This window comes from Vespula vulgaris, chromosome 16, assembly GCF_905475345.1.
Source record: "Vespula vulgaris chromosome 16, iyVesVulg1.1, whole genome shotgun sequence".
NCBI classification, from domain to species: domain Eukaryota; kingdom Metazoa; phylum Arthropoda; class Insecta; order Hymenoptera; family Vespidae; genus Vespula; species Vespula vulgaris.
In genome coordinates this window covers 2,311,142-2,382,313 of record NC_066601.1, presented here as the reverse complement: position 1 = coordinate 2,382,313, position 71,172 = coordinate 2,311,142, and the positions used below count along the sequence as shown (strand labels likewise).

At 29.5% G+C, this 71,172-nt stretch overlaps 8 protein-coding genes and 1 long non-coding RNA gene across 28 annotated transcripts in view; 3 read left to right on the top strand and 6 right to left on the bottom strand.

Annotated features, from left to right (window-relative positions):
- Positions 1-15,704: 15,704 nt before the first annotated feature.
- Positions 15,705-22,680, bottom strand: LOC127069811 (ATP-binding cassette sub-family C member 4-like). Of its 2 annotated transcripts, XM_051007316.1 has the most exons (16): positions 22,383-22,678; positions 22,158-22,268; positions 21,655-22,048; positions 21,195-21,329; positions 20,834-21,025; positions 20,383-20,691; positions 19,423-19,938; positions 19,025-19,330; positions 18,771-18,959; positions 18,170-18,674; positions 17,838-18,068; positions 17,511-17,747; positions 17,142-17,404; positions 16,612-17,051; positions 16,335-16,464; positions 15,706-16,255 (listed from the first exon to the last, which is right to left on the bottom strand). In XM_051007316.1, the coding sequence occupies exons 1-16, from the start codon at positions 22,454-22,456 to the stop codon at positions 16,037-16,039; spliced, it is 4,251 nt and encodes a 1,416-aa protein (XP_050863273.1). In that variant the 5' UTR covers positions 22,457-22,678; the 3' UTR covers positions 15,706-16,036. The 2 variants fall into 2 exon arrangements, with proteins under 2 accessions (XP_050863274.1, XP_050863273.1); XM_051007317.1 differs by lacking the exon at positions 18,771-18,959 and having other exon boundaries at positions 15,705-16,255; positions 22,383-22,680.
- A 1,017-nt stretch (positions 22,681-23,697) lies between these two features.
- Positions 23,698-38,239, bottom strand: LOC127069812 (ATP-binding cassette subfamily C member 4-like). Of its 3 annotated transcripts, XM_051007320.1 has the most exons (17): positions 37,766-38,239; positions 32,632-32,731; positions 32,183-32,499; positions 31,172-31,282; positions 30,929-31,063; positions 30,607-30,811; positions 30,303-30,525; positions 29,137-29,793; positions 28,504-29,006; positions 27,600-27,881; positions 27,267-27,496; positions 26,674-27,158; positions 26,331-26,561; positions 25,772-26,112; positions 25,440-25,685; positions 25,043-25,345; positions 23,698-24,924 (listed from the first exon to the last, which is right to left on the bottom strand). In XM_051007320.1, exons 3-17 carry the CDS (start codon positions 32,254-32,256, stop codon positions 24,778-24,780), a joined length of 4,173 nt encoding a protein of 1,390 aa, XP_050863277.1. In that variant the 5' UTR covers positions 32,257-32,499; positions 32,632-32,731; positions 37,766-38,239; the 3' UTR covers positions 23,698-24,777. The 3 variants fall into 3 exon arrangements, with proteins under 3 accessions (XP_050863277.1, XP_050863275.1, XP_050863276.1); XM_051007318.1 differs by having other exon boundaries at positions 32,183-32,731; XM_051007319.1 differs by lacking the exon at positions 37,766-38,239 and adding an exon at positions 37,016-37,151 and having other exon boundaries at positions 32,183-32,731.
- LOC127069820 (uncharacterized) lies at positions 37,172-39,288 on the top strand. The gene is made up of 2 exons (XR_007783742.1): positions 37,172-37,278; positions 38,932-39,288. It is a non-coding gene; the product is annotated as an uncharacterized LOC127069820 (long non-coding RNA).
- Positions 38,382-42,929, bottom strand: LOC127069816 (serine/threonine-protein kinase polo). Of its 2 annotated transcripts, XM_051007334.1 has the most exons (8): positions 42,663-42,929; positions 41,848-42,072; positions 41,561-41,778; positions 41,187-41,482; positions 40,820-41,113; positions 40,691-40,729; positions 39,927-40,327; positions 38,382-39,734 (listed from the first exon to the last, which is right to left on the bottom strand). In XM_051007334.1, exons 1-8 carry the CDS (start codon positions 42,753-42,755, stop codon positions 39,537-39,539), a joined length of 1,764 nt encoding a protein of 587 aa, XP_050863291.1. In that variant the 5' UTR covers positions 42,756-42,929; the 3' UTR covers positions 38,382-39,536. The 2 variants fall into 2 exon arrangements, with proteins under 2 accessions (XP_050863291.1, XP_050863292.1); XM_051007335.1 differs by lacking the exon at positions 40,691-40,729.
- A 500-nt stretch (positions 42,930-43,429) lies between these two features.
- LOC127069818 (uncharacterized) lies at positions 43,430-51,253 on the top strand. 7 transcript variants are annotated; one of them, XR_007783741.1, is made up of 11 exons: positions 43,433-43,635; positions 43,837-43,954; positions 44,118-44,258; positions 44,368-44,577; positions 44,651-44,836; positions 44,920-45,094; positions 45,201-45,315; positions 45,654-45,794; positions 46,458-46,499; positions 47,395-49,044; positions 49,306-50,333. XR_007783741.1 is itself a non-coding variant. In XM_051007338.1 (10 exons), exons 2-10 carry the CDS (start codon positions 43,860-43,862, stop codon positions 47,439-47,441), a joined length of 1,152 nt encoding a protein of 383 aa, XP_050863295.1. In that variant the 5' UTR covers positions 43,430-43,635; positions 43,846-43,859; the 3' UTR covers positions 47,442-50,333. The 7 variants fall into 7 exon arrangements, 6 of the variants coding, with proteins under 6 accessions (XP_050863295.1, XP_050863294.1, XP_050863293.1 ...); XM_051007338.1 differs by having other exon boundaries at positions 43,430-43,635; positions 43,846-43,954; positions 47,395-50,333; XM_051007337.1 differs by having other exon boundaries at positions 43,430-43,635; positions 43,825-43,954; positions 47,395-50,333.
- Positions 51,254-54,213: 2,960 nt separating this feature from the next.
- On the top strand, positions 54,214-61,486 carry LOC127069815 (uncharacterized protein DDB_G0271670-like). 5 transcript variants are annotated; one of them, XM_051007328.1, is made up of 6 exons: positions 54,214-54,817; positions 56,297-56,955; positions 58,891-59,588; positions 59,996-60,185; positions 60,343-60,699; positions 60,827-61,486. In XM_051007328.1, exons 2-6 carry the CDS (start codon positions 56,587-56,589, stop codon positions 61,028-61,030), a joined length of 1,818 nt encoding a protein of 605 aa, XP_050863285.1. In that variant the 5' UTR covers positions 54,214-54,817; positions 56,297-56,586; the 3' UTR covers positions 61,031-61,486. The 5 variants fall into 5 exon arrangements, with proteins under 5 accessions (XP_050863285.1, XP_050863290.1, XP_050863286.1 ...); XM_051007333.1 differs by lacking the exon at positions 54,214-54,817 and adding an exon at positions 54,857-55,265; XM_051007329.1 differs by lacking the exon at positions 54,214-54,817 and adding an exon at positions 54,857-55,285.
- LOC127069814 (armadillo repeat-containing protein 3) lies at positions 61,156-64,803 on the bottom strand. The gene is made up of 10 exons (XM_051007327.1): positions 64,662-64,803; positions 64,416-64,578; positions 64,219-64,337; positions 63,850-64,012; positions 63,515-63,749; positions 63,208-63,372; positions 63,004-63,128; positions 62,726-62,897; positions 62,257-62,572; positions 61,156-62,036 (listed from the first exon to the last, which is right to left on the bottom strand). Exons 1-10 carry the CDS (start codon positions 64,743-64,745, stop codon positions 61,716-61,718), a joined length of 1,863 nt encoding a protein of 620 aa, XP_050863284.1. The 5' UTR covers positions 64,746-64,803; the 3' UTR covers positions 61,156-61,715.
- A 91-nt stretch (positions 64,804-64,894) lies between these two features.
- Positions 64,895-66,301, bottom strand: LOC127069819 (armadillo repeat-containing protein 3-like). Its single transcript, XM_051007343.1, has 4 exons — positions 66,011-66,301; positions 65,624-65,886; positions 65,198-65,522; positions 64,895-65,092 (listed from the first exon to the last, which is right to left on the bottom strand). Exons 1-4 carry the CDS (start codon positions 66,029-66,031, stop codon positions 64,895-64,897), a joined length of 807 nt encoding a protein of 268 aa, XP_050863300.1. The 5' UTR covers positions 66,032-66,301.
- Positions 66,302-67,164: 863 nt separating this feature from the next.
- Positions 67,165-71,172, bottom strand: part of LOC127069813 (cholinesterase) — a 5,353-nt gene continuing 1,345 nt past the window's right edge. The window contains exons 3-12 of one of the 6 annotated variants that reach the window (XM_051007322.1): positions 71,084-71,172; positions 70,867-71,020; positions 70,608-70,785; positions 70,133-70,539; positions 69,863-70,053; positions 69,562-69,748; positions 69,379-69,484; positions 69,104-69,299; positions 68,911-69,026; positions 67,168-68,458 (exon numbers count right to left, since the gene is read on the bottom strand). The exon at positions 71,084-71,172 is cut by the window's right edge and continues 41 nt beyond it. In XM_051007322.1, coding sequence (XP_050863279.1) covers positions 68,083-68,458; positions 68,911-69,026; positions 69,104-69,299; positions 69,379-69,484; positions 69,562-69,748; positions 69,863-70,053; positions 70,133-70,539; positions 70,608-70,785; positions 70,867-71,020; positions 71,084-71,172 — 2,000 coding nt within the window. In that variant the 3' untranslated portion in view covers positions 67,168-68,082. Of the gene's footprint in view, positions 68,459-68,649; positions 69,027-69,103; positions 69,300-69,378; positions 69,485-69,561; positions 69,749-69,862; positions 70,054-70,132; positions 70,540-70,607; positions 70,786-70,866 lie in introns of all 6 variants that reach the window. The other 5 variants (XM_051007323.1, XR_007783740.1, XM_051007326.1 and 2 more) reach the window with 5 other exon arrangements.

Genomic DNA, 71,172 nt, shown 5'->3' with positions numbered 1-71,172 from the left:
TCAAACGTAGTCCATATCGGTAGGACTTTTAATCGCGCCCGAACACTCCCGGGAGTGTTAGAAGAACGGTGACTCTACTTTAAATTCGCGTTCGCGGCGTTCTATGCACTAACCAAGAAATCAGACGGCTAACTGGCGGAGGGTAAGTCCACTCTTACGGATAGCAAATCACACAACTCGGCAGCACTTAAGCCGACTCACTAGCACGACCGGTCATTAATTTGGTTTTAACAATCAAACGTAGTCCATATCGGTAGGACTTTTAATCGCGCCCGAACACTCCCGGGAGTGTTAGAAGAACGGTGACTCTACTTTAAATTCGCGTTCGCGGCGTTCTATGCACTAACCAAGAAATCAGGCGGCTAACTGGAGGAGGATCAGTCCACACTTACCGATAGCAAACCACACTACTCGGCAGCACATAAACCGACTCACTAGCACGACCGGTCATTTATATGGTTTTAACAATCAAACGTAGTCCATATCGGTAGGACTTTTAATCGCGCCCGAACACTCCCGGGAGTGTTAGAAGAACGGTGACTCTACTTTAAATTCGCGTTCGCGGCGTTCTATGCACTAACCAAGAAATCAGGCGGCTAACTGGAGGAGGATCAGTCCACACTTACCGATAGCAAACCACACTACTCGGCAGCACATAAACCGACTCACTAGCACGACCGGTCATTTATATGGTTTTAACAATCAAACGTAGTCCATATCGGTAGGACTTTTAATCGCGCCCGAACACTCCCGGGAGTGTTAGAAGAACGGTGACTCTACTTTAAATTCGCGTTCGCGGCGTTCCATGCACTAACCAAGAAATCAGACGGCTAACTGGCGGAGGGTAAGTCCACACTTACGGATAGCAAATCACACAACTCGGCAGCACTTAAGCCGACTCACTAGCACGACCGGTCATTAATTTGGTTTTAACAATCAAACGTAGTCCATATCGGTAGGACTTTTAATCGCGCCCGAACACTCCCGGGAGTGTTAGAAGAACGGTGACTCTACTTTAAATTCGCGTTCGCGGCGTTCTATGCACTAACCAAGAAATCAGGCGGCTAACTGGAGGAGGATCAGTCCACACTTACCGATAGCAAACCACACTACTCGGCAGCACATAAACCGACTCACTAGCACGACCGGTCATTTATATGGTTTTAACAATCAAACGTAGTCCATATCGGTAGGACTTTTAATCGCGCCCGAACACTCCCGGGAGTGTTAGAAGAACGGTGACTCTACTTTAAATTCGCGTTCGCGGCGTTCTATGCACTAACCAAGAAATCAGGCGGCTAACTGGAGGAGGATCAGTCCACACTTACCGATAGCAAACCACACTACTCGGCAGCACATAAACCGACTCACTAGCACGACCGGTCATTTATATGGTTTTAACAATCAAACGTAGTCCATATCGGTAGGACTTTTAATCGCGCCCGAACACTCCCGGGAGTGTTAGAAGAACGGTGACTCTACTTTAAATTCGCGTTCGCGGCGTTCTATGCACTAACCAAGAAATCAGGCGGCTAACTGGAGGATGATCAGTCCACACTTACCGATAGCAAACCACACTACTCGGCAGCACATAAACCGACTCACTAGCACGACCGGTCATTTATATGGTTTTAACAATCAAACGTAGTCCATATCGGTAGGACTTTTAATCGCGCCCGAACACTCCCGGGAGTGTTAGAAGAACGGTGACTCTACTTTAAATTCGCGTTCGCGGCGTTCTATGCACTAACCAAGAAATCAGGCGGCTAACTGGAGGAGGGTCAGTCCACTCTTACGGATAGCAAACCACACTACTCGGCAGCACATAAACCGACTCACTAGCACGACCGGTCATTTATTCGTTTTTGCAATCAAACGTAGTCCATATCGGTAGGACTTTTATTCGCGCCCGAGAACACCACGTCTCTGCCCGCCGACAAAGGCGTGTGTGTTCTTCCTATCCTTCCCGTATTCGCGTCTAGCAATCGATTATGAAACGAACATTTCGACGATTTATGGGATCACCCTCGCCGATATGTCGAAGTCCATGAACTGGAGGAGAAGCAGAAGAGAAAGAGAAGAAAAGAAAGCCGGGACATGCGCGCATGTGAGGGGGATAGAATTCGGAAGAGAAAGAAGAAGGCATATCCGGAAAGTAACACGTGCACGTGTGAGAACGATGAAAGGGAAAAGGGAAGATGGGCATAGAGTGTAGCTACACTTGACCAAAACCGGGGTACGAAAATCGAGCTCGATTTTTCGAAACTGAAAGGGGGAAACCCGCACAGAAGCCCACACCCATGAGCCAAACTCATAGGTCCCACCCGAAAGAAATTATAATAATGAACTTTGAGTATTTATTTCCGAGTATAGGAAAGATGGATGAAACAATGTAAAATGCACGAAGTTCGATGTTTAATTGGAATTGCATAGAAAAGGTTTTGGAAAAATCTTAAAGAACGCAGCCATTCGCAAGGTGATACTTGCAGCGATGATCGGTCCCTCGATCACCTAATCTGAAACAGAAGAAGAATAAAAGAAAAGATAAAATTATAGCAAATATTAGAGATATTAAAAATTAAATATAAGAGCAAAAATTAAAAAGTAAATAAAAGATTTATATGAAAGCAAAAATTAAAAATATAATGAAAACTAAATATAAATGCAAAAATTAAAAAGTTAATAAAAGTTAAATGTAAAAGTAAAAATTATATATAAAATTAAATGCAAAAAGATATTTATATTTAACATATTTTCTGTAAACTTTGTTTCCTGTAAATATTTAATTTCACGATGATTGGTCCCGCGATGATCGGTCCCTCGATCACCTAATCTGAAACAGAAGAAGAATAAAAGAAAAGATAAAATTATAGCAAATATTAAAGAGATATTAAAAATTAAATATAAGAGCAAAAATTAAAAAGTAAATAAAAGATTTATATGAAAGCAAAAATTAAAAATATAATGAAAACTAAATATAAATGCAAAAATTAAAAAGTTAATGAAAGTTAGATATAAAAGTAAAAATTATATATAAAATTAAATGCAAAAAGATATTTATATTTAACATATTTTCTGTAAACTTTGTTTCCTGTAAATATTTAATTTCACGATGATTGGTCCCGCGATGATCGGTCCCGCGATCACCTAATCTGAAACAGAAGAAGAATAAAAGAAAAGATAAAATTATAGCAAATATTAGAGATATTAAAAATTAAATATAAGAGCAAAAATTAAAAAGTAAATAAAAGATTTATATGAAAGCAAAAATTAAAAATATAATGAAAACTAAATATAAATGCAAAAATTAAAAAGTTAATAAAAGTTAAATGTAAAAGTAAAAATTATATATAAAATTAAATGCAAAAAGATATTTATATTTAACATATTTTCTGTAAACTTTGTTTCCTGTAAATATTTAATTTCACGATGATTGGTCCCGCGATGATCGGTCCCTCGATCACCTAATCTGAAACAGAAGAAGAATAAAAGAAAAGATAAAATTATAGCAAATATTAAAGAGATATTAAAAATTAAATATAAGAGCAAAAATTAAAAAGTAAATAAAAGATTTATATGAAAGCAAAAATTAAAAATATAATGAAAACTAAATATAAATGCAAAAATTAAAAAGTTAATGAAAGTTAGATATAAAAGTAAAAATTATATATAAAATTAAATGCAAAAAGATATTTATATTTAACATATTTTCTGTAAACTTTGTTTCCTGTAAATATTTAATTTCACGATGATTGGTCCCGCGATGATCGGTCCCTCGATCACCTAATCTGAAACAGAAGAAGAATAAAAGAAAAGATAAAATTATAGCAAATATTAGAGATATTAAAAATTAAATATAAGAGCAAAAATTAAAAAGTAAGTAAAAGATTTATATGAAAGCAAAAATTAAAAATATAATGAAAACTAAATATAAATGCAAAAATTAAAAAGTTAATAAAAGTTAAATGTAAAAGTAAAAATTATATATAAAATTAAATGCAAAAAGATATTTATATTTAACATATTTTCTGTAAACTTTGTTTCCTGTAAATATTTAATTTCACGATGATTGGTCCCGCGATGATCGGTCCCTCGATCACCTAATCTGAAACAGAAGAAGAATAAAAGAAAAGATAAAATTATAGCAAATATTAGAGATATTAAAAATTAAATATAAGAGCAAAAATTAAAAAGTAAATAAAAGATTTATATGAAAGCAAAAATTAAAAATATAATGAAAACTAAATATAAATGCAAAAATTAAAAAGTTAATAAAAGTTAAATGTAAAAGTAAAAATTATATATAAAATTAAATGCAAAAAGATATTTATATTTAACATATTTTCTGTAAACTTTGTTTCCTGTAAATATTTAATTTCACGATGATTGGTCCCGCGATGATCGGTCCCTCGATCACCTAATCTGAAACAGAAGAAGAATAAAAGAAAAGATAAAATTATAGCAAATATTAGAGATATTAAAAATTAAATATAAGAGCAAAAATTAAAAAGTAAATAAAAGATTTATATGAAAGCAAAAATTAAAAATATAATGAAAACTAAATATAAATGCAAAAATTAAAAAGTTAATAAAAGTTAAATGTAAAAGTAAAAATTATATATAAAATTAAATGCAAAAAGATATTTATATTTAACATATTTTCTGTAAATTTTGTTTCCTGTAAAAATTTAATTTCACGATGATTGGTCCCTCGATGATCGTTCCCTCGATGATCTAACCTGAAACAGAAAAAGTATGAAACAGAATGAGAAAAAGATATAAAAAAAAAAATGAGAAAAAGAAAGGATAAACAGAAAAAAGGAAAGAGAAAGAAAAATTTGCGTATATACGCTCGAGAAAAATAGAATTGCGAACGATGTGTGTGTATCTCGAAGATCGTATCAGTCGACGATAATCAGAATATCATAATTGAATTCGATTTTTCTTTGGTGAAAGAACGAAACCCGCCTAAGGCCCACACCCGAGGGCCCCTCCCAAGGGTCCCACCCGAGAGAAGATAGAGGAATTAATTAACAATTTAATCAACTGTTTAAAATAATTGTTCGATCTACGATATGCAGCCATATGCTGGGTAATACTGGAATCCTGTTAGGTATCCTTCCTGTAAAAGGAGACAAGAATATGCTAAGTATTTCAATGTTCTTGTTTCATTCCCATGTGCACTTTTATTCAGTGAATTTTCAATGGTCCTCACAATTGCCATATTCTATGCGTTTCGAAATTATTACTTTATGTTAAAACGTAATTTTATAAGAATAAAATTACGGATTTAATTGAACTTTAGAAAAGAAGTGTGGGAAAAATTTATTACTCAACTTTAATTTTAAAAATCTATAAAATACGTAAAAATTCTATTCGCGAACGCGTGGCACTGTGAGATGGGACCCGGAATGAATAGATCTTAGTTTCTGAAAATTGTATTATTATTATATAAGAGCATTTTGAGTGACAACATGGTATAATTAAAATATGACTAAGAGTTATTCTCGAAGTGTTCTGTCGAAACTTCGAAAATAACTCTATAGTCTAATAGTTGCCCTCTTGAGCCACAATTTGTGGGGGCCTCTTCGGCACATAGCCTCTTCTTTGCTTCGTGCCCTAACAACTACTATAGAACAATTGAACTATCGTCAACTAACGCCAAGAAACTAGAACTATCTCTTATTCTAAAACGTCGCAGAAAACTAACAAATCTAACGCAACTCTAAACCAATCCTGAAACGAAAAATCGAGAAAGCATCGGTAGAGTAACGAGAGTTAATATATTAATTGCTGAAAATCCTAAGCTAAAAATCGATTAACTTATTCTATGTTCTACGCGTTGTGATTCTACAAGTCTCTTTGTCTTTTATCAACGACTCTATTCTCTCAGAAGCAATGACTCTACTCTACTTTATTCATTCAAAAGCAATGACTCTACTGAGACTTTTCTTTTAATAATAAAAATAATTAATCTTTAATTAAAAATGTAATGAAAAATCATTGGATGCTCCTTCTTACAAGCAATTATTCGAATTATTAGAAAAGAAATCATACGATTTCGCTTGTAATCCAGTGACTATCCATCGAATATCTTCTAGCTTATTAATTATTAAAATTCGCGAATATCGCGATACTTTACCATTTTCGTGAAGGAAAATTATTTCAAAGTGCTTTTAAATATTCAAAATTTCAAATAATTATAATTAACGCGTTTAAGCAAGAAGACTCTATCCTGATCTAATAAATAAATAAAAAAATAACGAACCATTCACGAGTAAATTTCCGGAGAAATTTACTCGTTGTCACTCAATGCTCTTCTACTTATTAATTACAACCAATCACTCGTGCCGATTCGGACCTTTCGTCCTCGACATGATTGAGTGACCGGAGGGACTTAAAAATTAACTCACTACTTAAGAAGTTCTGCGATGGCTCCAAAACACTGGACCGCGATTTAGGTCGAAATTGAGGATGGATGATTTGTAGTTGGTTGAAAATGAGGTAGGTCGACATCGAAGTTGGTTGAGATCCTCTTCAGTGATGCACTGACTCTAATTCGCGGTAGTTATTTATTAACAAACGGTCACTGAATTTATTTCGCGAAACTCTACTATATATTATAAATACAGTCTGTGCGACTGTTAAAAAAGCAAATAACTTTACGAACAAACACTGACTCTAACGACTGCATTGCGCGCAGTCTATGCAAAAACACTTTTGGTTTAAATCGCGAAACGCGAACGAACAAACACTGCTTCTACTTCTCAATAAATTTATTTTAGCGATACTAACACTCGATTACATCATTGCAATGCAGGCAATTGCGTCGAGGTTCTGAAACATAAAAATAGAAACAAAATAATCGGTATCACTGTCATAATAAAAGGTTGTATAAATCATTCAGCAAATATGTGATAGAGAAGTATACTTACTTTAAGTTTTCGTTAATATTCTCTCAAATGGCATTCTGCGAAAATTTCTAAGTCCACTCGTGGTGATAGATTGTCAAAGTTCCCCGAAAGTGCGAAAATTTCTAAGTCCACACTTGGAGATAGATTGTCAAAGTCTCTCGAAGGCGTGAAAATTTCTAAGTCCACTCGTGGAGGCAGATTGTCGAAGTCCTCTGAAAGTGCGAAATGAAATTCTGAAACAAAGGAAATAGTATAGAATTCCGAAAATATGAGTGATAGAATATTATACTTGCGTAAACTCTTCGTTAATAATCACTCGAATGGCCTCTGCAAAAATTTCTAAGTTCTCTCGTTGAAGTCCGAAACACAACTGAACTAGTAACTGTAATAGTCGGTCAAATACACGACTTTGTTGTCGTCTCACGAAGCCAAGTATCCCCACTTCATCATTTAATTCTAAAATAAACTAATTTCCATAAAGTATTAAAATAACGACAGAATATTGATGTACTTGCGTTAAATCTGCGTTATTATATATTCCGAACGTGCCGAATATTAAAAGAATGAATGATATAATTATTTACTTACATTAACTCTTCATTATTACTTGTCCCGAACACATCCAGTAAGATCTGCGATGTGCACTCGTCGAAATTCAAAACAAGATTGAGCCAGTAACTGTCAAAGTCGTCAAAGGTCCAACTTTATTGTCGTCGCGGGTGGGAGAGTATCCCCACTACACCACTTCATTCCGAAATATAATAATTCTCATAGAATATTAAAAGAATAAATGATATAATTATTTACTTACATTAACTCTTCATTATTACTTGTCCCGAACACATCCAGTAAGATCTGCGATGTGCACTCGTCGAAATTCAAAACAAGATTGAGCCAGTAACTGTCAAAGTCGTCAAAGGTCCAACTTTATTGTCGTCGCGGGTGGGAGAGTATCCCCACTACACCACTTCATTCTGAAATATAATAATTCTCATAGAATATTAAAAGAATAAATGATATAATTATTTACTTACATTAACTCTTCATTATTACTTGTCCCGAACACATCCAGTAAGATCTGCGATGTGCACTCGTCGAAATTCAAAACAAGATTGAGCCAGTAACTGTCAAAGTCGTCAAAGGTCCAACTTTATTGTCGTCGCGGGTGGGAGAGTATCCCCACTATACCACTTCATTCCGAAATATAATAATTCTCATAGAATATTAAAAGAATGAATGATATAATTATTTACTTACATTAACTCTTCATTATTACTTGTCCCGAACACATCCAGTAAGATCTGCGATGTGCACTCGTCGAAATTCAAAACAAGATTGAGCCAGTAACTGTCAAAGTCGTCAAAGGTCCAACTTTATTGTCGTCGCGGGTGGGAGAGTATCCCCACTATACCACTTCATTCCGAAATATAATAATTCTCATAGAATATTAAAAGAATGAATGATATAATTATTTACTTACATTAACTCTTCATTATTACTTGTCCCGAACACATCCAGTAAGATCTGCGATGTGCACTCGTCGAAATTCAAAACAAGACTGACTCAGTAACTGTCAAAGTCGTCAAAGGTCCAACTTTATTGTCGTCGCGGGTGGGAGAGTATCCCCACTACACCACTTCATTCCGAAATATAATAATTCTCATAGAATATTAAAAGAATAAATGATATAATTATTTACTTACATTAACTCTTCATTATTACTTGTCCCGAACACATCCAGTAAGAACTGCGATGTTCACTCGTCGAAATTCAAAACAAGACTGACTCAGTAACTGTCAAAGTCGTCAAAGGTCCAACTTTATTGTCGTCGCGGGTGGGAGAGTATCCCCACTACACCACTTCATTCTGAAATATAATAATTCTCATAGAATATTAAAAGAATAAATGATATAATTATTTACTTACATTAACTCTTCATTATTACTTGTCCCGAACACATCCAGTAAGATCTGCGATGTGCACTCGTCGAAATTCAAAACAAGATTGAGCCAGTAACTGTCAAAGTCGTCAAAGGTCCAACTTTATTGTCGTCGCGGGTGGGAGAGTATCCCCACTACACCACTTCATTCTGAAATATAATAATTCTCATAGAATATTAAAAGAATAAATGATATAATTATTTACTTACATTAACTCTTCATTATTACTTGTCCCGAACACATCCAGTAAGAACTGCGATGTTCACTCGTCGAAATTCAAAACAAGACTGACTCAGTAACTGTCAAAGTCGTCAAACGTCCAACTTTATTGTCGTCGCGGGTGGGAGAGTATCCCCACTATACCACTTCATTCCGAAATATAATAATTCTCATAGAATATTAAAAGAATGAATGATATAATTATTTACTTACATTAACTCTTCATTATTACTTGTCCCGAACACATCCAGTAAGATCTGCGATGTTCACTCGTCGAAATTCAAAACGAGACTGAGGCAGTAACTGTCAAAGTCGTCAAAGGTCCAACTTTATTGTCGTAGCGGGTGGGAGAGTATCCCCACTACACCACTTCATTCTGAAATATAATAATTCTCATAGAATATTAAAAGAATAAATGATATAATTATTTACTTACATTAACTCTTCATTATTACTTGTCCCGAACACATCCAGTAAGAACTGCGATGTTCACTCGTCGAAATTCAAAACAAGACTGACTCAGTAACTGTCAAAGTCGTCAAACGTCCAACTTTATTGTCGTCGCGGGTGGGAGAGTATCCCCACTATACCACTTCATTCCGAAATATAATAATTCTCATAGAATATTAAAAGAATGAATGATATAATTATTTACTTACATTAACTCTTCATTATTACTTGTCCCGAACACATCCAGTAAGATCTGCGATGTGCACTCGTCGAAATTCAAAACAAGACTGACTCAGTAACTGTCAAAGTCGTCAAAGGTCCAACTTTATTGTCGTCGCGGGTGGGAGAGTATCCCCACTACACCACTTCATTCCGAAATATAATAATTCTCATAGAATATTAAAAGAATAAATGATATAATTATTTACTTACATTAACTCTTCATTATTACTTGTCCCGAACACATCCAGTAAGAACTGCGATGTTCACTCGTCGAAATTCAAAACAAGACTGACTCAGTAACTGTCAAAGTCGTCAAAGGTCCAACTTTATTGTCGTCGCGGGTGGGAGAGTATCCCCACTACACCACTTCATTCTGAAATATAATAATTCTCATAGAATATTAAAAGAATAAATGATATAATTATTTACTTACATTAACTCTTCATTATTACTTGTCCCGAACACATCCAGTAAGATCTGCGATGTGCACTCGTCGAAATTCAAAACAAGATTGAGCCAGTAACTGTCAAAGTCGTCAAAGGTCCAACTTTATTGTCGTCGCGGGTGGGAGAGTATCCCCACTACACCACTTCATTCTGAAATATAATAATTCTCATAGAATATTAAAAGAATAAATGATATAATTATTTACTTACATTAACTCTTCATTATTACTTGTCCCGAACACATCCAGTAAGAACTGCGATGTTCACTCGTCGAAATTCAAAACAAGACTGACTCAGTAACTGTCAAAGTCGTCAAACGTCCAACTTTATTGTCGTCGCGGGTGGGAGAGTATCCCCACTATACCACTTCATTCCGAAATATAATAATTCTCATAGAATATTAAAAGAATGAATGATATAATTATTTACTTACATTAACTCTTCATTATTACTTGTCCCGAACACATCCAGTAAGATCTGCGATGTTCACTCGTCGAAATTCAAAACGAGACTGAGGCAGTAACTGTCAAAGTCGTCAAAGGTCCAACTTTATTGTCGTCGCGGGTGGGAGAGTATCCCCACTACACCACTTCATTCCGAAATATAATAATTCTCATAGAATATTAAAAGAATGAATGATATAATTATTTACTTACATTAACTCTTCATTATTACTTGTCCGAACACATCCTGTAAGATCTGCGATGTTCACTCGTCGAAATTCAAAACAAGATTGAACCAGTAACTGTCAAAGTCGTCAAAGGTCCGATTTTATTGTCGTCGCGGGTGGGAGAGTATCCCCACTACACCACTTCATTCCGAAATATAATAATTCTCATAGAATATTAAAAGAATGAATGATATAATTATTTACTTACATTAACTCTTCATTATTACTTGTCCGAACACATCCTGTAAGATCTGCGATGTTCACTCGTCGAAATTCAAAACAAGATTGAACCAGTAACTGTCAAAGTCGTCAAAGGTCCGATTTTATTGTCGTCGCGGGTGGGAGAGTATCCCCACTACACCACTTCATTCCGAAATATAATAATTCTCATAGAATATTAAAAGAATGAATGATATAATTATTTACTTACATTAACTCTTCATTATTACTTGTCCGAACACATCCTGTAAGATCTGCGATGTGCACTCGTCGAAATTCAAAACAAGACTGAGGCAGTAACTGTCAAAGTCGTCAAAGGTCCGATTTTATTGTCGTCGCGGGTGGGAGAGTATCCCCACTACACCACTTCATTCCGAAATGTAATAATTCTCATAGAATATTAAAAGAATGAATGATATAATTATTTACTTACATTAACTCTTCATTATTACTTGTCCGAACACATCCTGTAAGATCTGCGATGTTCACTCGTCGAAATTCAAAACAAGACTGACTCAGTAACTGTCAAAGTCGTCAAACGTCCAACTTTATTGTCGTCGCGGGTGGGAGAGTATCCCCACTATACCACTTCATTCCGAAATATAATAATTCTCATAGAATATTAAAAGAATGAATGATATAATTATTTACTTACATTAACTCTTCATTATTACTTGTCCCGAACACATCCAGTAAGATCTGCGATGTTCACTCGTCGAAATTCAAAACGAGACTGAGGCAGTAACTGTCAAAGTCGTCAAAGGTCCAACTTTATTGTCGTAGCGGGTGGGAGAGTATCCCCACTACACCACTTCATTCTGAAATATAATAATTCTCATAGAATATTAAAAGAATAAATGATATAATTATTTACTTACATTAACTCTTCATTATTACTTGTCCCGAACACATCCAGTAAGAACTGCGATGTTCACTCGTCGAAATTCAAAACAAGACTGACTCAGTAACTGTCAAAGTCGTCAAACGTCCAACTTTATTGTCGTCGCGGGTGGGAGAGTATCCCCACTATACCACTTCATTCCGAAATATAATAATTCTCATAGAATATTAAAAGAATGAATGATATAATTATTTACTTACATTAACTCTTCATTATTACTTGTCCCGAACACATCCAGTAAGATCTGCGATGTGCACTCGTCGAAATTCAAAACAAGACTGACTCAGTAACTGTCAAAGTCGTCAAAGGTCCAACTTTATTGTCGTCGCGGGTGGGAGAGTATCCCCACTACACCACTTCATTCCGAAATATAATAATTCTCATAGAATATTAAAAGAATAAATGATATAATTATTTACTTACATTAACTCTTCATTATTACTTGTCCCGAACACATCCAGTAAGAACTGCGATGTTCACTCGTCGAAATTCAAAACAAGACTGACTCAGTAACTGTCAAAGTCGTCAAAGGTCCAACTTTATTGTCGTCGCGGGTGGGAGAGTATCCCCACTACACCACTTCATTCTGAAATATAATAATTCTCATAGAATATTAAAAGAATAAATGATATAATTATTTACTTACATTAACTCTTCATTATTACTTGTCCCGAACACATCCAGTAAGATCTGCGATGTGCACTCGTCGAAATTCAAAACAAGATTGAGCCAGTAACTGTCAAAGTCGTCAAAGGTCCAACTTTATTGTCGTCGCGGGTGGGAGAGTATCCCCACTACACCACTTCATTCTGAAATATAATAATTCTCATAGAATATTAAAAGAATAAATGATATAATTATTTACTTACATTAACTCTTCATTATTACTTGTCCCGAACACATCCAGTAAGAACTGCGATGTTCACTCGTCGAAATTCAAAACAAGACTGACTCAGTAACTGTCAAAGTCGTCAAACGTCCAACTTTATTGTCGTCGCGGGTGGGAGGGTATCCCCACTATACCACTTCATTCCGAAATATAATAATTCTCATAGAATATTAAAAGAATGAATGATATAATTATTTACTTACATTAACTCTTCATTATTACTTGTCCCGAACACATCCAGTAAGAACTGCGATGTGCACTCGTCGAAATTCAAAACAAGATTGAGCCAGTAACTGTCAAAGTCGTCAAAGGTCCAACTTTATTGTCGTCGCGGGTGGGAGAGTATCCCCACTATACCACTTCATTCCGAAATATAATAATTCTCATAGAATATTAAAAGAATGAATGATATAATTATTTACTTACATTAACTCTTCATTATTACTTGTCCCGAACACATCCAGTAAGATCTGCGATGTGCACTCGTCGAAATTCAAAACAAGATTGAGCCAGTAACTGTCAAAGTCGTCAAAGGTCCAACTTTATTGTCGTCGCGGGTGGGAGAGTATCCCCACTACACCACTTCATTCCGAAATATAATAATTCTCATAGAATATTAAAAGAATAAATGATATAATTATTTACTTACATTAACTCTTCATTATTACTTGTCCCGAACACATCCAGTAAGATCTGCGATGTGCACTCGTCGAAATTCAAAACAAGATTGAGCCAGTAACTGTCAAAGTCGTCAAAGGTCCAACTTTATTGTCGTCGCGGGTGGGAGAGTATCCCCACTACACCACTTCATTCTGAAATATAATAATTCTCATAGAATATTAAAAGAATAAATGATATAATTATTTACTTACATTAACTCTTCATTATTACTTGTCCCGAACACATCCAGTAAGATCTGCGATGTGCACTCGTCGAAATTCAAAACAAGATTGAGCCAGTAACTGTCAAAGTCGTCAAAGGTCCAACTTTATTGTCGTCGCGGGTGGGAGAGTATCCCCACTACACCACTTCATTCTGAAATATAATAATTCTCATAGAATATTAAAAGAATAAATGATATAATTATTTACTTACATTAACTCTTCATTATTACTTGTCCCGAACACATCCAGTAAGATCTGCGATGTTCACTCGTCGAAATTCAAAACAAGATTGAACCAGTAACTGTCAAAGTCGTCAAAGGTCCGATTTTATTGTCGTCGCGGGTGGGAGAGTATCCCCACTACACCACTTCATTCCGAAATATAATAATTCTCATAGAATATTAAAAGAATGAATGATATAATTATTTACTTACATTAACTCTTCACTATTACTTGTCCGAACACATCCTGTAAGATCTGCGATGTGCACTCGTCGAAATTCAAAACAAGACTGAGGCAGTAACTGTCAAAGTCGTCAAAGGTCCGATTTTATTGTCGTCGCGGGTGGGAGAGTATTCCCACTACACCACTTCATTCCGAAATGTAATAATTCTCATAGAATATTAAAAGAATGAATGATATAATTATTTACTTACATTAACTCTTCATTATTACTTGTCCCGAACACATCCAGTAAGATCTGCGATGTTCACTCGTCGAAATTCAAAACAAGATTGAACCAGTAACTGTCAAAGTCGTCAAAGGTCCAACTTTATTGTCGTCGCGGGTGGGAGAGTATCCCCACTATACCACTTCATTCCGAAATATAATAATTCTCATAGAATATTAAAAGAATGAATGATATAATTATTTACTTACATTAACTCTTCATTATTACTTGTCCCGAACACATCCAGTAAGATCTGCGATGTGCACTCGTCGAAATTCAAAACAAGACTGACTCAGTAACTGTCAAAGTCGTCAAAGATCCGATTTTATTGTCGTCGCGGGTGGGAGAGTATCCCCACTACACCACTTCATTCCGAAATATAATAATTCTCATAGAATATTAAAAGAATGAATGATATAATTATTTACTTACATTAACTCTTCATTATTACTTGTCCCGAACACATCCAGTAAGATCTGCGATGTGCACTCGTCGAAATTCAAAACAAGATTGAGCCAGTAACTGTCAAAGTCGGTCAAAGGTCCAATTTTATTGTCGTTGCGGGTGGGAGGGTATCCCCACTATACCACTTCATTCCGAAATATAATAATTCTCATAGAATATTAAAAGAATGAATGATATAATTATTTACTTACATTAACTCTTCATTATTACTTGTCCCGAACACATCCTGCAAGAACTGCGATGTGCACTCGTCGAAATTTAAAGCAAAACTGAACGAGTAACTGTCAAAGTCGTCAAAGGTCCGACTTTGTTGTCGTCTCACGATGCCAAGCTCTCCCACTTTACAATTTAATTCTAAAATAAAATAAATCCTATAGAATATTAGCGGAATGAATGATAGAATATTATACTTACTTTTTAATTACAATATAATTCTAAAATAATATAATTTGCATAGAGTATTGAAAGATTGAGCGATATACTCATGTACTTGCAATTACTCTTCTCGTTTATTTGCTGGGAACTCGTCTTGTGAGAACTCCGATGTGTACTCGTCGGAATACAAAAGAAAACTAACTGGGTAATTGTCCACGTTAATTCTAAGCGCGAAGATGTTTACATTACACGAAACGAACGATCTCGATATCAAAATTTGTAAATATTGAAATTTTGTATCAAGATTGTTTTAAGTTTCTAACGCGTTACGATCTTCATAATGTAAAAGGAATGTATTATTGTTTTAATATTTATTTATTACATTCCGTATACATGAATGATTGTTTAAATAATTGCAAAAGTTATCAAAAGTATTAGTTTCTAAGTTTTCGCGTTTAAAACGAAAGAGTTTCGGTGTTGACTTGACGAAGTACAAAAGATAACTAAATAGGTAATCCTCAAAGTTAATCCTCAATCCAAATATGTTGATATTGCACGGGGCGGAAAAACTCGAGATCAAAATTTTAATAAATTGAAATCTTTAATTAAAATTATTTTGTTTCTCGCGCGTTTTATAAAAAAATACTATTTTCAAATGTTTTCAAATATATTGATTATAATATTTACAGTCATTCATCTTAATTGCAAATAATACATTTACCAAATGTGCTTAAATAAAAACTTATTTTAGGAACAATATATATTTATTTATTTATAATGATATATATTCTTCATTCGTGTAAAATGTTAAATCAGTTTCAGTGGAAATATTACCAGATGATCTAAGATCATTTTCCACGGAATTTCCTCGGTAAGCCATTTCTGCTTGCCGTGAAAGATTCTTAGACATTACACGTCCTGTATTCTTCACCATTTGAGCAAATAAACCATTAGGTTTATCACGTAGTAACTCATACGGATGACCGAATTCCTGTAATCATAAGCAGAATATTCGTAAAAATATCAATTTAATAAAATAACTATGGTAACATAAAATATCTTATTCATACCGCAATTTCTCCGGCATCCATCACTAAAATACGAGTGCTATCAATAATAGTATTCAAACGATGAGCTATTGTAAGAACAGTATAATCCGCGAATTTGGTTCTTATAGTTCGTTGTATCAATTCATCAGTTCTAAAAAGAGACATTCGTAGGTTGTATATTTAATGTCATAAAGATCAGAAGATCTTTATTAAAATCAGAAATTAATTTATGTTCAGTAATAATATTATTATTCTATATAACTAATAAATAATTATTCTTAACAATTGTTCTATTTACTGGGAATCAATATTAGCAGTTGCTTCATCGAGTACTATAATACGATTTTTCCTGAGCATACTTCTGGCTAAGCATATCATTTGTTTTTGACCTATGCTCAAGTTGTTACCATTTGCTATAATTTGATCGTTCAAACCAATATCAGTGAATTCGACTTCTCGAAGTATATCCCAAAGATGTGCATCGTCATATTGATTAAATGGATCCAAATTATATCGCAAACTTGCAGCAAAGAGAATTGGCTCTTGTGGAATAATAGATATCCGAGATCGTAATTCACGTAGGTCTATAGTACTCGTATCTTTTTCATCAATTATTATCTGTCCTTCTAAACCGTCAGAAAAAAGACGAAATAATGCACTTATTAACGATGATTTTCCAGCTCCTGTTCTTCCAACAATACCAACTTTCCATCCTGCTTCTATCGTAACTGTTAGATTCTGAGCGCCAAAAGAAATGTTTTATTATGGAAATCGAAATATTACTTGATGAATATTTTCAATGGATATACATTTACATATAAAATTTACCTTTAAAACGTATGGCTCATTTGGACTGTATCTCATAGAAACATTCTTTAATACTAACTGACCTTGCGACGGCCATGTTGGCGGTAGTGAGTTCGCTATTATCAAAGATTTTTCCTTAGGAAGATTCATATATTGGAAAATTCTTTCAACCGATGTCATTTGAATAATCACTTCGACAGTTTGTTTTATACCATATTGTAACATACCAATTACAATAAGGGCTTGCGATATAGCTAAACCCACATCTCCACCTAATATTTTATCTATAATATATAAGTGTACGTTAATATCTCGTTTGTTTTTTCTTTGGACTTTGGTATTAAAATGTATTTTATTGTTCATTGTCGTTTATAATGGAGTCTTAGATACCTGTATGTACGAGAATAAAATAAAAACAGATAAAGGTTACAAAAAGGCATATCAATAAATCGAAGACTAAACCAAGAAGAGCAGATGTTGCTAATAAGAGATACCAAGTGCCTGTATGTTTATCTTGCAAATAATCAAATTTCTTTTGCAACATATCTTGCGTTGTTTTACCGCTACTTCTTATTGTCGCAAGTCCATTTAAAGTTGCATTGATATGACAAAATATTGGACTCCTACCTTGATATTAAAATCGAATTATTACGATTTCGTTTATTTTACATATAAAAGAAGTATGACAATATTTAAATACAGTAAAACTATACTTACATATTCCTTCATATCGTTTAATACTTTGCACAGTTTTAATGTATACTATTTTTATGAAATAAGCACAGATACCCAATATAATTAATGGTATAATTGTCCAATAATTCACTATTAATTCCATAATAATAATACCACATGTGACTAGAAAAATTTGTATTACTTCTATCATAGGCTTTGGTAATAATTCGTCTATGGCTCCTATATCTTTTGAAAATCTATTCAGAATTCTTCCTACACGAATATAAGATGAAATATTTTATTAAATAACATAATTTCTTCGAGAAAATCGTTGAATTTTATAATTTATATAAAGATATTTTAATTTTACTTACCGGAAGGATTCATATGGAAAAAACGCATGTTAGTTTGCAAGAGATTGTTAAACGAGGCATCATGAATTTTACGAGAGGCGATTACGCAAATTTCCATAAAAAAGATACTGCGTATAATCACCAAAATTACACAAATAAAAATACTAATTGTATAAACGTATATGGCAGACGTTGTTGTCAACAATCCTAAATTATCTACGGATAAAAAGTTCGACAAAATCGTATTATGTATGGTATGTTGATATTCATTTCTTTTATTTATTATTAAACTTCGATTTTTAGAACTTCTTATGACTTCTAAATTGGTCCAATAAGATACCCAATAATCGGTACCATTTACAGATATTTGTGTTATTATCGAAAGTATTAGAAAAGTAATTAGAGTTAACCAAGAACCGCCAAATCGAAAATATTTCACATATAATTTCCAGGGAATATTGCCTGTTTCAAATAATTCATCTTGTTCGCTGGTATCCGCACTTTCGTAATCGCCATATTCAAATTCCTGTGATAATAATCATATATATTTAAGACATTACAAACGATTATATATATATACCACGTTATATCATTCGATCTATTATTATTGATTATTTATTACCGTGATTGAACTGTTTTGCGACATAATAGATGCTCTACTTCTTATACTATCTCTGTTATGACCAAAAAACTTCTCAGTATCTTTAGGGTCGTTTCGTTCCTTGTCTATTCTGATACGAGTGACCATTTTCAAAAATTCATCATTATTTTTAATTAGTTCATTATAACTTCCTTTCAATTTGACGGTACCCTTATTAATAAATATTCAACTTTAAAATCGTTTTATTAAATAATATTAATTTCATTATTACTCACGTGATCCAGTGCCACTATAACATCTGCAGATTTGATGAACTGTAGTTGATGCGTTGCTAATATCCTCGTCTTGTCATGAAGATATTGTATGATGCATTTTGTAAATATATGCTTAGCAACTTTTGTGTCTACTGCGCTCAACGGATCGTCCAGTAAATAAATATCTGCTTGTTTATATACAGCTCTGGCCAAATTTACTCGAGCTTTTTGTCCACCAGATAACATTATCCCTCTTTCCCCAACAATAGTCATATCACCTTGAGGTAATTGCTGCAAATCTTTATTTAAGGCACATACACGTGTCACCTAAAATTAGATTGTTAAGATAAGTTCGTTATTTTTTTTTTTCTGAATCATTATAAATTAGACAGCTCAACAAGTTTATTGTTTATACCTACATCTATATATCTTTTATTATCGTATAATTGACCGAAGAGAATATTTTCTTTGATGGTACCATCAAAAAGCCAAGGTTCTTGGGAAGCATAAGAAATTGTAATGTTTTTATTATCAGTAAAATATTTTTCTAAGTTCGACTGAGACTCCATTTTTGTCGATAAATTTTGTAAAATTTTTATGGTTCCAGCACCCAAAGGAAGTTCTTTCAAAAGTGTATTTAAAAGGGCTGTCTTCCCTGCTCCAACTTGACCTAACAAAATACATAGCTGACCTGGATCCACTTTCATGCTGATGTTACACAAAGTAGGTGGTAATTTGCTCGACACCCAATTTGCTGACATATTGATCATTTCAATAGATGGTTGTTTTTCCGGTTTAACGTCTATCACCGGTTCTTCTCTCCTCAAAATGATTGTACAGTGCTCTATATCATTTTTACCTCTCTTTTTCTCGTATTTTGGTATCATCAAAGACGTTTGATTGTTTGATATTATTTCGTCCAACATTAAAAATTCCTGAGAGAAAAATTGTCCTATGTTTTTAACTAATTAATTAAAAGTAATATTAACAGTCAAATTATTAATTATATAATGTGAAAAAAGCTATAATATTATATACATACATATACATACATATAATTAATTCTATATATATAGATCTTTTAAATCCCGAGTTGAATATGTTTAATTAATATATTTTATATGCAGTAATTACGTGTAGTTATGGATTAATTATGTTTAACTTCGACTTTCTTTAATTTTATTAATAATTACGTAAATAAAATTAACAAATATGGTATAATGATATTTTTGCAGGGATGAAGATTAATTGTTAAATTAATGACTAAAAAAATTAATTAAATAACGTTAAACGTGTGTATGTGTGTGTCTGCGTGATTTTAAAATTATAGTTATAGAAAATTACGAATTATTAATTTATAAATAAAAAATCGAACGAACCTCGATTCTATTTATAGTTATTGTGGTCTCGTTCCAGGATATTAGAGCTTGTAGAAAATGTAAGACCATTGTTAATTGTAAAAGATTAAAAAAGGTTGTCCATACATATGTATATTCAGGACTTAGTGTTTTGTTTGTAAGAGCGTACGACACCATACAAAAATATAATGTTATTCTTTCAGTATATATTAACATAGATAGAGCCAATACTTTAATAAATGAGGAAAGTCTAATTTTTTTCATCTCTGCCATACGTGTTTTCATCACAAATTTACTGAATGGCTTTTCCCACCCATACATTTTGATCATCTGAAAAAAATCGTATTATATTTTATTGATTTATTCATTCATTTTATGATGATAATTAAATAACACAACGAATTTGTGGAGTACTTTTTTCTTTTTCATTATTATTGTTATTTTTTTTTTTTGTTAATTGAGAATTAGTTACCTGTATGCCTGTTATAAATTCACTCATAAGTTGTACCCTTGTATCCGTTAATTTTGCTAAATTTGCTCTCAAACGTTTACTTATTATGGGAAAAAGTCCTTGAACAGGAAAAGATATCAAAAGGAGACATATAATGCCAAAAAATGTTGAAACTCCGATCATTGCCCACATTATGTATGTTACTACTACGAGCTATAAGTTGTTTTGAAATTACATAATTTAATAATTATAATGATTTAAAAATTATATTTTACTTAATTGAAAGTAATTTTAATTAAAATGAAATTGTATTATATTGTATTTTTTATTATAAAAAAATTATATTTAGTTCGCTTTTCAGATATAAGCTTTTAATTATTACCTGAATCGGTGCAATCCACAAATAATGCAAATTAATAGATACTGTATCAAAACGATTCATATCATTGCTAAGAATATTAATTATTTGTCCAGCATTAGTCGTTTGCATTAGAGCTGCTTTACTCAGCCGTAATATCTGTAATAAATATATATTCTTTCGGTTATATTTATTGTAATTACTGTTGTTTCCTTTATTTAAATATTCTTCTATGTTATATTATAGGAAAGTAGACGGCAAAGAAATATCGTCCAATGACAAAGAATGAATAAACGTACAAAATTCATGAGATAGTTAATTTTGATAAAAATTCAGCAAGTACTTTTCCAAAAAAAAAAAAAATGCAAGTCAGATCTTAAACTATTAATTGATTATTGCGTAATTAACATGCATATTTTGTATATATAATAAATGTAATATTAGAGCTAAGTTTCATCTATATTAAATCAAATAATTGACATACTTTTTTGTATATTAAAGAAGTACAAGCGACACGTATTTGCATTCCTATTTCTTGACTTTGAAAATATGCATGATGGAATATGCAAACAGATATGATGATATTGATAACCAGACCTAAAGCATAAAAAATGCCTTCTTCCTTCGTAATTCTTTTGGAATTTTTCGAAGATATATTAAAATAATTTATGATGTACCCTTGGAAGATTGGTTGTAACGTATACAATACTACAGTGTGGAGAAATAGAAATACTGATATTATAAGATATTTTCGCCAAAATATACGGTATATAGCTTTGTATAAGGATGGCTTTATATTCTTGTTTAATTTTTTATTACCATCCTTTCCTAATACATATTCAAAATCTTGTAATTTCTTCCATTCGCAAAGCCATTCTCTATTAAAAATATAACAAGTAATTAATCTTATTTTTTATTGTTCAACAGGATCAATTTGATAGAAAAGAAAAAGTGATCAATATTTATATATCAATTAAATTATTAAACCTTTCGAGCAAATTTCCGAGCCTTTCCGATTCGTTGGACTTCAATGGATCGTAAATATCATCTAACGTTAATGTTTTTCTTATTCCTTTTAAAAATATATCTTTGATCCACCTAATGTAATATTATATGAAAATTCAAAAGAAATTAATTATTAATAATAACCAATGTAGATAAGGAAAAGAGCTTGAAAAATTTGATGTAATTAGAAAAATAAAGAGAACACACCAAAAAGTTAAAACACTGAAAATATTTGCTGATTCTTTTGGATTCTTGTTAACAGAACACTTTTGTATATCCATGTTTTCTATTAAATAATTTTAATTAAACGTAAATGTATATATGGTCTTTTTGAAATTATTACGCGTAGATATTTTTTATTTCAACGTATATAACTGTCTTGATTGTTATGCCTTTGAAAACTTCAGAGTCACTAAAAATTCGTCATTGACTATTGCTTTTGTATCTTCCTACTTGCATAGTAATTAGTTGAAAAGTGATAAAAATAAATGAACTAGTTACTTATCATTTAAATTTTTGAAAAGAAATTATTACGTGTATTTACAGAGCCGGTTTTTTTTTTTATTACATTTATTTATAATTTATATATTACATGCGAGTTATGTAAATAATATAACATCGCTTTCATTTCAAAATTATATATGTATATGTATATGTATATATATATATATATATATATATATATATATATATATGCGTAATCAGTCGATTATACCACTACAATCTACGTTTAATAATTTTATTCGACAATACAAAATTTTATACTTTCATTTTGTAATTTTCCCTTCACATTTTTTAACTATAATAATAAATATAAGTAATGATTATAAGTACAGTTAATATCTTCCCTTAGTCTACTTTGCTATAACTGCAAAAGTAGTATAAAATTGTTAAAAGCTATATATATATATCCAATTTTTGTATTAAAGATTCAAAATACAAAAGTGTAGATAATTATTTTTCATACACATATGTATAATGTATACTTATATATATATATATATATATATATATTTATTTATTTATTTATTTATTTATTTATTAAGAATTACTGCCTCCTTTTATGTTTATATTTATCAAAATTGAACGTATTCGAGAAAATTCAATATATGCTTTCTGTTAAATAATGTATATGCTCTTAGTAATTGTATTTTTGAGATCCATTAAGATCAATTGACCGTATTTGTATTGTCTTTGTATATAAGTACAAATCCAGTATTTTTGTATGAAATATAAAATAGGCACGAGTGACGTATAATTCACGTTCATTGTTAAAACTATTGTAAATATTTTTACGCAACGTAACTTCATTGCATATACTATTTTTTCATATATTTATCAATTTTTTGTACATTTCGCACTTTGAAATTGATAATTCAATTTAGTCAAAATTATTCGTAGATCTCTGTAGTTTCATATTTCAAAAATTAAAAAAAAAGGAATCTATTCAGACGTATTTAAAATTGACACACAATTACACAAACACACACATTTAGATATAAAACGTAACGATCGCAAAAAGTTTTTGAATATTCAATAATTTTTCCAATATAATCGTATATTACACTTGTTATTATATAAAAAGCACAATGAACTCTTTGCAATCGTGCCTAATAACAGCATAAAATAAAGTAAATAAGCCCACATATGATGAGACTGCCTGCATAAAGAATATTCATTAAGGCAAATATGTCATTAAAAACATAAAACAAAATAATACAATTAGGTTTAATATTTTGGAAGATCTATGCATTATAATAATATATATATTCTATAAACTATAAACTCATTTTATATATACATATACATATATATATATATATATATATATATATATATATATATATATATATATATATAGGTATAGTCTTTCTTATGGTTTAAGTTAACATTAGTATAGTGAAAGGATTAATTAAGAAAATTGATATAAGACAATGTAAATATGAATTGGAATTGATTTTCCGATGACAAACTTTTTTATAAATATGATTAATATATGTTATTTTTCATTAGGAATACTTTATAGCACCTTAAATCGTATATGAGAATTACCTATGATCTCCCCATTTTCTTAAATTATCACATTCGAAGTTAGATCTATGGACTTTGGAAATAACGTTCAGGTAAAATGTAAAGTAGAAAAATATAAGTACTTTTATATGCAAGTATTTGTACTTGTCCAGAGATTAAAGTAGTAAAATTTGATAAATATATTAGATTTGAAAACAAAAAAGCTATATATGTATGTATATACTATATACTTATATACGTATATACATATATGCAATAGAAAGCTATTCACGGATATAACATAAAACATGGTATCTTGATATTAAAGGAATTTTCTGACATAATACTTATTAATATAGAGATATCTATATATGCTTATTTTACATATACATACATACATACATACATACATATATATATATATATATATATATATATATATATATATATATAATACAGAACTATAGTTTGTTGGTATAATTTTTCTATAATCTAAGGAACAATCAGGCTTTAAAAGTCTGATATTAATTTTTGATCTAAATTATAAATATATAGATAATTAGTAACATTAGAAAAATATATAAAAAAAATATCATGATTTTTCCTCTCCATATTTTTTTATATACGATTGTTTGGCCATTTTAATGAGCTGATCTGACATAGCTCTACCAGTTTCTTTTACTAACGAAGTAAATTGACTATAACTATTCTGTAATAGTATATGAGGGTGATCATATTCCTAAAAAATAAAAGATATAATAAAAATGATTTAATAAGGATGAAAATTAATAAAAATAATAAATAAATTTATAATAATTGAAATATCGAATAAAAATATCATTAATTATAAAACTTACCGCCATTCGACCCTTATCCATAACCAATACCTTATCACTATCCATTATAGTGTTTAATCGATGAGCAACAGTCAATACTGTACAAAAAGCAAATTTCTTTCTTATAGTATGCTGTATCAAAGCATCCGTTTGAGGATCTACATTGGCCGTTGCTTCATCGAGCATCAATATACGATTGTTTCGTAAAATTGCTCTTGCCAAACATATCAATTGTCTTTGACCAACACTGAAATTGCTACCTCTATCAAGTACACGAGATTCTAAACCGTTTCCAGCAATGACAACGGCATCTTTTAATTCAACCTAAAAAGGTATATTTTCATATTTATTTTATAATATATAAAAAAGATATATATATATATAAATAGAGGAGATAAAATAGATAAAAAATATTAACTTCTTCCAAAGCTTCCCAAACTACTTGATCCGAGTATTCATTAAATGGATCAAGATTCCGTCTTAATGTTCCTGAGAATAAAACTGGATCTTGAGGAATGATAGATATATTACGACGTAAATCTTCCAGACAAATGCATCCACTATCAATATTATCAATTTCTATTATCCCTTCGACCTTCGCCAATCTGAATAAAGCTGATATCAATGATGATTTTCCAGCGCCTGTTCTTCCCACAATACCGACCTGTAATAATGATCATAAAATTATGATATAAATAAATTAGATACAATTTGTATCTTTGTAAAATGAAATTTTTATAAATTGTATACCTTTTCACGTGGTAGGATCAACATATTTAAATTTTTCAAAACTGGTGCATCCTCATCCGTATATCTCATATATACATCTCTAAATCTAATACAACCCTCGCTAGGCCAATTCTTAGGTGCATTTTGCGGTACAGGTTCTAAATTTTGTTTGTCCGTTTTCTTATAGAATTTTCCTTTATTACATAAATTGGCTTCCGGTGGAAGTTGCGTATATTCAAGGACACGTTCAACAGACATCATTTGATTAGCAACCTCAGCACTTTGACGCATTCCCCACTGTATCATACCGGTCATAGCCATCACTTGGGTAATAGCCAAGCCAACCTCTCCACCAGAAAATGCTAAACACAAGAAAGTTTCCTTATTCCTTTGTTCTTGGCATTTTATCAAAAGATAAAAGAAAAGAAAAGAGGAAAAAGAAAAATGAAAATACTGATATAAAGTATTAAATCTTTTCTTCTTTCTTTCGTTCTTTTCTTTTCTTTTTTCTTGTTAAATTCGTGAAAAAATAAATAAAACAGAAAGGAATTATCGAATAGAGGAAGAAAATAATTCGTACTTGTACTTAGTAAAAGAAAGCTGAATGTGACAAGTGATGTAAATATGAAACAAAATACGTCCAAAGAAAATCCAAATGCTGTACTAGTTACAATATACATGTACATTGTAGAAGTGTGCGTATCTTGAAATCTATCGAACTCCTTTTTTAATATATCTTGTGCGCCATATGCTCGAATAGTAGGGAGACCATTTAATGTTGCATTTAGATGCGTAAACACTGGTGATCGTGCTGTAATTAAAAAAAAAAAAAGATATCAATTAATTACAAATTATTGCAAAGAATATTATTTTTTTTTCTTTTTACTGATATTAAAAAATACAAGAAATATAATACTACTTACTCATGCCTTCTAAACGTTTAATATTTTTACTAGTTTTTAAATAAACTTTGCGAATCCAATAAAATGTCGTTCCCAAAAATATTACAGGAATTAAAAACATAGGATTAACTATACACGATACGGTCAATGATCCGAACATTAGCATACATAATTGGCCAGCATCTAATAGAGCCTTAGGCAATAACTCATCAATTGCACCAATATCTTTAGAAAATCTATTAAGAATTCTTCCACTTGGATTGGTATCAAAAAATCTCATATTAGTTCTAATCAAAGCACTAAAAGTCATGTCGTGCAAACGTTGACTGCAGAGCATACACATTTTATAAAAAATTAATGATCTTGTGATACCAACGATGAATATTCCAAGTACTATTCCTGTATAAATATATACATAAGTATTGCTTATTTGTGTTGGTATTTCATCATCCATAGTAATATTCGCTTGTGTTTGCTGGTAATGTAGTGTCTCTTCGGCGGTAACTCTGAAGTTAAATATTTAATATAAATATTTATTTTAATTATCAATATCAACATTTGAATACACACAGACACATATATATATGCACATATGCAATGAAATGTATACTTACAAGATTGGAATAAAGTAATCATTAAGACTGGCGATGAATTGTGTTAGAATGATTAAAAAGAGGACTAGTAAGGCAAGACAGAGATTGGCACCGACTTGAAAATATCGAATAAAAATTGGCCCTTTGACTACACCACGTGATGTTCCTTCTAAACCGTCATTAAATTTTTCAACATCCTCGTTTTCTTCTTCGTCATCTGTACCGCCACTACTAGCTTCTGGCGTACGGCTCTATTGAATTACAAATAGACGTAATTAATGACGACATAATGTTAACGATTTATATAGATAGATATATATATACGTATATGGAATAGTTGGCAAAAAACCTTACCCTATTACTCAATGAGGAAAATTGTCTTCGTATCGAGTTTCTTTCGAAAGAAGAATCCTCGCTCGTATCGTTGTCTGTTGCCAATAAACTTCTATATTCTGGATAATCGATCAAAAGATCTTGATAGTTTTGATACAATTTAAATCTTCCCTTTTCCAAAAGTATTATAGCGTCGACTTCTTTTATATATTGCAATTGATGCGTTGCCAAGACTCGAGTCTTATGTGCCAAATATCGTTGAATACATTCTTCGAAAAGATGCTTACTGACGTGTGCATCGACCTAGTATTTTGATTAAATTGAAAGTTTAATAATAATGATATATCTATATTAATTGTATTATTTATAATACAAGGTAAAAGATCACAAGTTTTTTTATGTTTAAAATCATCTACAATAAAAACTTTTGACTCATCTAGAAACTTTTGGTCAACCTGTATAATACAATATATAAATATATATCATATATAATATAATATAATATATAAATATATATTATGTTATCTATAATATGAGAGAGAGAGAGAGAGAGAGAGAGAGAGAGAGAGAGAGAGAGAGAGAGAGAGAGAGAGAGAGAGAGAGAGAGAGAGAGAGAGCTTGCATTTTATATATATATATAGTATATTACTTATAATAATTAATATTTATAACTATTATAGTGTCAACTAGATATAATAATATAATATAATACTCATATTATTATAGCAGTTATAAATATTAATTCGTATTATAAGCAAAATAAATTCGATACCAACGTTTCATATAATACATATTTAACCACACACGCATCCACACACCCAAAGACATTTAAATATTATATTACCTATGATATATACATATCTCTCTATATATTAATATTCTTACTTTATAATCTCATCGTGCATGATATATAATTCATATTTACCGCGCTCAAAGGATCATCTAAAAGATAAATATCCGCTTGTTTGTACAATGCCCTTGCTAAGTTGATTCTAGCTTTTTGACCACCAGATAAAGAACTCCCTCTGTCACCAACGATCGTTAAATCGCCCTGTGGAAATTGCTTGAAATCCCTAAGAAGAGCGCAAGCTTTGACTATACGCTGATAACGTTGACGTTCGTACGGTTGCCCAAATAGAATATTTTGTCTAACGGTAGCACCAAACACCCATGCTTCTTGACTAGCATAACTCACATTACCGTTACATTTCACACAGCCATCTATGATATTCATCTCACCGAGTATCGCCGAAAGGAAAGAACTTTTACCAGCTCCTACCATTCCAATAACAGCATATAATTTGCCTTTCTCTAACAGTAGATTTATACCTTCTAATATTGTTTCAGATTGACCAGCGTCCCAATTTGCTACTACGTTTGTCATCTTGATCGCATACGAATCTTCGGCTAATGTTGAACTACTTCTATCTAAAAAATTAATTAACGACAATGTCCGTATAATTTGAAAAACACGTTCTCTAGTTATAATAGACGAATAATACAAAAAGAAATCAATTTTATGGAAGAACAAGGACAAATATACTTTTACGATATTTACCATTAACAAGACTGGCCGTGTTTTTCAACAAATCGTTAGCGACTATTATCAATCCATTTTGTATGTTCTTTTCGTTATCTTGATAATAATTCTCGTCGATGACTTCGTCATCCATGTAAGGTAAATCTTGTCTGGAAGCTCTAATCGATGTTTGTCTCGATATAGAAGTAATGCTGCCATTTGGACTTCTCGATAATTTATTACTTATGATAATATTATTGGTACGAAATTCGTCGTACATTAAGAAATGCTGTAATCGTCGTACAACCACAAGACATTCCGCAATTTCAGCAAAACCGCGTACAAACATTCCAGACATCGTTTGGGCAAGTATGTTGAAGTAAGAAGAGAAAACGAAGACTTTTTCGGCAGTCAATTCGTTACGAAACATAATCATCGAGATGAGCGTACAGTAAAGTGCCATTCTCGTTGTAAATAAATTAAAGGTCATGTAGATGCCACGAATAGAAGAGCTCTTACTTACTACTCGCAACTCCAATTTCCTAGCCAATTCAACTAACGCGCAAAAGGGCTTCTCCCAAGCGTACATTTTTATTACTTGGACGCCAGAAATAATCTCATCCATCAAACGTACTCTTTCATCGGTCTTTATGGCCGTCTGCAGTCTAAACTTTGAAGAAAGTTTACCGGTATAGGCTGAAACAAAAAATATAACAAAAATATCCTCCTAAGTATTATCCTGAAATAAGAATACTCTTAAAAGATATATAAGTCTACTTATGAACGATTTTATTACAACATTGTATCTTTTCTATTTTGTTAAACGTTCTACCACGTATAATATCGTATATTATAACGAAGGAACAAGTGGGTGTAAAAATAAATGACTTTAAAACGAGATACTGATAACAACATCCTACAATATAACTATTGTTTTTAAATCTTTTTTCTCTTTTCTTTCGAACGAACCAACAGATTGATTAGATATCAAAGTAAAACTAGAAAGAAGTTATTTATGATGTAACAACAATAACAACAACAACAACAATAATAATAATATCTTATAAATTTTCATAGATCATTTAATTAGGCGTCCCTACATCGTAACGTAAAAAAAAGAAAAATGTCTAACTCGATATCAATTTCTCTTACAAGCAATACATAAAACGTTATATCGATCTTTTTATCGATCGATATACACTTACATTGAATTGGTACGACCACAAAAACTGCTGCTATGCCAAAAAGACCAGCGTATCCAGCTTCGGTATAAAGAAAGTAGGCAATGATTAGAGCAGTAAGTGGTGCTGACCACATGTGATGTATAAAGATGGAAACAAGATCGAATCTATTAACATCATTAGCCACCAAATTAACTACTTTTCCTGGAGCAGTATCTCCCAACGCCGTTTGGCTAAGTCGTAATGCCTGTTAAATGTAGAATTAAATATTCTTTTATAATATCTAATTTTATATATATATATAATATGCATACAATAATTCACATACTTTTCTGTAGACCACAGAGCAAGCAGCAACTCTGACTTTCGCACCAATATGAAATGCACCAAATATTGTTTGATTAATCGTAATTACGCTAATGGCCGTTGCTATACAAATACCACTGGCATATAAAAGTGCGGATTCGTATGTTTCCTCGCTGCCTTTTTTGAAATATCTTAAGAGACCACCTAATAGTAATGGAGTTCCTAATCTAAGATCAAGAAATACACAATGTTTATATTCTCATATTGGTATCAAAGTTTCTTGTTTCTCGTATCTCGTTTCTATTGCGATAGTAGAATGAGACCGTTAATTCGTGGTCGTATACCTTATTATAAATTCATTAAGTATTTGTAATAATCCTAAAAGGAAGTATTCCATTAAAAAAGTACGAAATATCGCTCTCAAAAGGTACGGACTGCGTTTTCGTTTCTTTGCATTTTCCAATTCGATGTTCCATCGTCTGAAATGATAAACAAGAAAAAAGAAGGAACAAATTACATCCAATTATAGATAAGTCGAAGATAAAAAAGGAAAGAAAAGTAAATATCAAACGTATAAATATACTAACTTTTCTAATCTATTTCCAAGGACGGTAGAACGATCTTCTTTTAAAGGATCGTACAAATCTTCAGTTTCTAATATTTTCTTGTAACCAGTTTTAAATAAACTCAAAGACCACCTAATCAGTAAAATATCCTTTAAAATAACTTATTTTTTATTATCTTATTACCTCCTACGTAAAGTACAGTTGACACGTTAAGATAACATGTACATACATTTTTATATAAGTATATTTACATACATATATGCATACAAATACAAATAAAGTTCTTAATCGTACACCTTTCTTCATTAAATTCTCATAATACGATGTCTCATGATACAATGCACGCCTTATAAGAAAATTGATATAAAAAATTAAATATTAAATAAGTAAACAATATTATTGCAAATTACACTCTGTAGAATATTTTTTATCGATCTATATATATATGTATATATATGTATGTATACACATATCAAGGGTGACTGATGTCAATAATATTTTATATAGCAATAATTTTATAGTATTTTGTAACAAATTGTCTAGATAAATAAATAACTATACTAATTATAAAGATAATAAATATATATATATATATTATATATATTCAAATATATGTGTTTCAATTATTATTATATAAATATTATTTTTCATATAAATATTATATTAAGAGATATTTAAATTAAATTGAAATAAAAGCATTAATACTTTCAAGAAACTTCCTTTTAAAGTTCTTTTATAAAAATAACATTTTTATTTCAGTTAATATGAAACGTTATAGCTAGAAGAGATATAATAGGAAATATGATATAATATTTGTGAAAAAAAATGCAATAGTTAACAAAAAAAATGATCGTATCATTGTATATAATAATCATATAAACGTGCTTCAAAGATAATTTCTATACTATGTAAATTATAAGTAAGACATTTTGTTAAATATTTACAAGTAGTACAAAAATAAAGAGAAATATGGAAAAAGAAAATGAAACGATAAAACAAACAAATGTATTTTAATTTTCAAATATTACTTACCACCAAAATAACACAGAAATAATATTTGCCTTCTCTCTTGGATTTGGCTTGGACTTTGTTTTACTCGAATCCATTGCATATGAGGCATAAAATTCTTCGTTATTGGTAATACAATATTATATATTAATTGCGTATAATCCTTATGAAAAAATAAATTCTTTAAAAATATACCACTCATCGATCAACTACACTGATGATCTTTATCGTATTATCGAAAGTGTTATTGACACTTATCTCGAGATCCACACTCAAGTGTCTTTTTAACGATCGAGTATTTGACGATCGATTAGATCCGATTAATTTACTCGAGATTATCACTGAAAACGCATATGAATCGAACAATTCGATACACATCACAACACACAAATTTTTCCTTTGCAATATATGATTTGATTATCCAAAATTAAATTGTTCATTTGTAAATGTAAAGATTCAAAAAGAGATCGTACGATTTAATTAATACTCCAAACGATTTATCGATATCCTCTTCTAAAGTACACTCTACGTTGTACTCTATCGTTGTAAAAGACTTCCTCGCTGAACTTGCATCTGAAATAATATGAAATCTAATATGATCAGCTATATTTAAAAGAAGAACATTTCATATCAAATGTATCAACCGTATCAATCTTATCTATTGCTCATTAAAACTCAAGCTGCGTCATTCTTCAAATAATTGATTTGCGAGCATGAGAAGTATCATGTATCAGATAAAAGATCCTATTTCGACATTCACTTGCTGTCAAAAAAAGAAAAAAAAAAGATTTATTCTAAAGAGTATAAAGAATTTTATCGGGATCCCTATAAAATAATAAAAGAAATAAACAAAAAAATAAATAATCTACTTTTACTTTTGAAAAAGAAATTAAAAAAAAAAAAGAAAGAAATCGCGAAAATTAAATTTTTTAATTTATTTTTTTTCCTTCTTCTATTTGAAAATTTACTTATATATGTACACGTACGAGAAAGCTGCAATTGTTACTACATTCTTATTTTCTTTATACGATAGTTCTCAAACAGGTGTATATGAATGATCGTAAAAGTCAAGAGCTTCGATGAAATAAGAGAAAGGAAACGTAGAGAGATAGAGATTTCTGCATAACACTTGAAATTCCTTACTCTAAACGATCAATAAATATTTCACCCTGTAAATTATTTACTTTATAAATGTCAGTTATGAAATATGAATGAAAAGAGAAGAGAAACGATTTTGTTGTGTTTACTAAAAAGAAAGAAAAAGAAAAGAATGCGTATAAATTTGATTAATTTAAATAAACTTGATCTTTTGAGATCTCGTAACGATATTGTGCTTGCCTAAGGCTTTCGAAAATATAAATGCGGTTCTATCTGTTGCAAAATTGTAAATCATTTTAATCATAACGTTCTATAATTAATTTGTTTAAAATAGTACAATAAGATTGAATAAACAAATTTTAATAAATTCCACAAGATTGGCAATTAATAAAAAAAATATATATATAATACTTTATATTAATATATGATACTTTTATTAATTATTTATTTTTTCTTTTATCAATTCACGAATATAGTTTTTAAAAATAAATTAAACAATTGTACCGATATAAATCAATTTTGCAATCAATATCATAAATTGATTCGAAGTAAATTTAAATCATTGTTTCATTTTAACTTCACCCGTTAAATTCGTTTCAACAAAGAATTATAAACTCATATCTATTATGCAATGATGAAATAGAAAAATGTGTGTGCGTGTGCGTGTGCGTGTGCGTGTGCGTGTCGTAATTATTTATCATAGTATGTATCTATGCCGTAAAAAAGTCAACTACATGTTGATTGTTTCACATAGGAATATCAATAGAAAAATATATATACATATATATGTACACGTATGTATATATACAGAAGTACACAGAAATAAGCATATCATCGTTAGTCAGCGTCATCTTGATCTTCTTCCCCCTCTTGTCTACATTCTTTTTAAAAAGAGCGTTATTAATTTTACGTAATTTTACGTAACGAAATCGAATGTTAAATTGCAAATTGATCTCCCTTCTGGGTTACTCAATGATCTATCAATTTTTTAATAAATAATCCGCTTAAAATGAAATGATAATAAATATTTTATTGTTACGACATATTAAACATAATCATTATCTCGATAAGATTATCATAGAAATTACCTGTATTACACAGTTATCTATTTTAAGTTTCAAGTATCGTCATGTAATCTGATTTATTGCCATAATATGATTTATAATTATAAGCCTTTCCACTGGTCGATTATGATCTTATACTTTATTTGTTTTGTCTTCTTTTTTAACAGACAAATGTATTGCTATTTTAGTTTGTAGATCTTTACTATGTTAATGTTCCTCGTAACATCTCTTTTTTTTCTTTTCTTTTCAAAGAATTATTCGTATGAAATTTTTTAATGAATTCATATTTCTATTTGTTTTCACAAACAGATATTTTAATTTGTGAGATTAATGAACTCGAATTTTGAAGAGAAATCAAGTTGAATGACGAAGAGAAAATCTGATATATAAATTCAACGTGTAGAGAAAGAAAGAAAGAAAGAAAGAAAGAGAGAAAGAGAGAGAGAGAAGATAGTTCAATGGATCAATTCTTTTATATAGGACGACCCTTCGAAAGCAACAACCCTCCCTGCTTCTTTTTCATTCTCGAACAAGTTAAGGGATCTAATGGAATATCCAATGAGCTTAACTTAAACGTTCGACGAAGACTTTTAATATGAACTTAGTATGAAAAATACTTGTATTTATTTGATCAGTATTTTTGTATTAATAAATAATAAGTATTTTGTAAAATAAATGAGCAGTAACGTATATAAATATTTTATGAATAATAAAGATTGCAAGTGTTGCATCAAGTAATACTTATAAAAGTAGTACTTATAAAAACTTTTTAAAAATATATTCTAACTAATTAAAAACATATAGTGTATACATATGTATGTCGTTACACGTTAAATTGATTTTGCTTCCGGATATAAAAAAAAAAGAACGAAGTAATAAAAGAGACAAATAAAATAATGAAATAATCCGAGTAGAACTATATAATGTTAACTTTCTCCCAGACGATGTACATACATATGTACGTTGTTCGTTCCCAGTTATAACACAAAAGTTAAAACTTGTAATCAAAGAATATCGCCTATCGTATTTTTTCGTCATAGAGAACAAATAGAGTCGTTAAAAGGAAATGATTCGCAACGGTTACATAGTTATCTTTATGTCTCTATATATGTATATATGTATGTATGTACATATGTATATACATACATATATATATCTGTTATATATCTGTATAGCTTTATATACGTCAGTTTCAACGAGAAGAGATATGTAAGCTTAACGATAGAGAATTAAATGGCGTTGTACGTGTAACGTGTGAGTGACATGGAGAATTCCCATCTCTTCACTTTGAAAGTCGGGTCAATTGTTGATAGCACGTGATACGACTGCATCCAATTTGGTATGACAATTGCTTAGCATTACCAGTTTAATTTAACGACCAACGTAACTAACGGATTCTTTTCTAGAGAAATATTAAACGAATTAATAAAGAAAAAACAAAGGAAAAGAAAAGAAAAAACTGAATCAAATAAATAAATTTCGTAGGAAAATTATTATTAACGATTATTGCAGAAATATTGTTTTCTTGTTCTTTTTCCTTCTTTGCTTCTGTTTTTTCTTTTTTCTTTTCTTTTCTTGTTCCTTTGTAAATTATTTCCTTTAAAAAAAATCATATTGTTTATTTCAATTAATTTTAATTTTGATTTCTTTTTATCTTCGATAAAACTCAGGTCTCGCATTGTCTCTTTCTTTTTTATTCCGTTGAAACGAATCCAACGAATATTGTAAAATATTTTGTTCTTTCATTTAGATTTTTACGATTATCTCTGATAAAAAAAGAAAGAAAAAGAAGAAAAAAAAAAGAAGAGAACTATCGTCTTACCAGTATATACTTCGTTGATTTGCTATTAATAATCGATACGGATAGGCAATTGCGCTCTCACGCGTCTAACTCGTTGATTCGATGACTCGTTAATGACAATAAATAGATCACTCGACCCAACGAGACACGATTTAATATTAATATACTCCTCGATAAGTATGCTCGATCATCGATCTTAAGAATAACATTGTAACAATCTCGATCATAAAAAATATCTTATAATAAAGTCAGATAATTAATTATTATTAACAATATTATTGATATATTCTATTCAAGAAATATATAACTGTTTAAAAAGACAATTCATTATTGTGATCTATGGAAATTATCGATCATCGAAATGTAACAATGGAGAATACTCATTCATTGTTTCCGTCTTGATCATAGAAAATATGCTATAATAAAATCATATAACTAACATTGTCAGAAGATAATTCTTAATTGTGATTTATCGAAATTATCGATTATCGAAGTATAACAATGACGATTATTGATCATTCTTTCTCTCTCGATCATAGAAAATATTTTTTATGAAATCACATAAATAACATTATCTTAAAGTTGTTGATATATTTTATCGAAGAAATAAATAAATAAAAAATTCGAAAAGATAATACTCGATCACCTCAATTGAGGTTATTGATCCTTAAATTATAATTGATGATATACTGACTAACAGGTATATTAATAACAATTAATAAATGAATGAATAAATGAATGAATAAAATTCGAATAATAAATTTTCGTAAAAACGATTTTTGATCTTGATCTTGATCTTGATCTTGATTCATAAAGATAATCGGTCATTGCTATTAGTTTCATTGAAAATTAATTAAATATATATGACATAATTCCTCCACATAAAATACATACACACATCGAATATTTGATTACACGAAATACGAAGTTCTTTCGTAAAGCGTATTCAAGGCTCTTCCGCGTAGCTTGGTTTGAAGGTCGAATAGCCGTGTCTCGAGTTGTTCGCTTGCTTGAATAGAATTCATAGTTGTGACGTATTCATTATTCCTTGTCAAGCTTCGCTGTATAATCGTGAAACATTTATCGACTTTAATCACCTCACGAATTGTAACGAAAGAACAAAAAGGAAAAAAAAGAAAGTAAAAACAAAGACCAAAGTAAGTTGTTTCCAACGATCAATGTCGAAGAAAATTCCGTTCCTCTAAACATTTGTTTTATACTAATCGTATTTCTCGCAAGATCTCATAATAGATATTTTCAGAATCACCGGAATAACGCGTGGTTGTTTCTCTTTCTCTCTTTCTCTCTCTTTCTTTCTCTCCCACTCTTTCGCTATCTTTCTCTACCCTTCTTTCTATCTCTTTCTTTCCATCTGTTTATCTGTTTATACTAAGATTCATTTTATAATAAATAATTTACTGTGAATATTATAAAATATTAATTGTCGTTTAAATTATATGATTTAAAGGATTCTTATTAATTACATATATATATATATATATATATATATATATATATTTACATATACATATAAATATATATGTATATTATATAATATATATATACACACACACATACATATGTCTAGAATGAGAGAGAGAGAGAAAGAGAGAGAAAATATGTAATACCATAAATTATACTTACGTAAACGAAGGATGACAAAATTTCGTATTTGATTTTTCTAAATTTCGATGATATTCGTTGATTATTCTTGTCACACATTCACATCGAGATTTCGCGGGTTCCTTTGCTTCCGTAAAGTGGCGTTTTCAAAAAGACAAATGACAATCAGGCATAAAATAAAGCGATCCTTCTTGTGTTTCAAATAAACGACACTTTGTTATACCTAATATTTCGCATTACTACAAAAATGGCTCGGCTTTGCCGCCTCTAACAAGAAACATTGTACAACTAACACCGTAGAACACGTTCACGATACTAACCTAATCTTTACTGGATCTAAGTGCATAAGTGTGTACACTATGTTACACTAATGTATTTGTATATACGTGTTCAATCTGTGCTTCTAAAGTCACTATTCTTTTATATACATCCATCGATGGATTGTATGCAACTTCAGCGCCACTTCACGATAGAATGTTGAATTAAAACTTAAAACGCGGGAATTTCAACTTACATCAGTCCCAAAAATAATAGTAACCACATCGATTTCTTCGTCACGATATGTGTGTATATATACACACACACACACACACACACACACACATACACAACGCACGCACACACACACACACACATATATAATAAACAATTTATTTTCTTATGTAATGCAAAAGTGATATACAATTAGTTTGTAAAAAATAATGTTAACAGTATTATTGATGTTCTAAATAATTTCTTACAACATAATATTTATAATCTTATTGTCTATTCCCTTAAAAAAATATTTATGTACATTTTCGTATCAATTTAGTTAGCATAGACCTGCCTATGATAATTGAAAATTATTTCTATTAATCTATATATTTAAATATTTAAATGATTGTGCGTGTCAAAGACGTTTATCAATTCCTGCGCGAAATGTTATTAATATTATAAGTGAGATTTTCGTAGCTAAAACATTTGTACTAATTACGATCGTTTTACATGCTTTTTCATCTATTATTATTACTTCATTTTATTTAACAACAACAAAAAAGCAGTATCTGAGTTTGAAATAAATATTGTTTTCTGAATAAAAATTCATATATATATAGAGAGAGAGAGAAAGAGAGAGAGAGAGAAATGTTTTTAATTTTATATGTAACTCATCTTACTCTAGTCATACTAGGTACTTTTTCTCATTTCAGTTTTCTACTTTTTGAACTGTTATAATTAATCGGGTATTACATTGCACTGCTCCATTGAGCTATGAGAATTTTCTATTTGCATTATAATATGCATAACATGAAATATATAAAAGAGAGAAAGAGAGAGGACATTAAATTTGTGATTCACTTATAAAATCAGAGCAGCTTGACATGTATAATAATTAAAATTCGAGATATATGAATTAATAGAAAATGATTAATAAGATAAAAAAAAAACTCTATGTAATAAAATACAGCTATTACAGCTGTTTGGCCCATGGCATATCTTAAAAATTAAAATATATAATTAAATTTTTTTAAGTCATTACAAATTTAATAAATACTATGAATAATTAATTATAGGCCACTTGCTTTTAATTGTTATAAGTATAAAATTAAAAAAAAATACCCTTCCTAAATTGTTTTTATATGCCTATACAAAAAAAAAGAAACAAAAGAGAGAAAGAAAGACAATATAATATAAATTCGTAGTCTACTGCTTTTAAATCTAGGTACAGATATAAAACTTTTCTGTGTTTTTCAGGCTGGAATTAACATATTTATCCTTTCTATATTCTTATATAATTTTATTCTAATGTATTATGTTATCGTGTTTGAGAATTTAATAACATTAATCCAAGCTTTTCATATGCATATGTTAAATTTTTATAAAGACCTTTGGAACAGCCATTTTCTTGGATAGTTTGGAATCTGTAAGTTTTAAAATTTTTCTCTTGATCTATATAAGTAACAGCAGCCATTAGAGGACACATAATAATTTTTGTGTGATCCAAGAAATTTATCTAAAAATAACATTTAACAAAATAATAAATGACATGAAATAAATAAAATAAATAAATAAAATAATTATTATAGTAAATAAAAATTAATAATAATAAAAGTAAATATTATAATATATAAACAATTGAGATAAAATAAAAATTTCAAACTAATTAGCTTCAAGCAATGATTTTGAATAAAATCGGGTAACATACCTGTACCGTTCCATTTGTTAGTTGCATAACTACAGCAGTCTGTGTCCTAAACCATTGATGCATATAAGGTATTCTTGATAATGAATCGCTTTGTTTTACAGCGATCGATCCACCGGCTTTCATTAAATGCTCGTTCATGTATTTCAGGAAAAAATTCATTAACTTCATTTTCTTGTCCAAAGTAGTTGGATATTCTTGAACAGTATAATATAATTCATTTCCATCGCGATTTATATAATGGATATTGAAACCATTGGCCAGCATTATCAGTCTTGTACCATCGTTAAACATAACACCTACTCCATCATCAGACAATTGATATCCAAATCCATATTTATCCGAATAATCAACCCATTTACTTATCCAAATTAAAGGCTGTGCAGCTGGATCAGTCATTTCATCTATAATGATTTAAAAGAAAAGAAAATTATATGTAGCATGTAATATCATAATAATATATAATAAAATGTTCTATATAATAATAAAGAATTATTGTATAAATTAATTCAAATATTGTATGGATTAGAATTTGGAATTATTAATTATAGATTAATAATCATTTGATATTTTGCTGTTGTTAATCTAGAATATTTGCAAATAAAATATTGTTACTTTTAATTACAAATGACAACTGTATAATTATAGAAGAAATTTCTTCCATCTTTATAAATTCTGCAGGAATTGAAGGAATGATTCGATTAATATAAGTCTCAACAAATGAAGGTGATTATTCATATAACGTAAAAAGGAAAGAATATGCATGCCTGAAGGTTCCATAAGGATCTGGAATGGTTTTGGATATTCTGTAGAAGAGAAATTATTTTTTTTTTAATATGTAGATGATCAAATCCCATTATAAAAAAAATGTAATATTTGATTAGTCTGTAACATACCTGCAGAAGATGCTGTTTCGCTTGATGGCCTAGCCACTAATACAGCAGTCAGTTGTTCTTTTAAGGTCTGTAACATTTTCTTTATATCTAGATTTATTTTTTGTACTCCATTAACATCTTCTGTAGCTTTTTTACGTGCTGGACTGTTTGGCACACGGAACATATTATCTTCTCCATCTCCACCGGCATTAAGATTCATCTCGGATAAAGGTTTACGTTGATTATGCATCTCCAACATATCCAAACGTGGTGCCATTGTTAAACATGAAAGTGGCAAACTTGTTGGCAAATAGCCTAAAAATAATATTGATATTACACTTACACATACTATTTATTGTTGTATGAAATACTACAATGACTTTATTACCAGATGTAAAAAAGATATCCTTCATTAATTTAGATACAGGAGGGCGTTTTGAAGGTGTTCCTTGTAGCATACTTGTAATCATTGCCATAGCAGGTTTACTGAGATGTGAAGGTGTTCTATATTGAACTTGTTTAATTCTATTATATGTTTCTTTTAAACTTGATGTTTCAAATGGAGGTTTACCAACAAGTAAAGTATACATTATACAACCTATGCTCCACACGTCAACTTCATAAGAATGTCCTGCTTTAGTTAAAATTTCTGGAGCAATATAATTTGGCGTTCCACACAATGTTCTATAAAAAATTGATACATTATTCTCATTCATATCAAATTGTATCTTTTGCTTTATATCAATAATCTTCAACAATTACTTTTTTCGTTCCCCATCATGCTCCAATCGTGTCGCCAGTCCAAAGTCACCAATTTTAACTTGTAGATCATCATTTAAGAATAAATTACCTAACTTTAGATCTCTATGTATAATTCTATTTTGATGTAAATAATGTACACCTTCTAAAATTTGTTTCATATAATACCTAGTCTCACATTCTGAAAGTGCTTTTCTACGTTTATGCAGTTCCATCATTGACTAAAAAATGATTTTAAAGATATAAAGTTTGTATAAATAACATGATTAAAAATATATCAGTTAACTCACTCTTTTACGGCAAAGTTCAAGAATAATATAAATGTTTTGTGCATCATCAAAAAAGCCATAAAATCCAACAATGTTCCTGTGATTTAAACTTTGATGTATTGCAATTTCTTGCGTCATTTTTTCCCTTTGATTACTTTTTGTCATTATCGATTTGGATACAATTTTTCCCGCAAAAACATGATGAGATTTTGATTCTCTGATTTCATAGCATCTAGCAAAGCCACCCTTTAAACAATAAAAACAAAGTACTTTATTATAAAACTAATTAACTATCTATTCTTCATAAATATATTTCTTAAGTGTTTGATTTCCGATAAATGAAATCAAAATACATTTTTGGTTATTGCGTTTCATAAACGTGCTTCTTAAATTTTACGAACGTCGTGCTACTTAACATAATTAGAACATAAAATACGAATTCAAGCTAGTAAAACAAAAATTTGAATTCATAAAAAAACATGCAGCTTTCATACAAACATACGTATAGCAACAGGTAGTCATTCACACATTACCTAATTCACAATATAATACAGATCTAATTTAATTATTAATGCAGTGCATAAATAAAGTACTACGAGACTAAAATGATTAAAATATTACTGAAATATGATATGCAAGTAAAGATAAAGATGAATCTTAAATAATGATTACATGCATATTGATCAAATAAAAAAAAGTTGTTGTGAAAACAATGTTTAATGGAAAAGAAATAATAATAAAATATGTGAAATTAATATATTAAAAAATAATAAAAATATTTCCATATTTTTAATGCAGTATATGGGATTCTTATGGTGACAAAAAAATTTACTCACCTTACCAAAGAAACGACCTTTGAGATAACTTTTACCGGTATTAGAATCGTATATAACATCGGGAATAACGCACTCTTTTTCGTCTTTTGACATTTTTATGGTTTTTTAGATATTTTATGTCGATATCAATATACAACGAAAATTTATGTCTTAAGTTAAAGACGCTATTATCGATACAGTCTACAGAACAGGCAACACTTCCTGGCACAATATATCTTCCTAGAAAATTCAAACCGCTGTTTTCGTATTCCGGAAGGCAAGCAACGGACTCTGATGTTTAAATCAAAGAAATATATCCAATCGCCTGAGGCTTCGTTGTCATGTGACTATAACAGAAACCAAATAGAATCGAGTAAAGAGGATATATGACGTATTTTCCGAAGATTATTAGTGGCGTCATCTGTCATCCGATGGGAGATACTAATTTGTTTGATTCTAGTTTATAACTATATTTCCGTATATGTATGTATATTTGACGTTAAATATATATAAATTAATTACGATAATATTTTTATTATAGTGTAGTAATTATTCTTTCTTACGGCGTAATTATAAGATGTAAGTATTAAGGTGACTTTTCATGAGTTTCAAATTATTGGTTACTTTCATCATTTAAGCAATGAACAAATCTGTATATACCGATGAATTGAGAGTAGTATAATTATAGTATTATGTCTATATTTATAATTACATAATAACAAGAATAATATAATAGTTAATTTTTTTCTTTTTAAATATATTCATTCATGAATTAAATATACAAGTCATACCGTAAATTGTATTATGTAGTTGAACGTTAATGAAAACGCTGCATGTATCTTGTATATCCGGCAAATTGGAACGCCAATTTGACTGGTATGTATGGTCGATGAATCTTTTTCCGGCAGCCGGCGTCCATTTTCCTTCTTGGCTTGTCTGTAGTTGGCGCGTTTCTTGTTTATAAAAGCTTGGATATTTATTTGATACACAAAGAGTAAGTATTTCATTGATAAAATATATAGAAATGTTTGATTACGTTAATTAATAACTTATATTAATATTATTCATTTTCGATAAGCGAATGTAATCTCTTGAGAATGTTTTATTGGTTTCATGTTTTTTGTATGGCGTCTATGTTGTAATTATTTTGTTTTCGTATCATTTTTATGTTTGTTTTTTTAAGAAATTTTATTAGAAATTTTAGATATTGAAGAAAAAATGGAAGGTGCGCCAAGTGGCAGGGGCGGATTCAGAGGCCGCGGTGGTCCTGGTGGACCGATGAGAGGACGCGGTGGTTTTGGAGATAGAGGAAGGTACGGTTTAAATTTAATATGTTTCATTTAACTATACTATATATAACTATAGTATATACTTGTAATAACGAATATGCTTATAGAATTGTTTAGTGAATTGTTTAGTTATTACATAAAACATTTTATAAATATAATCAAAATAATATTTATATTTTGATATTAGGGGTGGTCTACCTAGAGGAGGTAGTATGATGCGAGGTGGTCGAGGTAGCGGACCGGGAGGTGGAATGAGAGGTGGTCCACCAGGTATTAGAGGTAGAGGTGGTCCTCCGGGTAGAGGCGGACGGGGTCACTTTCCACCAGGGTAATGTCACAATAAATTTATATATAAAAATAATATAAATATGTAATATTCAATATTGTAATTTTAGAAAATATTATTTCTAAAGGTAATTTATATGAAATGTTTTCAGAGGCCCTCCAGAACCTGGGATGGCTGGTGGTCCAGGTGGCGGCCCTCCACCTCCAGGATTAGGTGGTCCACCAAGAGGAGGAAGTAGAGGAGGAGGAAACAGTGGTTTTCGTGGCAGAGGCAGAGGAGATTTTGGTAGAGGAGACAGTCGTACTCCAAATAGTAATTTCCGTGGACGTGGTATGGACAGAGGAAGTCGTGGTAGTTCAAGGTAAAACATTGTGATTTTTTTTCATTATATATTATATGATTCTAATTATTAATATTGCTATAATTTAAAATAGAGGTGGCTCAAGCAGAGGTGGCCCAGGTGGAAGAGGAGGTTTTGGAGATCGTGCTAACAGAGGTGGTAGAGGTGCACCGACAAAAAGAGGAGGTGGTCCACCGGGAGCAAGTGGTCCTTCAAAGAGACCAAGATTTGATCAACCATCTTCACAACCTTCTAATGGTTATGCAACACAACCTCCAAAGTAAGAATTTATGGTTTATAAAAAATATCAAATGTTATGAAATATAATTAACAAATAATATTATTTTATAATTTGTGATATAGTCAAGGCGGATATGGAGGAGGTGCTGGAAATGCATATGGTGGAGGTCAACAACAACCCCCACAACAACAACCTGTAGGATACGGTGGAGGTTATGGATCGCAACAAGGTTATGCACAGTCATCATATCAAGGCTATGAAAGCTATCAGCAGCCACCTGACTATGCACAAGCTGCGGTAAAAGAATTGTTTCATTTATAATATAGTTATAGATTTACAATAATGAAAATTTATATATGTATATATGTTTTAATAAAATTTAAACGTAATGTTTATTATACAGGGTTATCCACCATCAGCACCACCTGATAGTAGGTATGGAGGAGCTCCTGCAGTACCTGCAACTGGAGCTTTTAATACTGGTGATCCTTATAGTTATGGAAAGGCACCACCTTCAGGTTAGTATGCATATACTTTGTATTAAATCTCTTTACTTCATTCGTGCATGCGCGTTTTTGTTTTAGTGGTGTTTCATTTTTATTGATAAACTTTGTTGTATTTTTAAATTAGTTATGCACGCATGCTTTTATGTACTCGCGTACATTTTTTTTTTTTATTTAATATACAAATTTCATTTATTATGAATAATTTCGATTTTGATTTATGAATTCCAAAAATGTATTATATATATATATATATATATATATATATATATATATATATATCTTACCTTTGTAAGCTCATGAGAATATAGTTGCTTTTAATTATAGATTAATATTACATAATACATGTACAGCTAGTTACCAGCAGGAGGCAGTAGCAGCTGCAGTGGCAGGGGGTGGGGGTCCGGGTTATGCTCCTGCTAACCCGTATGACGACCGATCTTCTAATGCTACCACCATGATCAACAGGGGTGGTTACTCTACGCAACCTTATGGTTAGTTCTTTCGTTCGATCATAACATTATTCATTTTTTGTTATTTTCGGTTTGATAAGAATTTATTTAATGTTTGTCATTTTTATGTTTTGGGTTTGCATATAAAAAATATTTAACATGAATCGATTCAGACGAGAAATATTGTTAATAATTGTGATCAATCTGAAATATGATTATAATTAATATGAACCATTTTTTCAACTTTAAGTTGAGCCAGTGGGAAATATAAGTTGTTGCGTTTTATAATTATTACAGTTCTAAATTAATTAAAATATATAAATGTATAAATATATTTTTTATATATACATATATATACGTACATACGCGCGCGCGTGTATGCACACGTATATATATATATACACACACACACACACACATAATATAAAACGTGAATAAAATTATATTCATCTGGATGCCAGCACTGCAGCACTGCCTCCTGCCATTCTTCATAGCAACATTATTCTTTACTTCAATACCTTTTCATCAACAAATTGTTAAAAAGAACATAAAGGTCTAATATTCTATATATTTGATTTGTTATATTTGCATAAATATTACAAATTTATTCAATTACAGACTTTTTCTCGTCTGAGTCAAATTAAAATTTTTTCTATTAGTTTTATCATTACAAAATTAGTTTAAGTTTATATTTTATGTTTACAGATTACCCAAATCAGGATGGAGTATATGGCAAACAGGATTATGGTAAGTACTGTTTAAAATTTAAAAACGTCGTATTTTAGAAAAGAGAATTTTAGTGTACAAGATCAAATCATTTTATCATAAAATAGATAGAAACTTATACAACAAATGATTAGGAATATATATTGCGAAATTTATATTTGAGAAAAAATACTCTGAAAGGTAAAAGATATTAATTATGGAAAGAATGTATAATGAATTAATTGATATTTATGGAATTTCATATATATATATACATATATATATATGAAAGCAATATGAATTGCTTTTCTGGTTAGACATATATTGTAAATATTTTTCTTAAAGCAATGAAAAATCATACAAATTTTTATGAATTTCATACCTCGATTTATAATCAATGGTAGAAAAGTACAAGTTACATACATTTTCATGAAGTAATAATGCGTATGTATGTTTTCTTTTATTAATCAATTATGATAATAAAAGCGTTAGGTATGAGATCGTCAGGCAAATCAAATAGAAATGATTTAATCAGGCAAATCAAATAGAAATGATTTAATATACATTAGGTGCCAATTGGTGAATCATAGCAATTAGAGAAGATATTGCAGAATAAGTTTAATTGTTTCTTCAATTAGCTTTATATGATTAAATATTCCTAGTATGGTAAAATATAACAAAGAATTATTGCGCATGCACAGAGAATATAAATGACAAATCAAGAAGTTTATTTAGGATCTATTAAAAGAACGAATAAATAGAGAAATTGATCGTTAATAAATTTTTTATTAGTATATACCATTTCTAATAGTATACATATCTATATAGGCTTATTATTCATCTATGGTATATATAACGATAAAAATATTAAATATTGAATCAAATCTAAAGTTATACTTTCAAAGTGATTGAACGGAGGAGCTATGGTTGTTTGCAGGTGGCAGTGCTGGTTACCAAAACGCCCAGTCTCAGCGACGTTATTAGATATTGCATACACAACTATTTAATTATAAACGTCAAATTCTTTTATAAATTCGAAACTACGTCTAACGTGTGAAATAGTTGGATACTAATAATTTATCAATCAGAAGTATAATAGTATGGAATTTGACCGCAGTAAAATGGATATACTTCATATAGGTATAAGAATTTTATCTGCATTAAAAAGATGGGAGAGCATTGCAGGAAACTGTTTTTCCTATCTTCATCGCGCTAATGGAAATTATGAACGGCGCGAGAAAAACAAGAAGTTGTTCAATTATATGATTGAAAAGTATAAATGACAAGAGCGTTTTATACTTGACTAGCAGTATATAGTATCTACTATGTCATGTTTCGCTTACACAATTTTATAGGATTAAGTTTAGTTGCTGTACAGTCTTCTTCATTCACTTTGCGTATTGTAAAATAAAATCAGTTGATAAAATCATTATTGTAACTGTAAGGATGATGATGATGTCAAGTTTTTTGTGAGAATGAGATTAACTTTTAAAAAAATTTAAATACGAAATTATTCAGAAATACAAAGCTCAACACGTATTATGTGTAAATCTATATCTCCATAGTGTATTCTTTCTGTTTATTTAAAAGAACTAAATAACTATAATTTTATTAGATGATGGTACCTTTTTGTGCGATAATGCGTCCATTTTTTTATTTGGGATTATCATAACGATAAACAAAAATTTATATGTGACGAAATTCCCAATGTTATATGCGATTTTTAGGTTGATATATCATGATTTTGATTAATGATCTTAATGAATATGTACCTATCTCCATTAAAAATGAGAAGAAAAACAAAATAGTATCGTTTTCATAGAAAAGACTCAGTGCTAAATTAATTTTTACACCTTAATAATAAAAATTAAGATATAATTAATGTCACACTGGCAGAGACAATCAAGGCACAAATAGTGAAAATTAAACAAAAAAAAAATAACTAAAAAAATTTCAAGAAAGGCAAAGAAGTGTGACTTGCTGTGATATTTGTGCATGCAAATTAGAATTTGTCCCAGCCAATTGTGTCTCTAAATATATATGTATGTATATATATATATATGTATGTATGTATGTATGTATGTATATATATATGTATATATACATATATTAGGATTTGGAAATATTAATTGAAAAGACAAGAAAAGTTTATATTTATGTTTCATTTGTTATATAAAATAATAATTTAATCTACAACGAAACTGTATCAAAAGTTATTGTCATATATATGTATATTTATACATATACATATACACATATATATATGTGTGTGTATATATGTATATATATATATATAAATATATCATTTTCATAGTAGTAGTATTGATTCAATATTGTAAGCAATAGAAGAAACATTGAAATGGAGAAACACAAAAAAATATCGTGCAAAAAGCAAATATTTTCATATTTATTATCTCCTCACCTTCGACACAAGATATACGGATCAAAGAAAATGAAAAGCTAGCGATGAAATGAAAACCAGCATCTGCCCTAGGAAATCATCAAAACGAATAAATTGGGCACCAGGTGTACACATTAAAATGTCCCCAGCTCAAATGAGCAGCATATAGACGTACAAGTAACGTAGGTATGAGCTTTTGTTAAAAATGATAATTAGATATTAATCACTATTATTATTTGGTAATAATAGTAGTAATAATAATAATAATATATTATAATAATAATCATAATCATAATATGTAGAAGTATCATTACTTTTTATTATAGAGATCAGTTAAAATAATTCTTTTATCACACTAAATGAGATTCACTAAAGCGCACATATAAATAATAATGACAAATAATAGGCATATCAAGATCTTGACAAAAAACTAAGTTTATTTCACAGGCGTAACAGCAACCTGAGAAACTTAGGAAAGAGAATGAAAGAATGAGAATACCTTCCCTCCATTACCACGAAGGAGATACCAATACTGATTAAAAAAAAAAAAAATAAAATAAAAAAAAAGAAAAGCAAAGCAAAAAACCAAAAGAAATATAAAATACTTACGAATGACGATTAAACAGTCAAATAATAATTTGTCAAATGGCACAGGTACTATCGTATTTAAAATTGATTCGGTGATGTTAGCCATTCGTCATTAGCTTTTTGGTATCATTTATAAATATATATAATATACATACATATGTATATGTATATATACATATACATATATAATAGAGTTCTCATTTAATTTGGTAATTGCTAGAAATTTAAATTACAAAATAATAAGGATATAGTTTGGTACATATCATTTTTTGTTTGATATACATATATATATATATATAGTATATATTTCTTTAAATATATAAAATATAAATTAATTATACACATATATATATATGTATGTATGTATAGATATAACGAATTTATGTGTGAATGTAGCACATCTTTGGCAATTTCGATAATAATGATGAAAAATTTGAACCCCGAAACAAAAAAAAATCCACGAAAAGAAAGAAAATCCATGAAAGTGCAGTTAAGAAAAAGCAAAAATTTCTAACGACGTGCGAATGTGCACTTTAATTCGTAAATATTAAGAAAAAACAAACAAAAACAAATGCTCGAGTAGACCGCAACCCAAGCTGAGGTGAGTAAATATAAATAAATATCTATCAATTTTTGTGCAGAACTACAATTATCATTCAATGGTCTTCCTAAAGGAAAATTAATTGTGGAACGAGTGTATAAACTAAAAATTGATTTAAATACCTGCATCTATCGAGTGTAAAGTGGAACAATATTATTAAGAAGCTATAGAAGTGAAGCGAAGAGAAGAAAAGAGAGAGAGAGTCATCTTTTTTGCATCGTTGCATCACAACGTGTTTATATTGTATTTAAAAAAAAAAAAAAAATAAAAATATAGTTGTATATAATGCATACACACACATACATATATGTATATATATATGTACCGCTTTATACATACGATACTTGCAGTCTAGCATGTAACAATTAGCTAGGTGATTATGATTAAGATCATAATTTGAACCAAATGACGATGTCCCATTTTTTGAAAAATAAAAAAATAATTAAGAAAAAAAAAGAATCTTATAAATCATTAAGATTTCAGAGAGAAACGAGAGAGCATAGGGAAGGAAACATCGATAAAGGGTTTATCAATGTATATTACAACATTGACAACATATACAAGACATTTAAAATGAATTAAGTGAATAACAATAATACGTCTTCTTCAAATAACAATTAAGAGAGCGCAATATAATGTTCTGTAAAAATGATAAAAAATTTTTCATTATTTTTAGATGTACTATAATTATATATATATATATATATATATATATATATATATATATATACATATATAATATTTATTATTTCATATATTTTCTTATTTTTCTAATCTCATTATTATTAATTTCTTTAGGTTGATAGCAGCTATGCTAAGTACAACATCGATGGACCTGAGTGCAACAATCGTGTCAACTGCCACATGACTGGCATCAACGTCAATGACCTTGTCTGCATAAGGTCTCTGGAGGTGGTGAGTCTTATTTAAAAAAAAAAAAAAAAAAAAAAAAAAAAAGAGAGAGAGAAAAAAAATAAAGACATCCGCGTAACAATTTAGAAAGGTATTGATATATAGTTTTATAATATTAACATTGTATTTTAATGCATCTAATTTAATGGATATATATATATATATAATATATATATATATATATATATATGATACATAAAATTAAATGTGTGTATATATGTATATACATATATATATACAAATTTTTTATTATACATATAAAAATTATTTTTTAATGAAATAAACGTGTTTGTGCCATTCATCAATTTGTAACTTATTTTTAAAACTGTGAAAAAGAAAGAAATACAAAAAGAAAAGTGATAATTCATAGTCATTAGTTTTCTACATACAATGTGTATAGAAAGATGTTTGGTATATATTTTTTATATAATAATAATTAAATATACAATATATAATAATAAATAAAATAAAAAACGTATTTTTTATTATTATATACATATATATATTTTTTTTCTTCTTTTATGTCAAACATCTTTCGACTTGGAAGAAAAAGAAACATAGATTAACAAACATTCTTCGAGTTCACGATGGATGGATTTATTGGTGAAAATTTAACAATTGGATACGCGTAGAAAATTATTCGTGAGATTCGTTAAGTGCTCGGCTAAGCATGGAGAAAGGCTGAATTAAATAACTAGTAGTGTTCAACTTAACGTTCCGTCTCGTCAAACGTAAATTGTTCTAGATAAAGAGTATATCTTCTTACCCTGTTCTTCTTCCTACACAGTTGGTTGGCGCGTGAGAAACTTAATTACGTAGTTCAACACGTGAAACATACAACGTGTGATTGAGAACGTCATCACCGACAAATTTTTGTTGGTAATGCGTCATTAATTCTGTTAAAAAAAATATCACGTTTTATATTCTACATCTAATCGATTTCGAATATATATATCTATTATAACGAATCACACATGGCCGATCATTGGAAATTCATTTTTAATTCTTAAATTTTTTCTTATGATATTGCAATTTTAATAAAATTTAATTTAGTTTAATATGTAAACTAATACATACATGTTTACAACAATCAAGTTTTTTTATTTAATTAAATAAATAAAATGACGACAATGACGATTTTTTTTCAGTATTTATTTAATAGTTAATATAATATTATTATATCATACGTGAATTTTTAATAAAAAATCATCCTACCATGGATTAAATATAACTCATAAATTGTTACAATTTGTAAATTAGATTTTTTTATTATTTATTAAGTAATTACAATAATAATTGTCAAATTACAATATAAATACATTTAAAATAGTTTAATATGCAATTTAATATATATGTGAAGAAATTTAATTTTTTATTGAATTTCTGAAATAAAAATATAAAAAAGTGAAAAATATTGTACTGTATATTTTTTATGTAACAGATTATAAATAATATATATATATATATATATATATATATATATATACACATTTTTTTACAATGTTTTCTATTCATTTTTTGTTAAGAACATACTTTATATATAATCTGTCTGTTTATCGCGAACGTGACATAAAAATCTTACATTAGAGTATACGTATATAATATATACGTATGCATATATGTCTTATCAATACATAGATATATCCAAGTTACATTTAAAAAATTTTGGATATTATAACTTCAATGTTATTTTACGAACATATATTTCCAAAATATCCTGATACAAGCCATCAAATAAATAACTTTCTATTATATAATTGTTATGGAATATCATGACCAATAATTAAACATTCTTTCGCCGAATTTAATATTTACAAAGAATTCTTTGATGAAAGTCAATGAGTAATTTAAGACTTTATTAATTGAGTCCACAATTCATACGTAAGAGACTTGTCCTCGTGCTACAATGTCGAGACGATAATTAATCGATGCCTTACAATTGTCTAAACATAAGATATTATTATACAACATAAACTAAAATCTCTTGTTATATTAATTCTAATATAATATAATATTATATTTATTATTTATTATATATATATAGTATATCATGAATATATATATATATATTATTATGAATGATTAATATATATTTGATGAATATATATTATAATTATTATAAATGATTAATACATATATGTGTGTGTGTATATATCTATACATATAAATATTAATTATGGTCGAATTTCATACCTAAACCATACGTGACATCACAAGAAAATAATTTAACTCTTTTCTCGTAATCTCTCGTATCATTTGCTATGTAGTTAGTGTAACACAGCTGGCCGTACATGTTCCAGGAAAGGTCCTTCATCGTGGAATTTTATCATCGACCGAATGATGTCATCGCTGGTCAGCACCTATTGAGAAATACAACTTCTATTTGGCATCAACGAAAACGTAATCAATCCGATTTCCTATTTTTTTTTATCTTTTTATTTTTTGTTAACAAATTACCTTCCCATTATCATATTAAATAATGTTTGACATCTGTTATAAATGATTATTATAAAGAAATATTCAAGAATGAAAATATCTGAAAAATTAACCGAATTGACGGGTAAATACATATATATCATCATGATCGATGGGATCTTTCATGGCCGTGATTACAGTATTAGGTTTTTTTAATATTTTTATTCTTTTTTTTTTTATTTATTTCTTTTTTTATTATTTATTCGGGTTATGCGAAATCCGAGAAGAGCTTTCATGATATAAGTGTAACCAAAGACGTAACAACGAGGATTACATCACGATCGACTTCTGGTTATTGCAGGTGTGGATAGATTGCTATAACTCTGTTCGTCGCGTTATCGTGGTTTGGTAATTTGATTCTTCTGTGTGATGGTTCTTACAATTAATTCTTAGTAGAAGAAGACAGTCAAAATGAAGAGAGATTTTATATGGTTCGATCTTTTTATACATTATTATATAATATCTTTTACGGAAAAAAAGAAATTGGCGATAAAATATAAAATGTTTCGTTTTCGATCAAAATTTATTCACTTTTTGTTATTAAAGACTGTTTCTTTTCTTTTTTTTTTTTTGTATCTAATATCTTCGATCGCGAGATTTTTTAATCGGTATTTTAAATAAATAATCAGTATTTATAATAAAATATCAATACGTAATATAAACGATGAATATTACATCGATTGATATATAAACTGTCAATGTTTTAAATTTATTAGTATTTTAAAAAGATAAAGTCATTATTTATAATAAATTCAGACAATCCAGAGATAATATAAATTTTAAAAGTAAATAATTTATACTGTCCGTATTTATCTTACAAAAATACTTGTCGTTAATGGATTGAGAAATAAAAAAGGAAAATAATAATGACAAAAAAATACTGACTAAACAAATAAAAGCACGCTTGTAATATATCAACGCGATCTAAGGTAATTTTCCTTAGTTTTAACGTTTGAGATGAGGGAAAAAGAAGAAAAAAAGAGAAACAAAAAAAGAAAAAATAAAGAGGAAAAAATGGAGGTATTTAAGCGATATAGTCCTGAAAGTCAGCAGCAATAATGTCGAAGAAGAGTTGAAGACGCTAAACCGGTGATAAACGCGCTCGTGTATGCTCGTCGTCGATCGTATAGTCAGTTCTTTCGAGTTGCTCGAAGACGTCGGTCGTGTCGCAGTTTATCGTTTCCGTTTCGTGCCCTCGTCCATCCACAATCATCTTAAAACGTCGGGAACGTGTTTATTTGTCTCATTTCTTTTCTTCTATTTTTTTTTTTTATACTATTTTCACGACTTCTCAACAATTTTTTTTCTCTTTTTCCTCTTTTTCTTTCTTTCGGCAATGTACGTTCGCAGTTGTACTTGGTGGATGCGTGAATTTGACAAAAGGTTCTGATCACATAATTTTTTATTATTATTTTATTATTATTATTATTATTATTATAATTATTTTTCGTCGATTTTCGTTATTAATATCTGTCGATCATTTTTTTTTTACGAACACTTTCTTTTACCGTTTCTCCTGAAATAATTGAAAGCAAATCTCATAGAATGAAATCATTTGATATTATAAAAAAAATTTTTTTTTCATGGTGTTATTGATCTTTTCTCTTTCTTTTTTTTTGCGGACAATTTATATTTTTTCTTTTCTATTTTTTATTTTATCAAACGATCGCTACAGCTACAGTCGGTCAGGTCAGTCGAATTTGTGAGATAAAATCGGTCTTGGGTTAGTGGGTTCTAAGTAAGAAAGAGGAGAAGGAACAGAACGAAGGGTCAAGAGACAAAAAGAAGGAGGACGAAGGGAGGAAGGACTGTGGTTGCTTCAACCTCTTAGGTGTATATATCCATAAGCTGGTTCGTCTTTACTCTACGTTGCCGTCGGTCCTCTCTCCAGGAACCGGGAGAGGAAAAAACCTACCTAACAGGTTTTAAAGGGGGACAGGATCGGTGTACCAGACATTTAACGTTTCGGTGCATCGTAAATCTTCGGATAGGATTTTCGATTATATTCGAATGTTACTTTCTTTTTCTTTTTTCTTTTCTTTTTTCCCGTAAATTCTCGTTTGCTAAAATCAACGAATTTGTTTATTGTCTTAGAAATTATTTGTTTCGTCTTTTTCTATCATAATTAATTTATCATATTTATTTCGAAGAACGAACGTGAGAATATTGGCCAACGAGTTATGTATGAATTTTTTGCTGAGTTTTCAATATTTTTTTATTGGCCGATACAATATTATACTATTGAAATCTATCAGGAAAAAATATCGAAAATATATCGTTGTTTATTTAGATATAGAGTACTGCAAATTTTGAAATTATTTTGTTAAATTGTGTTCTCTACTTAAATATAAAATATTAACAATTTCGACATTATTTATTAATCGATCTAATTATAATTACTATTAGATGACATCGGTACAAATAATTTGCTAGGATTTCCAGAAAAAAAAAAGAAAAAGAAAAGAAATACTGTGCTGTTACAATATTTATTATATTTATTATATCTGTTTGATCGCCAAGAGTCCTCCGACCTTCGATCATTCCTTCAAAAATAAACACGAACTCTCGATAAGTAAACAGAAGCAATAATCCAGAACGTATTTATCAGCTTTTATTCTCACATTATTATTATATTACGACGAGTAAGATCGTAATAACTATCTGCGAAATACGTCGAACAAAAGCATTGTTCTCTCTTCCTCGCGTGATTAACGTTTCGTCCTTAAAAGTGCAGATAGATCGTACGAATGCATCCGTCGACCTTAAATGCAAACGTACATGTACATATATACATAGATACATAAGAAATTTCTGATTCAATATCTCTTATCTCTGATAGATTTTTCTTTGCTTTTTATTTAGATGATTCAGGTACTCTGATCTAATCAATTGGATTTGACTTCTTCGAAGTACGCAAGAGAAAACCAAAACAAATTTTATTATTATGATTTCGAGGATCGGTGAAACCTAACGAGGAAAGAGAAGAGAAAAAGAACGAAGAAGAAATTAATGATAATTATTACGACTGTCAAGAAAATGCAGTGACAAGGATCAAGTGTTTTGTAATTGATTTGATCTAGTGATATTATAATCTCTAATAGAGAGATAAATAGATAATCTAGTGATCGTTGTTAATTGATAAAAATACGAAAATGACTACGGTATTGTCCGACGAAGATGGGGGAAACGCTATGAAATTGAAACAAAAACTTTTGAATCGTTCGAATGTCAAGGAAGAAACGCGTTCCTTTTTAAATTTTTCTCGTGAAAATTTGAGTATTTCGCAGGCTGATTTAGAAAGGGGCTTTAATAAACAACGTTTCAGACCAAACAAATACACTGTATTAAGTACAGCCGCGCTGTTAATAGCACTTTTATGTTTCGCTTTGGAAACATGGAAATTGCGTTGTTCGTTGGTGAATTCACGTGAGATTGAAGAATTGAAAAGAGATGTTAAAAGTCTTAAGCATAGATTTTTACAACAAGATCTTTTGGACGAATTGAAGGCGTTCGAAGAACAGGTAAAGTTTAAAACGTTTATTATTTACGTTAAGATAACTTATATATACACATATTTATATATTTCTCTTTTTCACATACACGTACATACACAGATTCATACATATATACATAAAAGAATTAATTATTTACGTTTATAAGACTTTTTAACTTAATTATATGATAAGTAATCGTATTGCAAACAATGTTGTTAGATGATATGATATTATTCTATCTTTTTATACTTGTTTTTTCTTTTCTCTCTCTCTCTCTCTCTCTCTCTCTCTCTCTCTCTCTCTCTCTCTCTCTCTTTCTCTCTCTTTCTCTCTCTCACTAGACAGTAATCAATGATTCTATTACGAAAGGCGTTGACAATAATAGATTTTTATTTGTGACAGAGATTACTGATATTATATACTACAATATATGTACTTACGTGTGTACATGTACTATAAACCGGTTTTTTCTAATGATAGTAAACTCGTTGAGAATTTCAATGAAAACTTCTACACATTTCCTTGTTTATTATATTGAATCTTATCTCCATAAGAAAATAATAATAATAATAATTTCCTCTTTCGTTTAAGTATTTTCCATTTACTTTACTTAGATTGAAATCTAACGTGGTAAAGTGTCTTCATTGAAATATCATTTCGGATCATTCGCAAATTACGTTTATAATTTTTGAGAAGATAAGTTTCATCTTACTACAAATTCATACAAAAACTTATTGTTAATTAGGTATTATAGAACGTTGACAAAAAGAAAAGAATAAGAAAGAAATTGGATAAAGTAAATTAAAATAACTCACATAATCTCTTTGGACTAATGGAAATTTAAGATTTAGAATTAAGTACAAATGTCGTAGAGTTTCAAGTAATTTCTATTTCTTATCTTTGTATCCTTTGTATGGTATAAGATAAAGATAAAAGATTAGACATTTTTGTAAATAGAAAGTGATATTGTAATTCTATTTTTAAAGATTGTGAAAAGAATAAGAAATCATTTCTTGGATCGATTCAGCTTGAACGTTTGATAAATTTTTATCTCGTTCTTTCGTTTAAACGAGTTAGAAAAAATAAATAAAAAAATATTTTTAAAAAAAGAAGAAAAAAAAAGAATAAAAAAAATAAAGGTTATCGTTTAATTCTAAAGCGTTAGATGATAAAGTTTGCGTTGGTGTAACATTTGCAAGTAGAGTTCAACGATCAATGAACTCGGATTTCCGCGTAATTAAAATTGATGAACGTGATTTTAGTGTTTCGAGTTGTGCATACGTTAGTTATTATTATATTTCGTACTTCATCTATATTTATTACGAATATATCAAAGAATTTGAAACACTTATCGTTTATCTATGCTATTTAATTCTAAAAAAATATTAATTTTTTTATACAAACTTGTTTCGTTCGTACAAAAAATCGAAATTAGAATAGTTTAAGTTATGAAATTATTTTCAGAATAAAAAACGAAGATTGATGATTAGAGGAGGTTCTTTAAATAATATTAGACAATACAATTATCAATTATTTATAAAGTACAAGCGGTATGTATTAATATACCGTGTATCTATAAATAAACTTGTTTGAGTAATGTAAAACAAGTTGATTGATAGTATTATCGGAATTGAATAATTCGTACTAAGAATTTATACTAAGAGTCTGATTTATCATAGAATTAATATTTATTTATGCACAGAGAATATCGCCGATATCTATCGAAATGATTTATCGAAAATCGAGATACTACTAAGAGATTTAAATTAATTTATTAAAAAAAAAATCAAAAGAATATGATAATCTAATAAAATAGTAATATAAAAAATTAATATTAAAGTACATTTATGTATGTATCTGTATCAAATTATAATTACAATATTATAAAAAAGAAATAATATAAAATGAATTAAGAAATTTAAGCGACAGGTATAAATAATAAAATTTGTATCATTGTTACAGCTTTATGCTGGAGAATCTGCTGACGAGGAAGATCCCGGAGAGGTAGATATCGATAACGCAGAATACGATTCGAATTACGATGACGAGTCTTCATCCTCATCCTCGTCATCTTCGTCATTGTCTTCGTCCTCGTCATCGTCGTCGTCGCACGATTATTCCGGTGATTATCGCACCTTATCCATAATTTCAAAGAACTCTGATATTTCTAAAGCAGCTACTAAGTCAACAATAACAAAAACAAAAATATCTACGTCGACGTCAACGTCGACGTCGATGTCCACCGATTTCGAATCAACGTCTACTCAAGATCCTGTTTCGGATAAAGCTTTGGTAGAACTATTTGCTGCATTAAGAAAAGCCGAAGCTAAGCAAGGTGAAAAATTTGAAAAAAATGTCCGTGAAAGTCATCGTAATCTCGAACGTGAACGTTTGGAGAACGTCGATTTACTCGGGAACAAGGATGACAATTTAAAAGAAAGATTTGACGGTCTTCGTAAAAAAGAAAAAAATCCTGACGCCATTAATTTCGATCCGATTAAGAGGAAAAGATCGATAAGAGAGGAAAATAATTCGGACGATGCTGTTACGAACAGGACTTCTCGTCAGAGAAATCAAACGAGGAAACTCGCATTATCGAGACATCGTTTTCACAACGATGAATCCGGAAGAGCTGCGATTAACGATCGATCTCTACCCGAGTGAGTAAAGATCTTATTTTTCTTTTTCTTTCTCATCCAATCTATTTCATTGATTTATGGAAACGATATAGTGAATTTTTTGTTTTGACATTTGAAAAATAGTTCATCGATATTTTAAATAAATTATCAATTTGTATTTCACTCGTAAATCTTTTTATAGATTTTAAAAAATAATAATATACATATTTCACCTTTGCTCTATTTACATTCACAGATCTATCATTCTTTCTTGATTATTATTATTATTATTATTATTATTGATAATAATTGTACATGGACATATAAAATAGTTCGACGTAATTTAATGATATATATGAATGTATATTTCAGACGGATTTTCTATTTCTTTCTAAATTTTTAAAGGTAATAATGTAAACATTTCGTGTTTATTCAATTTATACCTTTAGATCGATCACTTCCTTGGAAAGGCATCCTCCAAAGAAATTCAACTCCCACACGCATCCGGAAACGTCTCGGGCGTTTCCTTCGAGTCGCTACGATGACGATAGTTTAAGCGACGAAATTGCTCGATCAACTCTGCAACTTGATGAAGGAGAAAAGGATTATGCCAATTGGAAACAAGCTCACGACAATATGGTAAATCGTAAAAAAAAAACAAACGATATCTTCGATTAAATAAGATAAAAAGAAAAAGAAACGACTGATCACTTACTTTTAATTGAAGAAGATTAATTGAAAAATTAATTAAGAAGTTCATGTCTCTTCTTTTTGGTTTTATTCTTATTATTTATAGGAGATCTCAAACGTTTCTAAAGGATTACGTCGAGTGGTTAATAGACGTCATTTGAGAGCACCTCGTCAGATTTGTGCAACTCATTATGGCGCCGACAGCATACTTTTCTCCGAAGACGATGAACATACTGGTAATGGCAGAGCTCGTCACGGAAATGGTATCTTCAAAGCTTGGAGACCAACTGATTGGGTATCAGATTTAGGCATGAATAAATATTTTGCTTTAGCCAGTGACGGTAGACTTACTGTCTACGAGTCAGGATTATATTTGGTTTATGCACAAATTCATTATTTGGATGAACACGATGAAAATGGTTTTCATTTACTGGTAAACAACAGACCTTTGTTTCAATGCACGGTAAGAAATATATTAATGTTTGGATAATTTGATCGATTCTCATTTTCGTTTTTTTTTTTTTTTCTAATTCAATTGATGCGATTTTCTTTTTTCATCTTTTTTTCTTTTTTCTTATTTATTCTTTTAGATCTTTAGTCCAAGCGTTGGTCATAAAAGTCGATCTTGTTTCTCGGCTCAAGTAACTATTCTTCAAGCTGGAGATGTTTTGATTCTTAAAGACATTGGTATAGATAGATATACTCTTTTCCAACACGATAAAAGTTTCTTTGGTTTGGTAAAATTAGGAGAGTCTAGACAGCAGAGGCATCCATCAACACAATTACCGCCATAGTGATGATATTCCTCTAATCATCGTAAACCAACAGACGTATCTCGTCCTTGTTTCTTTTTTTTTTATGACGAAGGATGTAATGTACATATTTAGACGTAATCTATTTGATCGATTTTTTCCTCTCGTTCTTTTTTTTTTTTTTTATAATTGCTCATGATTTCATGCTACGTCAACATTTTCACCCTTTTCTAACGCGTCATTTTTTTTTTATTACACATACACGTAATTTCATTATTTTTTCTGACAGTATTTCGATATAACACATTTGATGTTATTTTACATTATAATTATAATAAAATGGCATGCAACGTTCATCAATAATATCTTTGTTACAACTTCGTTATTATATTACTGAGCTTTAATTAATAGCCTTGCGATAATTACACCAAACGCAATGATACGAGTGTAAATAATATTTTATATTTTGTTATTAAAATAAATAATACATAAGAGATATCTATAATTTATGATATTGTCAATCCCGAAATCAAGTTTCTTCGAATTAAAGAACAAGAATCCTTTTTTTATAACAACAGGAACAAACGTTGTTAACAAATTACAAAAGTAATATTTCTAAATTAAATCTACGAGAAAAAAGAAGGGAAAGAATTCTTTAATTGTAACACGTTCGATGAAAAACTAAAATTTTTAACGAATTAGAAAAATAATTTTTTCCAAATAAATCTTATGATCCAGGCAAATCACATATCAAATCACAAACGATTTTTTTACTTCTATATCTTTTACCCAACTCGCTATGGATTGGTATAAATTGACCAGGTTTTTCTATCAAATCTACTATAACGTTAGGTTTCATTAACTTTGTTGGAAAGATTGATTGTTGTAATTTCTGAGGTACGACGATATTGCTTACATTTTGATCCTCAGACAATGATTTCTTCGATGATTTATTTTCTAATGTAATATTTCTTACGATCCAATCGGTACATGGTCCTTCTTTCGTTAGATATTTGGAAAAGCAAGTGTCTTCGGGTGGTACCTCGATCTAAAAAATATATATATATATATAAATAAAAAGACGAATATTGATATATTTCAATATAACAACAAGAATAAATAAACATTAACAAATAAAAAATTGTACATAAATATACTGGCTACTACTACAATCTTAAAAAATAAAAAGAAGATAAAATAAAATAAAATAAAAATATATGAATATTAAAAAATACAAATTCAACAAAAATATATACTAATAAATATACTTGTGGTATAGCAATCTCCACCCAAGTGGTTCCGTATTCTCCTCGTACTAAAGCGGTTGGAAGACATATTTTATCAGCTAATACTTTAAAAAGTACTGCTCTTTCTAGATAAGAACCGACACGCAGCTGTCCGAGAGGAATCACGCTTGTTCCTATGGATTCTTTGATCTCTTTTAAGTGGACTTCTAATTGATGATCCATGCACGTGCTACTAGGGTCAGGTCCTGACATTTGACGTGCGACGAACTCGGCCAACATTTTTGCACGCGATGCGATGTTACTAATGTTTATCAAATTTGGTTCTTCATTAATTATTCTATAACGTAACGAAAAAATAACTAATAACTTATTTTTTTTTTTTTTAATTATGATTAAACAAATTATAATTGTATCTTAAAGTGCGTATACATGTTTTTCAGACACTTTATATATAATTTCATTCTAAAAAGTTATTCTTCGTTGTACTCACAAATCTTTCGATTCCATAGCTACCAATTTGCACTTTAAAAGTTCAATATATTCACAGAGATATGGATCTAATTGCAATCGACCAAACATTAAATGCAACCAACTATTTAAAACTTTGTCTGAAACAAATATTCCTTTCGAAGCATTCTCTTTTACAATCAAATTTTTAGCATCTATATATAAGAAAACGAAAAAGAAACGAATAAAGGATTAAATATAATATTACAAAAGGAAATATATGCAAGTAACTTTTATTGTAGAAAATATTTTTTTCTATACCCTCTATGTCTTTTTCACTAATATTATTTGTAGGAATCGTGGAATAAGATCGTGCTGTATTCACTACATAAACAGGTTCCAAGGGACACAATTTGAAACGAAATAAATCGTTTAGTACAGGGAATCTAAACAAATTTACGTGATTAAAAAATAGATCTAACTTATTTCTTAATCAATTTGATTAATTAAATTATACAAACATACGGACAAACGTTCTGACGTAAAACATAAAAACCATCTTTAGTTATATCGTGTAATGAAAGTCGACCAGTGAATGCAAATTTGGCTGGTAAATGAGAATTAAAAAGAGCTTCTATACAAGTATCCCATGAAGGTATGACCCTTGACGAGACTCGATTATTTAACATGCTAAACGATTATTATTCGTGTTATATAATCATTAATTTTATTATATATACGTACATATAAATATATAAATAAATAAATAAATATATATTGTTAATTTTCGTAATCAATTAATAATTATAAAACATAAGTATGATGAACTTACTAGGACAAATACTTTGTCTGTACAAATACATTTGCCAAAACTGGATCAACACTTAATAATTGAACCAATTGAACTGCAGCATTTCTTACCGGAATAGAATGCAAATCTGAGAGTAAATAATGTAATCTAGACGAACCCTGAACTTTGAGAAATGCATCTCTTCCAATGTTATCAATACAGAACATTGAAAGGGCTTGGCAAGAAAGTACTTTCAATTCGTCCATAGTTGAACAATCTACCTAATGAATTAAAAAAAAAAAAAAAGTAAATAAAAAATAATAAATTTAATAAATACTCCAAAACTTTTTCATATTTACTGATGATTGAAAATAAACATGCCTCGAATAATGTACACAAAGCATCTATAGTATTTTCTTTAATCATTAAATTCCTCAGTGTCGAATGATGTCCTATAGTGATCAATGTTTGAACAGCTAACAATCGAATTTCTAATGGTACATTTTCGTAAGGTTGTTTAATCAGCCATGTTAAATATTCCTAAAAAGAAAAAAATTGTATCGATATAATAAATATTTATTCTTAATTAATTCTTCCAGGAATTTCATTAAATTCTCTTTAATAAGACAATTAAATAAGTTCTTTGATTTTATTTGTTTAACAAATTTTCTTTCCTTTCTTTGTTTTATTATCTCTTACTGTTTCTTTTTCTTCCTTTAATATCATCGGAAAATATTTTTACTTACTTCACCACGTAGTTGTAAGAAATTCTTGCAATTATCCACGTTGTAATTGAATAATTCATTGAGCGCAAATATTGCCGAGTTCCTCGTAAGCCATTTTAAATTATCATTCTTTAATATATCTGAGAAAATACGTAAAAGAATTTCATAAGAAAAATCTTTAAAATTTTATTACGGACAAACAATAAAACAAAGTTTACTTAAAATGTTCTTGATAACATTTTCGTTGGATAACTTTTGAGCAGCAGGACCATATAAAGCCATTTTACCAATACCATAACAAATTGTTGGGTACATATCAGGTTGTACATTTTTTTCTAACGTATTAATCAAATGTTCGACAATTCCATTCAAATATAATGCCTTTAAGAAAGAAAACAAAAATGAATATCTTTTAATCGGTGATAAATCTTTGAAAACGAAATTCAAAACTAAATTTCTTGAACCTTTCTTCCAACAAGAATATCAGCAAAACAAATAACAACATCAAAAGCGTCCGCAAAAAGTTTTGGATCTGGTGTATTTTCCATGTAATTATAAATCCTTTGAATACCACCAATACTATTCAATAATTCTATCGTCTTATGATTATCCGAAGCCAGGCTGAATATCTTCAGTACTTTGGAGTGTAAGTCACGCCAATCGTCATTCTAGACGAATTAGGTAACACTACTAACAGCTATAGAATTGTCCTACAGAGATTTCTTACAGCCAGAAAATTTAACAGCGCTTCTAAACCCTTCGTCTCTCGAAAAAGATTATGTATATACTCATCCTTGTTCCTTGCCAATAGATCGCTAATAACGTTCAAGGCTAAATGTTGAATCTCTGGATAAGTTTCTTGCAAAAGCCGATATATCAAAGGAAAACTGAAATGCTACAATGATTATTTATATTATATTATAATATTATCTCGTAACAATTTTTTAAATTAGAGGTAATTTATTTATTAGATGTTTAATGATATTGACTATGTACTAACTTCAGCATTTATAATCTTTTGCACGCCTATTGTATCTTGTATCAGATTGTATATTATTTCTATATTATTCTTCCTTACGTCAGGATCTGTAGATTGAATTCTTTCATAAAGAAAATTCATATTTGGACATTGTTCTGACAATCGAGCGGTTCCATACATGTCTTTCGATAATTCAGCAAGTATAAGAGAAGAAAATTCTTGCATGAACAAATCTTGTTCATTGATTAATACTTTTGTGAAATAAGACATGTGATAATCGGATTCCAATAAGAAATCTTTGACAGATGGTACAGCCGTCATTTCAGCTAATAGTTTTGCAGCAAATCTGTATTGTTATTACGGACATATGAATGATATTATGAAATATTATGAATATAATGTCTCAAAATATTAATCTCTTTATATATTTCATCAAATTTGCCTAACCTTCGTGTAAATAAATCTTCGTGATCGATCAAAGGTAATATACTCTTAACGATGTCAAGGTCAAAAAGTATATTTATATTTTCTTGAGACTTTGTAGCATATTTGGATAGTGCAGCTGCTGCATTCAAAAGGATTGTATTTTCCTGACATTGTAGAAGTAATATTGCAGTGCCAGGATATTTTACATCGAGATTTAAAGGACCAAATCTATGCTTTAATTGTACTCCACGATCTTCTCTCTTTTTGCCAACAGATAATGTCCCCTATATGAAATAATCAAACAGAAATAATAAACCAAGTAAAATAATAAATCAAATAATAAATAATAAATATGATACTCTCACATGTTAATATATTTTATCGAATATACGCATAGTTCGAACTCACCTCTGTATCCGTAGAATACATTTTAGATCAATTTAAATTTCATATAAAATATTCGTCATATATATATATATAAACTGATTAATGACAAATTAATGATAATACACTTAATCCTAAACGGCAACATAAGATTTATAATAAATGAAAAGAATAAATTCAACTCTTAAATTGAATACCGATTTCTAATTTCCATTTTCACTATATTGGAAAGTTAATATTAATATTATAAAAACAAAAAACTTTTTGATCATCATCTGTCTTAAAAAATGAAAGTCGTTATGATATTAATTTGTCTAGAAAAATTGTGAGTTCATATATTTAAAAAGTTGGCGGCTTTTATAACGTGGCGCTGATTGTAGTTAATCGTAAAAATGGCGGCATATTTAAATGCGTTCTTATATTCTTCTTTTGGTGCAGTAATAACTCGTTGATTCTTATAAATATAATTTATTGCTCGATTTGTTTAACACTCTTTTAATGTGTTATTTACTTTATATTTCATTTTTATTCTGTTTTATATTTTCTATCTCTTTGTATATAAATCACGAAACAATCTAGCGTAGAAAAAAAAATCGAAAACATGTTTATATAAACATACGTCTTATTAATACTTCTGTTCACAGGCAACAAGAAAAATCTTCCAACGCACAATATACTTATTACAATATGTAATGTCGATAGTAATGAGATCGCTAATGGTAAAATATTGTTACAGTAATAATGAAATAATTTGTGGAGTTAAAAATATAAATAATATTTATGAAAATTATCGGAATAGACCATCATCTAGGAATCTATTTTTCATATGTAGAAATGCATTGCACTTGTACATCAAAGCTGACATATTTATGAGAATAAAAAAAAAATATATATTTGTTAAACATATAAGATAAACTATGATATAAATAATGCATTTGTGATAGGTACCTTGAGTCAAAATGTGCATGTAGTAAATATACTACGTATTCTTAAAATAAAATATTAACTTATTTTAAATAGAGTATAATCATTTTTCAAATATATCTCTAGGAATACTATACAAAAGTATTGTACATATATTATCATATGTATCTTTTTTTATATTTATTTCCATGAAATGGAAATAGATATATTATATATATATATATATTTTTTTTTATCAAAACATAGCACAGAAATAATATTACATGTAGCTAATAAAAGATGAATAAAAGTCATCGTATTTGCAATAATGCAGAATATATAAATATGTTTGACTCTTATTCTATATAAAAAAGATCATTTTTTATATATATTATAAATAAAAATTTCATTTCATTAATAAAATTCTAATAAAAAAAATCTTTATATCGTAAGGCACCGGTCTTATTAGTACCAACCAAAATTCTATTGAACTTTGATTGATATGCTAAGAAGAAATAGTTATCAAAAATTTGATATATACAATCTTCTTGCCTTCCTAACAAGATATATCCAACTATGAATCGTATATAAATTGAAAATATTTTAATTATAAATTTAATTGTGTGTTAAAGCAAATAACACCTTTTAGTAAACTCGATAATCTTTCTTACAAAATAGATAATTGGACTTATATTATTATATTCACGTAATTAGTATGAAATACCTTTTGATATATACATTGTACCAGAATATACATATATTTTTCTATATTTCTAAGATAATGGACGGATAAATTGCAGTAAAAATAATGATATTCTTCTGCAAAAGTCATATAAAATATTATCTTATTATATAATGGTAATAGATTAAAATTAATCTTTTGATTCTCTAGGAATGTCTCGTATATGATAATATTTTCAATCGTTTTTATCAAGTACCATAAATTGATGTCAGAACCTTTATAAAAATTGGTATTTTTAGCTATCATTATATAGCCATTATTATATCAGTTCTTAATAGCTGCTTCTCAAAGGTTCTTTTATGGCACATCATGTATGTTTATATTTTCAGAAAATATTTCTAAAATGTTCTCTTAATTAGTCTTTAGATTTTTATTTTAAAAAATGTCCCGAATTTTTAGATTTATATATGTAAAAATAAAAAAGTTTGAAACTGACATTAAAAACTAATCTTTAAACAGCTGTTTGTGGTACACCTTGTACTAATTGTGTTTTACTTTTAATCTTGGGCAGTGTAGATTGACTCGCGGCTTTATTTAGCCTAGGCTTACCATTTGGAGAGCTCGTAACAAATCCTTCTGATCTCATATCTTTTAAGGATACGTTTGAATTACTTCTTAACGATGGCGTTGAACTGAATTTTCGATTGTGCGCTAAACGTTCTTGTAATCTGGCTTCATTTTGTCTTGGTACTCTGGTTCTTGGTGGTAAATCACGATACTCGTATATATTTTCTTTAGAAGCACGATTCAAATTCTCGATTCCTTCCGACGAATGTTCATCCTCTCGTATCATCAAGATGTCTCCGCTATAGTAGTGATCAGATTGTCTGTAAATGAAAATAAGAAATATAATACATGTCACCCTTAATATATTACAAAATTTAATCTTACTATTTGAAAATATATTATTTTATTTACAACCGATATAAATATAAATACTTATATATCTTATAAATCAATGTGTAAGCAAATCAAATTTGTGATTATATCATGCACAATTCTATATTTTATAAATTACCTGCACATATCCTGGCAGCTAATGTTTTGCTAAGTAAGTAATGCGAATTATATAATTAATAGTGAGATACACACACTTCCAATTATATACATAATACTTTGATAAAATTGTGCAAAACTCTACTATATTTAATGATAGATTGTTAATATAATTAAGAAAGAAAAACCAGAACCAATTTCCCCATGCACTACAAATCTATGGAGTTAATGTCACCCAGTTAAATGTAGTCACATGGATTTGGTTCTGTTTACCTTTTCTTACCTTTTGGCATTACGCCAAAGCATACAGCAAACCACTGAAACCACTATCAATAATAAACAGGCAGTTGACATCGACCAGAACGCAATTTGCAAAGGTTGTTTAGGCTCCCACCAGTACTACGATAGAAAATAATTCATAATATAAAAAAGATATCACACATTTTTTTATATTATCAAATTATTATTACAAATACCTCGGTAACAGGTGGATATGTTGGAACTATCCTACCAATAACCGTTGGTAAATACATCGACCAGAATGCACTTTCTGTTTGACGATAATTTATCATAATCGAACTGTTGAATGTTGTGTTAATATTTAAATATCGCAATTGACCATATTTAGCAATATCAAAATGTAATCCTAAAATCTGAGAAGGACTTGGATGTCTGAAACGATACACAATAAAGATAACATTGATACGTGCACACACATTTTGCATGCATTGTAAAAAATAATGATACGTACCCGTATTTTGCAAAATTAGAATACGCCTTCATAAAGAAACGACTCATATTACGATCGTTTTCCGTCCAGATATCCCTTTTTAATTTCCATTTTTCAGGGAAAAATTCTACGTTCGAAAGATTAGATTTACTGCGCTATTATAAAAATAACTAAGATTATGAATATATGTATATATACACGTACCAACATCCATAAAAGGCGCACCAGTCAACCAAAGTAATTCCGTATCATGAGGTACTCGTCTCCAATGTGGCGCTCTGAAAGCTTCTGTAGTCGTGTTTAAAACGTACAGATAAGTAGGCACGTGTTTCTCTATTAATAATTTTGCTATTTTATCATAAGGTGCAATGTAATGAAAATCGGATAACATCTGAAATATAATTAAAATTACTAATTACATATATACGCACACAAAATGAAAAAATAATAATTATTAATTAATTAAGAATAATTAATTAAATAATAATTATGATTGAATACATACATTTATATATTGATCACGAATGTGAGTGACATTCATTGGATCTGGCCAATACGTGTACATGTATTTTATAGCTTCATAAACACCTTGTGGATTAAGAGTGTAATTATAACGTAAAACTAATTCCCAAACTTTTTGATCGAATAATTCTTTATCTATTATATAATCATTCCTAGCCAAAGTTTCATTATTATCTGAAATTTAATAAGCGTAATAATATTTGGAATTATCTAACAAGCGCGATATTATCATCGGTGTTCAAATTTCGATTACATAAAATATATGCTGCTTCTTGAGTAGTAACACCTGCCATATATGCCAAATCTCGTTTATATTTTCCAGTTTTAATACTTTCTTCAGGAGTTTCTGCAAAGAAACGCCAGTCAGAAGCTGCCCAATCTTCGTATAAATTATCACGTGGTACTGTAAAATTAACGTCTAACACGGGAGCCCATGGAAACATTCCTATGTGTGGCTTTAATTCCGAATTCCCCAATTCAAAGAAATTACGGCCATCTTTCAAGCATTGCACTAATTTCCAGCTGCTCTCTATACTGCAACCAAGCATTTCTGCATACACTCTTGATGTATTTTGTGCTCTATATTTATCCATTATTACTGCCCAATCAGCTAATGCAGAGCCTGATTGTGCGATAACTTTTGAAACCATTTGTCGTGTTCTATAATAAAACAAAACATTTGAAAACAATTTTATACAATGAAAAAAGTTAATAATTATAAGAATTACCTTGGTGCTATCATTAATAAGCCTGCACTTGCTGCACCAGCGCCAGGTCCAAACAATGTTATCGCATCGGGATTACCATTAAAATCACCAATATTGTCATAAACCCATCGTAATGCCATTGCTTGATCTAGGATACCATAATTTCCTGGACTATTTTCGTCCCCTGTACTTAAAAATCCTACAGTAGCAAGAAAAACGATATACGAATAAGTAATAATTAGGAGATTTTCATAGATAATTTTCTTTAAAAAAAATTTACCAAGTGCTCCCAATCTGTAATTTATAGATACAACTACAACGTCGTAAAAAGCTGCCAATATATGCGCTGGAAATAAATTACTTGCACCATGAGTAAATTCACCTCCATGTATATAAAGCATTACTGAATAGGGTTGTGCTAGTCCTGAATCAATCTGTAAATTTATTGATTTATTTATACTCTCTTTGCAGATAATTTTTAAAATCAATAAACTTACGTTGGGTGAAAAGATATTTAAGTACAAACAATCTTCGTCTACGTCGCGCACTCCTTTCGTAGCTCCAGTATATGAGCTTGGTTGTGGAC

Coding starts and splice junctions, on each gene's coding strand:
- LOC127069819 (XM_051007343.1), bottom strand. CDS start 66,031: ATGTATTCTACGGATACAGAG. Junction 65,887..66,010: donor TGTATTCTACGGATACAGAG/GTGAGTTCGAAC, acceptor TATTTCATATAG/GGGACATTATCTGTTGGCAA. Junction 65,093..65,197: donor AAAAGATTATAAATGCTGAA/GTTAGTACATAG, acceptor TAATCATTGTAG/CATTTCAGTTTTCCTTTGAT.
- LOC127069816 (XM_051007334.1), bottom strand. CDS start 42,755: ATGTCAAAAGACGAAAAAGAGTGCGTTATTCCCGATGTTATATACGAT. Junction 42,073..42,662: donor AAGGTCGTTTCTTTGGTAAG/GTGAGTAAATTT, acceptor TATTGTTTAAAG/GGTGGCTTTGCTAGATGCTA. Junction 40,328..40,690: donor GATCCTTATGGAACCTTCAG/GCATGCATATTC, acceptor AAATCATTATAG/ATGAAATGACTGATCCAGCT.
- LOC127069815 (XM_051007328.1), top strand. CDS start 56,587: ATGACTACGGTATTGTCCGACGAAGATGGGGGAAACGCTATGAAATTG. Junction 56,956..58,890: donor TGAAGGCGTTCGAAGAACAG/GTAAAGTTTAAA, acceptor TCATTGTTACAG/CTTTATGCTGGAGAATCTGC. Junction 59,589..59,995: donor AACGATCGATCTCTACCCGA/GTGAGTAAAGAT, acceptor TTATACCTTTAG/ATCGATCACTTCCTTGGAAA.
- LOC127069818 (XM_051007338.1), top strand. CDS start 43,860: ATGGAAGGTGCGCCAAGTGGCAGGGGCGGATTCAGAGGCCGCGGTGGT. Junction 45,095..45,200: donor CTGACTATGCACAAGCTGCG/GTAAAAGAATTG, acceptor TTTATTATACAG/GGTTATCCACCATCAGCACC. Junction 45,795..46,457: donor TTACTCTACGCAACCTTATG/GTTAGTTCTTTC, acceptor TTATGTTTACAG/ATTACCCAAATCAGGATGGA.
- LOC127069812 (XM_051007318.1), bottom strand. CDS start 32,256: ATGGATTCGAGTAAAACAAAGTCCAAGCCAAATCCAAGAGAGAAGGCA. Junction 25,686..25,771: donor TGATCCTACCACGTGAAAAG/GTATACAATTTA, acceptor TCATTATTACAG/GTCGGTATTGTGGGAAGAAC. Junction 25,346..25,439: donor TTTGGGAAGCTTTGGAAGAA/GTTAATATTTTT, acceptor ATACCTTTTTAG/GTTGAATTAAAAGATGCCGT.
- LOC127069811 (XM_051007316.1), bottom strand. CDS start 22,456: ATGGATATACAAAAGTGTTCTGTTAACAAGAATCCAAAAGAATCAGCA. Junction 22,269..22,382: donor TTCAGTGTTTTAACTTTTTG/GTGTGTTCTCTT, acceptor ATATTACATTAG/GTGGATCAAAGATATATTTT. Junction 21,330..21,654: donor CTTCTTTAATATACAAAAAA/GTATGTCAATTA, acceptor TATTTATTACAG/ATATTACGGCTGAGTAAAGC.
- LOC127069814 (XM_051007327.1), bottom strand. CDS start 64,745: ATGGAAAATACACCAGATCCAAAACTTTTTGCGGACGCTTTTGATGTT. Junction 64,579..64,661: donor ATATTCTTGTTGGAAGAAAG/GTTCAAGAAATT, acceptor TCTTTCTTAAAG/GCATTATATTTGAATGGAAT. Junction 62,037..62,256: donor TGGAGATTGCTATACCACAA/GTATATTTATTA, acceptor TATATTTTTTAG/ATCGAGGTACCACCCGAAGA.